At 44.9% G+C, this 72,089-nt stretch overlaps 1 protein-coding gene across 1 annotated transcript; it reads right to left on the minus strand.

The window, feature by feature from the left end:
- Positions 1-260: 260 nt before the first annotated feature.
- Positions 261-55,193, minus strand: LOC126424582 (organic solute transporter alpha-like protein). The gene is made up of 6 exons (XM_050087324.1): positions 55,061-55,193; positions 48,227-48,378; positions 44,949-45,193; positions 30,410-30,506; positions 10,101-10,347; positions 261-508 (listed from the first exon to the last, which is right to left on the minus strand). The coding sequence occupies exons 1-6, from the start codon at positions 55,191-55,193 to the stop codon at positions 261-263; spliced, it is 1,122 nt and encodes a 373-aa protein (XP_049943281.1).
- Positions 55,194-72,089: the final 16,896 nt, after the last annotated feature.

Raw genomic sequence — 72,089 nt, forward strand, 5'->3', positions numbered from 1 at the left:
TCCCATTCCTTGACTAATCCGACAGATACTACTAATGGAGGCAGGGACGAGAAATGTGAGCTATCAAATCGCCAAACTGGAGACAACTGAAGAAACTTACACAAAGTAGACAAAGGCAACTTGGTCTAAAACTGACAAACACACGTGAATGGTTTCATCAGATGATGGAGGTCTTTGTGCTTTTCTGAGCAGTATTCTACATATCTGCTTCCTATTGACAGATTCAGCTGTCTGACTGTTCCAAAAGATATTAGGCTGGATCACGAGACGATGGTGATTGAGTTGACTGGACGATCTCTGGCGCGCTGCATCCCGTTGTGATGCCTCGGCTGTGTGGTGACCACAGCACTGGCGACTTCCGGTCCGCCGCCAGCCTCCGCTTCAGCCTGTGCATCTCTCCGTGGCTGGTACCCTAGCGTCACCACCGGCGTGGACTCGCGGCAGTACAGCCTGCGGGCCCATAGGCTCAGAGCCACCAGCTCCAACAGCAGCAGAGACGATAGCGTCACTGGAAGCAAACACGATGCACATCGAGCAGTGTAATGGCTGCAGTACGAATGATGATCCACATGCGTATCTGTGGCACTCTGAAGTGTAGTACAGAATTCAATAAACGTTTATCGGCCCGAAGTAGTAATGTGTAACTTACTTTTTGAAGTCCCTTCGTATAAAGGTAAATGGGGGCTAGAACAAGACAGTGGTCCCTGAATATGGAAGTAAATAAGAATATAAAAAAGGGAGGAAGGTTTATCTGTTTAGCAAGAGTAATAGAAGGCAGATTTTTTCAGACTACCTAACAGATCAAAACGAAAATTTCTGTTCCGACACTGACAATGTTTGTTTATGGAAAAAGTTCAAGGCAATCGTAAAATGCGTTTTAGACAGGCACGCGCCGAGTAAAACTGTGATGGTCGGGAAAAACCCACCGTGGTACAACAACAAAGTTAGGAAACTACTGCGAAAGCAAAGAGAGCTTCACTGCAAGTTTAAACGCAGCCAGAACCTCTCAGACAAACAGAAGCTAAACGATGTCAAAGTTAGCGTAAGGAGGGCTATGCGTGAAGCGTTCAGTGAATTCGAAAGTAAAATTCTATATACCGACTTGACAGAAAATCCTAGGAAGTTCTGGTCTTACGTTAAATCAGTAAGTGGCTCGAAACAGCATATCCACACACTCCGAGATGATGATGGCATTGAAGCAGAGGATGACACGCGTAAAGCTGAAATACTACACTTTTTTCCAAAGCTGTTTCACAGAGGAAGACCGCACTGCAGTTCCTTCTTTAAATCCTCGCACAGCCGAAAAAATGACTGACATCGAAATAAATGTACAAGGAATAGAAAAGCAACTGGAATCACTCAGCAGAGGAAAATCCACTGGACATGACGGGACCAATTCCATTCTACGCAGAGTACGCGAAAGAACTTGCCCCCCTTTTAACAGCCGTGTACCGCAAGTCTCTAGAGGAACGGAAGGTTCAAAATGATTGGAAAAGAGCACAGGTAGTCCCAGTCTTCAAGAAGGGTCGTCGAGCAGATGCGCAGAACTATAGACCAATATCTCTGACGTCGATCTGTTGTAGAATTTTAGAACATGTTTTTTGCTCGCGTATCATGTCGTTTCTGGAAACCCAGAATCTACTCTGTAGGAATCAACATGGATTCCGGAAACAGCGATCGTGCGAGACCCAACTCGCTTTATTTGTTCATGAGACCCAGAAAATATTAGATACAGGCTCCCAGGTAGATGCCATTTTCCTTGACTTCCGGAAGGCGTTCTATACAGTTCCGCACTGTCGCCTGATAAACAAAGTAAGAGCCTACGAAATATCAGACCAGCTGTGTGGCTGGATTGAAGAGTTTTTAGCAAACAGAGCACAGCATGTTGTTCTCGATGGAGAGACGTCTACAGACGTTAAAGTAACCTCTGGCGTGCCACAGGGGAGTGTTACGGGACCATTGCTTTTCACAATATATATATAAATGACCTAGTAGGTAGTGTCGGAAGTTCCATGCGGCTTTTCGCGGATGATGCTGTAGTATACAGAGAAGTTGCAGCATTAGAAAACTGCAGCGAAATGCAGGAAGATCTGCAGCGGATAGGCACTTGGTGCAGGGAGTGGCAACTGACCCTTAACATAGACAAATGTAATGTGTTGCGAATACATAGAAAGAAGGATCCTTCATTGTATGATTATATGATAGCGGAACAAACACTGGTAGCAGTTACTTCTGTAAAATATCTGGGAGTATGCGTGCGGAACGATTTGAAGTGGAATGATCATATAAAATTAATTGTTGGTAAGGCGGGTACCAGGTTGAGATTCATTGGGAGAGTGCTTAGAAAATGTAGTCCATCAACAAAGGAGGTGGCATACAAAACACTCGTTCGACCTATACTTGAGTATTGCTCATCAGTGTGGGATCCGTACCAGATCGGGTTGACGGAGGAGATAGAGAAGATCCAAAGAAGAGCGGCGCGTTTCGTCGCAGGGTTATTTGGTAAGCGTGATAGTGTTACGGAGATGTTTAGCAAACTCAAGTGGCAGACTCTGCAAGAGAGGCGCTCTGCATCGCGGCGTAGCTTGCTGTCCAGGTTTCGAGAGGGTGTGTTTCGGGATGAGGTATCGAATATATTGCTTCCCCCTACTTATACCTCCCGAGGAGATCACGAATGTAAAATTAGAGAGATTCGAGCGCGCACGGAAGCTTTCCGGCAGTCGTTCTTCCCGCGAACCATACACGACTGGAACAGGAAAGGGACACCGAGCGAGGTGGCGCAGTGGTTAGACACTGGACTCGCATTCGGGAGGACGACGGTTCAATCCCCCGTCCGGCCATCCTGATTTAGGTTTTCCGTGATTTCCCTAACTCGCTCCAGGCAAATGCCGGGATGGTTCCTTTCAAAGGGCACGGCCGAATTCCTTCCCCATCCTTCCCTAATCTGATGAGACCGATGACCTCGCTGTCTGGTCTCCTTCCCCCAACAAACCAACCAACCAACAGGAAAGGGAGGTAATGACAGTGGCACGTAAAGTGCCCTCCGCCACACACAGTTGGACGGCTTGCGGAGTATAAATGTAGATGTAGATGTAAAGCGGTATTCGGAAGTAATTTATGAACATTAGCTTGTTAGAAGTACCCAGACATCTATTATCTTATCTTAATATGTGTTGCGTTCACTCCAGTCCTTTATGATGGTTTCAGTTCTGCTGAGTACACTTTCGACGAAGTGTGTGAATGTCTGAGAACGGACCAGTCTTCATCAAAAGCCGAAACCAGAGAAGACAATGACGTACGATGCTGGCGTCTGGAGAAAAGTGTAACTGAACCAAAGGTGTTCCACTGCTTTCAGGTCTATAACGTTTCCTGGCAAAACATTCTTTATAACTATGCAATTACAATTTATTTATACGAGGCCTGTTCAGAAAGTAAGCTCCGATTGATTGCCAAATTGAAACCACAGTGAACATCAGAAATGTTTTACTTGTAACAATTAGCTACACCTTTCAGCTACTTCTCTACGTAGTCGCCGTTCTGACTTAGACTTTTGTCATAGCGTTGTACCAACTTTTCAATAGCCTCTTCATAGAAGGCAGCCGCCAGTGCTTTCCGCCAATTCTCCACGCTGGCCTACACCTCGTTGTCTGTGTCAAAATGTTGTCTTCAAAGACAGCGGTTCATGTGACCAGAGATGAAACTCAGGGGGAGACAATTGCGGACTGTATTGTGGGTAATCTAACATTTCCATTTGAAAACGATGCAGGAGCATCTTCATTGCCCCTGCAGAATGCGGCTGAGAATTGTCGTGAAGACGAAACAGCACGACAGTTATGTAATGTTAGCTGCATAGCTTCAGGCGAAATTTCTCACCAGGCCCTCGTACTTGGCGGCAGATACTATTTTCTAGACATCTTTACGCACTCACTGCGAGCTCAGAAATGAGAAGAGCGACGTGATGCTAACTGGGGTTATACTAGAGACACTACCCAACACATCTGTGCAAAGCTTTATCGGATTTTCATAGTCGTTTCCATTTCGCGACCGATCGGAGCTTACTTTCTGAACGCCCCTCGTATATAGGCACTGATTACGTCTGTGGACTCTGAATAATAATAGAATAGAGACACTTATGTTATATTTTGTATCTGTAAAGAATTGCGTACTGGATTTGTGAAATAATATCTGTGTTAGAAAGTTCTGAAACCGCCACAGAAAAGAATTACTAAAGAAAAACTCAGAGATTTCATGACAATCAGGCATTGTATAAATAGTAGGGTAAGAATAATAATGTCGTTGTCGTCTTCTTGGAGTGACGTAGAGAGGAGGAACCATAGAGTAAATATCTCTGGAGTGAGCATTCACATGCGCAGAACAGATTTTGTGTTGTCAACATACATTGCCGACCTGGTCACGTGCTCTCGGGACGTCGTGTGTTTGTCCGTATAGCGCCCTGTATATTTCGAATGTCACTACATCCCTAGTACAGACGGATTCTTTTCGTACGTGTCATGGATTATTTATACATGTTGCGCAGACATTTTAACAGCATCCATTTGATACCGGGAATAAACCAGCTACGTAACTTTTAAGGGCAAGTGATATTGCATTCTGCTTCTTTGCGATACGTGTCACAGTTCAGATGCACTCGATTTTTGGTAGTTTTCGGTATGATATGGCACTTTACAGTATTACAGAGCCTGACGTACATTTTTGAAGTGATAGTCTTGCAAAACGACTAGACAGTACGCTAGTACTTATGCAAGTGTCCCAAAAACACCAAATTTGCCACACCTTAGCGATTATATTCCTGCTAATTCGTTCTTTTTTCTGCTATTTCTGCGTATTTATTTTCTCGTTTTTGCGACCTAAAGCACAATTTATTTTTACTGGTGACACTTTGAAGTGTTTATTTAACGCATTTTACGTACTTGCTCCCAGTTTATTAAATAAATAGTAGACTGAGTAAGAAGGGGGAAAAAAGGCGATCGGAGGTTAAATGTACTGTAAAGCAAATACAGTTGGTCATGTAACAGTCAACCCATATAACACCATTAAGAGAAGTGGAAAGCGATACGATTGAAAGAGGTTGGGGACATGTTTACTAATATTTTACGCTTCTTAATCAAATGGTGAAGAAAATAAATTGAAGGCAAAATACATCAAAGAAGATGAATGTGCACTTTGATTAGCTACACTATTGTGTTTTTTATTAAATTTGTGCAGAAAATGTATTTAAGCTGAATGCAGAAATTGGTAGTAGGTGCTGTGGAAAATTAAAAATAGTTGGTGCAGCATCTACCTTCAGCCACACACGTCCAAATTTTTCTCTGTCTAAACATTCCTCTTGAAAGTGTTTTGAACAAACTCTGGGAAATTTTGTGGGGACAAAATTACTCCTCCTTATTTTCTGGAGCCACATCTTTTCTCGTTGTTCATCCTTCGGGAAACTAAAATATAAATCACACATAATCATTCTCCATGTCCTAGACACACTTAACATGGTCTCCTACTGTAACTTTATAGTAAACAAAAAGGTTTGGACACACACATTATACGAAGACAATTACAGACTCCCACTCTATTGAATTTATCTGTCTCCCGTCTTTCAAATCTATATACATAATCGTCAAGTCACTGATAAATGCATGAAGGACAGTATTTGCTGAAACTACTAACCATTCCGTTTCCTGTTCCACTAGCAAATTTACGAGAGGAAGCGATTGTTTGTAAGCTTTTGTACAAGCCGCTATAGTTACAAAAAGGTACGGCCAAACTTTCGGGAAACATTCCTCACACACAAATAATGAAAAGATGTTATGTGAACATGTGTCCGGAAACGCTTAATTTCCATGTTAGAGCTCATTTTAGTTTCGTCAGTATGTACTGTACCTCCTCGACTCACCGCCAGTTGGCCCAATTGAAGGAAGGTAATGTTGACTTCGGTGCTTGTGTTGACATGCGACTCACTGCTCTACAGTACTAGCATCAAGCACATCAGTACGTAGCATCAACAGGTTAGTGTTCATCACGAACATGGTTTTGCAGTCAGTGCAGTGTTTACAAATGCGGAGACGGCAGATGCACATTTGATGTATGGATTAGCACGGGGCAACAGCCGTGGCGCGGTACGTTTCTATCGAGACAGATTTTCAGAATGAAGGTGTCCCGACAGGGAGACGCTCGAAGCAATTTATCGGCGTCTTAGGGAGCACGGAACATTTCAGCCTATGACTCGCGACTGGGGAAGACCTAGAACGACGAGGACACCTGCAATGGACGAGGCAATTCTTCGTGCGGTTGACGATAACCCTAATGTCAGCGTCACAGAAGTTGCTGCTGTACAATGTAACGGTGACCACGTCACTGTATGGAGAGTGCTACGGGAGAACCAGTTGTTTCCGTACCATGTACAGCGTGTGCAGGCACTATTAGCAGCTGATTGACCTCCACAGGTACACTTCTGTGAATGGTTCATCCAACAATGTGTCAATCCTCATTTCAGTGCAAATGTTCTCTTTACGGATGAGGCTTCATTCCAACGCGATCAGATTGTAAATTTTCACAATCAACATGTGTGGGCTGACGAGAATCCGCACGCAATTGTGCAATCACGTCATCAACACAGATTTTCTGTGAACGTTTGGGCAGGCATTGTTGGTGATGTCTTGATTGGGCTCCATGTTCTTCCACCTACGCTCTATGGAGCACGTTATCATGATTTCGTACGGGATACTCTACCTGTGCTGCTAGAACATGTGCCTTTACAAGTACGACACAACATGTGGTTCATGCGCGATGGAGCTCCTGCACATTTCAGTCCAAGTGTTCGTACACTTCTCAACAACAGATTCGGTGACCGATGGATTGGTAGAGGCGGACCAATTCCATGGCCTCCACGCTCTCCTGACCTCAACCCTCTTGACTTTCATTTATGGGGGCATTTGAAAGCTCTTGTCTACGCAACCCCGGTACCAAATGTAGAAACTCTTCGTGCTTTTATTGTGGACGGCTGTGATACAATACGCCATTCTCCAGGGCTGCATCAGCGCATCAGGGATTCCATGCGACGGAGGGTGGATGCATGTATCCTCGCTAACGGAGGATATTTTGAACATTTCCTGTAACAAAGTGTTTGAAGTCACGCTGGTACGTTCTGTTGCTGTGTGTTTCCATTCCATGACTGTTTCGTATTTTTATAAAAGCCAATAAATTGTACATAATTCATGTGGGCAGAAACGTTAAACTGAGAAACTGAAGTTGGAAGTAATTCCGAATGTTGCTGGTAATATTAATCCAACTAGTTCCATTTAATTTTGCCTTTATGTTGTAAATCAACTAAGAACAATGAACAGTGCAGATTCAACAGTTGATGTATACAGAATGCACACAACAGTCAATAGGACAATTCGTGAAACTCATGATGACGCGTGTCTACGTCACGTTGACGTAGGGCTCTCCTCACCTAGCGTGAAATGAATGCTACACTTTAACGCATAGGCAGCTTTCATTTGTCGAGATTGTAAGCAGGACGCCATTAAGCGCTGCTTATAAAGAAAGGTGTGTGAACTTGTGATTATTCGATTTTTAAATATAGTTATTTCATGAGAAGTCGCATGTCATTATTAGAAAGCTTGCATGGTATTTTACACATTTATTTCAGACATTTTCAGCTTTTTAAGTGGTGTTCGTGGTGCACGGCTGCGACACGGCGGAAAGAGCCGCCGCAGCGGCAGATTCAAATCTGATAATAAGGGCAACCATACCGCAATAAGCGGTCAGGCAAAAAAGTGAATTTAAAATTGTTTCTTACAGCAGTTCGAGATCGGAGTACAAAGCAGCAGATTTTACCTCGTGTTTCACAGGCGGACGCGGCCTACTAAAATTGTAAACTTTAACAGAGTCAAAGTTAAAGTACACTACTGGCCATTAAAATTGCTACACCAAGAAGAAATGCAGATGATAAACGGGTATTCATTGCACAAATATATCATACTAGAACTGACATGTGATTACATTTTCACGAAATTTGGGTGCATAGATCGTGAGAAATCAATACCCAGAACAACCACCTCTGGCCGTAATAACGGCCTTGATACGCATGGGTAATGAGTCAAACACAGCTTGGATGGCGTGTACTGGTACAGCTGCCCATGCAGCTTCAACACAATACCACAGTTCATTAAAAGTAGTGACTGGCGTATTGTGACGAGCCAGTTGCTCGGCCACCATTGACCAGACGTTTTCAGTTGGTGAGAGATCTGGAGAATGTGCTGACCAGGGCAGAAGTCGAACACTTTCTGTATCCAGAAAGGCCCGTACAGGACCTGCAACATGCGGTGGTGCATTATCCTGCTGAAATGTAGGGTTTCGCAGGGATCGAATGAAGGGTAGAGCCACGGATCGTAACACATCTGAAATGTAACATCCACACTTCAAAGTACCGTCAATGCGAAAAAGAGGTGACCGAGACGTGTAACCAGTGGCACCCCATACCATCACGCCAGGTGATACGCCAGTATGGCGATGACGAATGCATGCTTCCAGTGTGCGTTCACCGCGATGTCGCCAAACACCATCATGATGCTGTAAACAGAACCTGGATTCGTCCGAAAAAATGAAGTTTTGCCATTCATGCACCCAGGTTCGTCGTTGAGTACACCATCGCAGGCGCTCCTGTCTGTGATGCAGCGTGAAGGGTAACCGTAGCCGTGGTCTCCGAGCTGATAGTCCGTGCTGCTGCAAACGTCGTCGAACTGTTCGTGCAGATCGTTGTTGTCTTGCAAACGTCCCCATGTGTTGACTCAGGGATCGAGACGTGGCTGCACGATCCGTTACAGCCATGCGGATACGATGCCTGTCATCTCGACTGCTAGTGATACGAGGCCGTTGGGATCCAGCACGGCGTTCCGTATTACCCTCCTAAACCCACCGATTCCATATTGTGCCAACAGTCATTGGATCTCGACCAACGCGAGCAGCAGTGTCGCGATACGATAAACCGCAATCGCAATAGGCTACAATCTGACCTTTATCAAAGTCGGAAACGGAGGCATCACAACAACGTTTCACCAGGCAACGCCAGTCAACTGCTGTTTGTGTATGAGAAATTGGTTGGAAACCTTCCTCATGTCAGCACGTTGTAGGTGTCTCCACCGGCGCCAACCTTGTGTGAATACTCCTAAAAGTTAATCATTTGTATGTCACAGCATCTTCTTCCTCTCGGTTAAATTTCGCGTCTGTAGCACGTCATCTTCGTAGTGTAGCAATTTAATGGCCAGTAGCGTACACGTGACAATAAGCATTTGAGTATCCAAGCATGTAGTACACTTCAAGTTAATTTGTCTGGCTCTGAGCACTATGGGACTGAAGATCGTAGGTGATCAGTCCCCTAGAACTTAGAACTACTTAAACCTAACTAACCTAAGGACATCACACACATCCACGCCCGAGGCAGGATTCGAACCTGCGACCGTAGCGGTCGCGCGCTTCCAGGCTGAAGCGCCGAAAACCGCTCGGCCACACATGCCGGCTCAAGTTAATTTGATGTTAGTTGTATCCCCATTTATGATGCTGCAATTTTAATGAATTGTTAGTGTGTTAGTAGTGAAACATGGACTGTGGGGAAAACCGGAACAGAAGAGAATCGAAGCATTTGAGATGTGGGGCTATAGACGAATGTTGAAAATTAGGTGGACTGTTAAGGTAAGGAATGAGGAGGTTCTACGCAGAATCGGAGAGGAAAGGAATATGTGGAAAACACTGATAAGGAGAAGGGACAGGATGATAGGACATCTGCTAAGACATGAGAGAATGACGTCCATGTTACTAGAGTGAGCTGTAGAGGGCAAAAACTGTAGAGGAAGACAGAGATTGGAATACGTCAAGCAAATAATTGAGGACGTAGGCTCGAAGTGCTACTCTGAGATGAAGAGGTTAGCACAGGAAAGGAATTCGTGGCGGGTCGCATCAAACCAGTCAGTAGACTGATGACCAAAAAAAAGTGTGTTAGTGAATACTTTTCTCAGGAATTCCCCATTTGGGACGACTACATAAAAGCAGACTGTGGGAACTGTAGGTGTACAAGCGACGCTACTCACAGTTGCTCCACAGAGAGGGCGTCAGCGGCGCGGTGCAGGGCAGGTAGTCTGTGACGGTGTCGCCGATGATGGACAGGAGGGCGTGCAGCCCGACGTGGGTCTGCAGCGCCGCGAACTTGGACTTGGGGTGGAAGTCCTTGGAGACACTGTTGAGCATCCCAGTCAACATGCTGGTGCCCCAGGCGGCCAGCAGAATGGACACGAGGAACAGCACCTGCAGCCAGGTGTTCACCACCTCCAGGACTTCCTGGAAACAAAGGGGACACATCAGTGCATTGCCGTATGTGGTTTTATTTGGCGTGTGTGTGTACACGTCACCTTCTCAAAACTGGGTGTGTGAGCAACGCGTGCTCTGTCTCATCCACACTGCCAGAAAAAAACTCAACACCTACATCTACATTTATAATCCGCAAGCCACCCAACGGTGTGTGGCGGAGAGCACTTTACGTGCCACTGTCATTACCTCCCTTTCCTGTTCCAGTCGCGTATGGTTTGCGGGAAGAACGACTGCCGGAAAGACTGCGTACGCGCTCAAATCTCTCTAATTTTACATTCGTTATCTCCTCTGGAGTTATAAGTAGGGGGAAGCAATGTATTCGATATCTCATCCAGAAACGCACCCTCTCGAAACCTGGACAGCAAGCTACACCGCGATGCAGAGCGCCTCTCTTTTGCAGAGTCTGCCACTTGAGTTTGCTAAACACCTCCGTAACACTATCACGCTTACCAAATAACCCTGTGACGAAACGCGCCGCTCTTCTTTGGATCTTCTTTATCTCCTTCGTCAACCCGATCTGGTACGGATCCCACACTGATGAGCAATACTCAAGTATAGGTCGAACGAGTGTTTTGTATGCCATCTCCTTTGTTGATGGACTACATTTTCTAAGCACTCTCCCAATGAATCTCAACCTGGTACCCGCCTTACCAACAATTAATTTTATATGATCATTCCACTTCAAATCGTTCCGCACGCATACTCCCAGATATTTTACAGAAGTAACTGCTACCAGTGTTTGTTCCGCTATCATATAATCATACAATGAAGGATCCTTCTTTCTATGTATTCGCAACACATTACATTTGTCTATGTTAAGGGTCAGTTGCCACTCCCTGCACCAAGTGCCTATCCGCTGCAGATCTTCCTGCATTTCGCTGCAGTTTTCTAATGCTGCAACTTCACTGTATACTACAGCATCATTCGCGAAAAGCCGCATGGAACTTCCGACACTATCTACTAGCTCATTTATATATATTGTGAAAAGCAATGGTCCCATAACGCTCCCCTGTGGCACGCCAGAGGTTACTTTAACGTCTGTAGACGTCTCTCCATCGAGAACAACATGCTGTGTTCTGTTTGCTAAAAACTCTTCAATCCAGCCGCATCGAGAACAGTGTAATTTTACTGACAAGTGAGGTGATATATAGTTCATCATACACTGAAGCTCCAGTGAAACTGGTATAGGCATACGTATTCAAATACAGCCATATGTAAACAAGCAGAATACGGCGCTGCGGCCGGCAGAGCCTGTATAAGACAACGTCTGTTGCAGTTGTTAGATCGGTTACTGCTGCTACAATGGCACGTTCTCAAGACTTAAGTTAGTGGGAACGCGGTGTTGGCGCACGAGCGATGGGACACAGCATCTCCGAAGTAGCGATAAAGTGGATATTTTCCCGTACGACCATTTCACGAGTGTACCGTGAAAATCAGGAATCCGATGAAACACCAAATCTCCGACATCGCTGCGGCCGGGAAAAGATCCTGCCAGAACGGGACCAACGACAGCTGAAGAGAAGTGTTCAACGTGACAGAAGTACAACCCTTCCGCAAATTTTTACTATTAAAAACAGTCTTGATCACGATTTATATTTATTAAAGTGACCGGTTTCGACCACTGCTGTGGTCATCTTCAGACCTACAAGTTCTATGCAAAGCTTTAATTAGAGGGGTACATGCATTAAAGAAAATACATAAAGTTGTAAAACTATAAAACGATGAATTACCATTGGGTAGGAACCTCTTTCTGCTGGAGTATCACTACTGGAGAAACCAGTGCACTTCTTACTATATACAGTACAATGGAGGCTCCGCCCACTTCTGACGGCATGATGTCATTACTAACCAAAGAGTTATAAGTCGAATAACAATGTAAAATTTCTTAGTTAAAAGAACATTGACAAGAAATAAAAATAAACACACACTGAACTTAGCTTATTAAACAGCTATTGTCAATTAAGAAGCGTTAAAAATATTTAAATATGTAAGATAAATGATCTTGGGTTTGGCAGTACATGGTCCTCTGAAGGCCTGTTAGTGAACCATTTGGTACCACTGGTTGCCATGGTGAAGTTGGACGCCGTTCCAAAGATGAGGCAGCAGGCTTCTTTCCACTGAAGTTGTAAAATCGATAGGCAAACTAGTGGTTGCCATGGTGAGGACAAACGCCAGTGCAAAGATGTAGCAGCAGGCTTCTTTCTAACGAAGTGGAATGGCGAAGACTGTCACGTCAGACGATGTATTATTGTGCAGCAACATGTCTTTATTGAAACGATTTTAGTGATTAGGCTGCAGTAATTTTTAACTGACATGTATACTACATGCTGCACAGATACGAAACGAAGTAGTTGTCCATATTTATGAAGTATTGTCTATGAAGTTCGTATATAGATTGCATTTTTTAATTATTTTTTAATTCCATGTGACAATTTTTAAAAGGCATTGGTAGTCCTTAATTTGTATGCCAGTCTTATAAACAAATAAAAATAATAAAAGGAATGTAAAGATTTTAATGGGTGATTTTAATGCACAGTTAGGGAAAGAGAGAAAATTTAGAAAAACGGTCGGTGAATTCCCTGCACATAAATGGACCAATCAAAATGGAAAGAGGCTGGTAGAATTTTGCAGAAATTTCAATCTCAAAATTATGTCAAGTCATTTTAAGAAAAAACCTTCAAAACAAAAGACATGGCGATCACCTAACAAGGACATAGGTGAATTCCAAATTGACCATATTGCAATCTCGTATCCATGTCACAAAGAAATTTTAAATGTTCAAGTTCGTAAAGGCGCCAATATTGACTCAGACCATTACTTAACCCGTGTGAAACTAAAGCTAAAACCCCAAAATTTCAACAAAAGGACACCATTAATCCCCAAATTTGACACCAGTAAAATCCAACCATCATTATTAGCAGACGAATTTGACAAAACAAGTGCACAAAATTGGGAACAACTCAAACACAAGATTATCAAAACAGCTCAAGATCAAATTCCTTTACGAAAACACAAGAAACATGCTTGGTGGAATGAAAACTGTGATCATGCAATCAAAGCCAGACAAGAGACATTTAAAGCATGGAATAGCAACAAGACAGAAGACACATATGATACATTCCTGACAACTAGAAAAGACACTTCAAAACTAATTAGACAAACAAAAAGACAATATGAGAATAGTCAACTCTTAGAAATTGAAGAAGATTTTCAGAAATACAATACCAGAAATTTTTATAAAACTTTTAAAACCAAAATAAAGGGGTACCAACCCCAGAATCTTTGCTTCAAGAAGGAAAATGGACAGTTGGCTCTTAACAACCAAGAAAATTGCAAAGAACTTTCTAAATATTTTAAGAATCTTCTAAATTGCCCCAAGCCCACAGAAAGATTTCCACCAAAAATTCCCCAACAATGCAATCCAGTTTCACTTGCACCAAATGAGGAGGAAATCATTAAAGAAATTCATAGGTTGAAAAACAACAAAGCATCTGGTGAAGATGGAATTGTTGCAGAACTTTTAAAGGCAGCTGGTCCAAAAACCGTTAAAGAAATTACTTCAATCATGCAAAACATTTGGCAAACTGAAAAAATTCCTGATGAATGGAAAACCGCCTTGATTCACCCACTTCATAAGAAGGGAGACAAAACTGATGTTAATGATTACAGAGGAATTTCTCCTCTTCCAGTCACGTACAAAATCCTCTCTCAATGTCTTCTGAACCGAGCACAACAACAACTTGAATGGAAAATTGGCGAATATCAAGCAGGTTTCAGGCCAAATAGATCTTGCCCAGAACAGATTTTAGTCCTCAAACTAATTCTCAGACATCAAAAAATTTACAATAAAAAACTAGTTTGTACCTTTGTAGATTTTAGAAAGGCTTATGACTCAGTGGATCGTGAATCTCTTTTCCAAATTGTGAAAGAACAAGGCCTGGATCCTAAAACCACGGCAATTATCAGACACACGCTAACTGGTACAAAATCAAAAGTAAAGTTCAGAGGAGAAATTTCAGAATCCTTTGAAATAAAAACAGGCGTGAGGCAAGGTGATGGACTCTCTCCGTTGCTATTTAACTGCGTTCTAGAAAAAGTAATACAAGAGTGGCGCGAACGAAAATTGGAGTTCAAAATTGACCAACCAGTGAAATTAGGACGAACAAATATTCGAATAGACTGTTTGGCCTTTGCAGACGACTTGGTTATTCTAACGCAGGACATCCAAATTGCTCACAAACAAATAGAAATTCTTAAAGAAACAGCAGAAAGAGTAGGTCTCCAAATCTCATTTGAAAAAACACAGTATATGACTAGCAACAAACTGGCACCCAAACTTTTGGAAACTAAGTATGGAAAAATCAAAAGAGTTCCGCAATTCAAATATTTAGGTGAAACAATCTCAGAGACTGGTCTAGAAAAAATTGGAAATGAAATTCGTTGGCAAAAGATGGAGACAGCTTTTAGACTTACAAAAGACATCTACAACAAAAAATGTCTCTCGAGGTACTCTAAATTGAGACATTACAACACGGTCATAAAACCAGAGTGCCTTTATGGGGCTGAAACGCTAATTTTAAACAGAAAAAAGGACATTCTAGAAATCCAAAAAAGAGAAAGAAAAGTAATCAGAAAAATTCTAGGTCCAAAATATACTGAAGAAGGAACATACAGGCTAAGAGCAAATAGTGAAATTCAACAATACACCAGCATATATTCGGATATGAAAAAACGCAGATTAAAATTTTATGGGCATATTAAAAGAATGGATGCTACCAGACTAACTAAACAAGTAGTGGAATTCTACGAAAATTGAAGTAAAGCTAAATTTGAGACAATAAAATGGATTGTTGCTATAAAAGAGGACATGAAAGAGGCAGATATAAAACAAGATGAAATTCAAGACAGAAAATTATTTAGGCAAAAAATTCATGACTGGGTAGTTGGTCAAGCTGAAAAACCAAAGAAAACTGGAACCACATGGTCTGATGAAAGGAAAAGAGCTCATTCCGAGAGAATGAAAACAATTTGGGCAGAGAGAAAGTCTAAAAGAAAATAACTGAATGCCCCGTGATTGTACTTCGCGTGGTCCAGTAGGGCCCAAACGTGAATAATAATAATAAAAGGAATTTAAAATTATAATACTTCGAGCCGTAAAAAAAGGATGTAAATTAGCAATATGCAGTCTAAAAGCATAAGTAAACATTCTAAAACAGATAGTCAGTCATAAAATAATGTTTGGTGAAATTAAATTACACAGTAAAGATAAAATATTTCTTAAAGTCTTAATAATTTAAAAAAAATAAAGGACAGAAGAGTGAACATTCTAAAGCAGATCATCGAAAAGCTCAAAGAAATGTTTGTCTTTGAATTGAAATTGTTCGTTTAAAACAGATAATGGATCACTTTTGTGAAGTGAAAAGATTTCAATTTCTTCCGTAAATTGCTGCAGATTTCAATGCTGGGCCATCAACAAGTGTCAGCGTGCGAACCATTCAGCTAAACATCATCGACATGGGATTTCGGAGCCGAAGGCCCACTGCCGTATACCCTTTATGCTTGCACGACATAATGCTTTACGCCCTTCAACATCGACGTTGGACTGTTGATAACTGGAAACATGTTGCCTGGTCGGACGCGTCTCGTTTCAAACTGTATCGAGCGGATTGACGTGTACGGGTATGGAGACAACCTTATGAATCCATGGACCCTGCATGTCAGTAGGGGACTGTTCAAGCTAGTGGAGGCTCTGTAATGGTACGAGGCGTGTGCAGTTGGAGTGATATGGGACGCATGATACGTTTAGATACGACTCTGACAGGTGACACGTGCGTCAGCATCCTGTCTGATCACCTGCATCCATTCATGTTCATTGTGCATTCCGACGGGCTTGGGCAATTCCAGCAGGACAATGCGATACCCCACACGCCCAGAATTGCTACAAAGTGTTTTCAGGAACAATGGTCTGAGTTCAAACACTTCTGCCGTCCTCCAAACTCCCCAGATACTAATATTATTGACCACATCTGGGATGCCTTGCAACGGGCTGTTCAGAAGAAACCTCCACCCGCCTCACCCCTCGTACTCTCACGAATTTATGGACAGCCCTGCAGGATTCATGGTGTCAGTTCCCGCCAGCACTACTTCAGACATTAACCGAGTCCTTGCAACGTCGTATTGCGGTACATCTGCCTGTTCGCGGGGGCCTTACACGATATTAGGCAAGTGGACCAGTTTCTTTGGCTGTTCAGTGTAGTAGAGTACATGATAATAAGATTCGTGTGTTATCTAATGGGGCAGCACACTGTGGAGGCAGGGTCGGAGCACTGATGGCGGTAGACACACGCAGGCCAGCTTATGTGCGAGACACTGTTTACCAGCACTGGCATGCCAGGTGGCCGACCCGTTACTCTGGCAGAATCTAAGCACAATCAGCTCAGCAAAGGACTTGGCAGAGCAGTTGAACGGAATGGACAGTGTCTTGAAAGGAGGATATAAGAAGAAAACCACCAAAAGCAAAACGAGGATAACGGAATGTGAGCGGACGATTTGGATGGGATTCGGTTAATGAAAAGGGGACATACAGTTCAAAGTTTATTTCCCCAAAACAATTGTAATGAATTACACTGTGGCTTACAAATTACAGTGACACAAACAATCAGACTGCTATATGAGGTAATAAAATTGTGAAATGTGAACAGAGAAACTTATTTGTGTCGTTTGAATCACTGCCAAACAAACTTTACAATTTGATACTTTGACAAATAATCATTTCACCTAATAGAGTTAAATTTTTAAACGTGAAGCACAAATGTATAATTTACAATTAAATTTTCAGTTGAAGTTAATCCTTCCTATACCTTCTTTAAAAGAGTGATAAAATTTCCAACAGGTATCTCAATTAAAAATGCCCTAAAATCCTTAACACAACAACACGTACATGACTAAATATATGTACGGCAAAGCACAACATCAACAGCGCAAAACACATTGAAACTCTCGCCAACATGGGCCGCTTGCCGGTCAAAACAGCAGCGGGCAAACTTACATAGGCAATAACACAGGCCCCCTAGCAGTCTGGATATGACTGACAGGGTCAACAGTCTTCGGATGTCGGCTATGATGGGGGACAGTGCGTTGTCTCTAATAAAATTTCTTCAACTACTCGGATTTTTGGATGAAGACGTGAAGTGTTCAGTATGTCGGAAGAAATGAGGCTTACTTAAAGTTCCGGCGCCTCGGACCAGGGACGTCTGTATGTGGAGATGTCGTAAGGATAACAGGTCAAGGGAAGTGTTCGATCCCAATTTATGGGATCGGGAGCTGCTGTTCTGCTATATAGGTCAAGGGAAGTGTCCGATTCCAGATGATATTGTGCTTGGTGGTATTTGGGGAGTTTTGTGATGTCGGTTTTTTTTCGTCGTTTTGCGTTGTTTTGTATGTGGGTGGGTGTCTAAATTCGTTTATATTTAGTTTCTCCCCACCCAAAAACCCCCTATTTCCCACGTTTGTCCTGTTAGTGTCATTAGGTTTTTTGTGGAACGTGTGTGGGATTGTTTTTCGATGTATTTTCGTCCTCATAATGTGTACGGAACGACTTTCTATGCGCCATATTGGAATCGGGGTTTATAGTCGTTTCCGCCATATTTGTGACGTTATGGGTCAAAGCAGACGGGCGGGATCGGACGCTTCCGTATTTCCGCAATTTTGATGCAGTCCTATAATCCACTGTATTTTTAGTAGTGATCGACTGGAATGAGAGCTTACCAAATGATTTTCACCTTGCATTTCAACGCTCTGTCAACGGCCTTGCCGCAGTGGATACACCAGTTCCCGTGAGATCACCGAAGTTAAGCACTGTCGGGCGTGGCCGGCGCTTGGATGGGTGACCATCCAGCCGCCATCCACTGTTGCCATTTTTCGGGGTGCTCTCAGCCTCGTGATGCCAATTGAGGAGCTACTCAACCGAATAGTAGCGGCTCCGGTCAAAGAAAACCATAACGACCGGGAGAGCGGTGTGCTGACCACACGCCTTTCCTATTCGCATCCTCACCTGAGGATGACACGGCGGTCGGATGGTCCCGATGGACCACTTGTGGCCTGAAGACGGAGTGCTACTTCAACGCTCTGTGAAATATGCAAATAATGCACAGCAATTCGTGTACCTGTTCCTGTTCAGAGTAATGTGGTGAATTTCTTCTCCTTAAATGTCTTTTTATATTTGTAATCTGTTTTTACCTTATGGAAGAGTCTCACGTGGTTCAGAAAGTAATGACCACCATCTTTTCGTAACCATATTATTCGCAGACAAACAGGCTTCAAATTTGTTATTTATAACAGAATAGTGTTTTCGTTTCAGAGTAGATTTGAGGCAATAAAACTCTCTCGCAACTGTGAACACACTGTAAGGAATGTGTCAAACTCTCCATTACATTGAAAACAATATATCCAACTTGATATTGTGTAAGCACCCAGATATCGATAGTAACAGTTCCATTAAATTTCGGGTGTGCAGCCGCAAGAAATCTCCTTCTTCTTCTTATATTTCGGCTGTATACCGTCCTTCCATCTTCAGAGTGAGTCGCAACACTGCCGCTCGAGTGCTCCCTTCTTGCCTTTATACTGTTGTACCGCGCGACTGCGCATGCGGCCACAGATGCAAATGCGCCAGAGACGTTGGTCGGCGGCAGAGACGTGCATAATGCGCGAGTTGTATCTATGACTCCGCAGTCGATCTGTGTTGGCATATCGATATATAATTGTGAGCTGCACTGTCTTCGTGAGTTTATTACAACAAGTGCCGGATTCCATGATTTATCAAGATTGAAACCACTATCTCTATTAATTAAATTCGTCGTCAAGCGAATTTCAATTGCCTCCTTCACTATCGAGTCCCAAAAGGATGATGTAGTTGCCAAAATTTCGACGTTGTCATACAACATACTGTGACCATTATCAATACAGTGCTCTGCCACTGCCGACTTGTTAGGTTGTAAAAGTCGTATGTACCTCCGGTGTTCCGTACATCTTTCTTGGACAGTTCTATAGTAACAATCTGATTGCGAAATATGGGGAGCGCGCTTGTTAAGCATTGTTGTGAGACGAGGTCTGTCTGCGAGAGTGGAAGTAGTATTGTCGGTCGAGAGCTCGGAGACACAAGACGTGTTACGCTGCCCTCACGTCGGTGATGGCAGACCTTACAACACTCGAGGCCTGGCTTCATTTATATGCCCAGGAGATATTTAAATGGCTCAACTACACTTGAAGATGGAATTCAAGATAAAATTCGCATGCACAGCGTAAAGCGCAATTTCAGGGTTAGGCTCGTGATTGTTAGTCCGAGTTTGCAATAATCCCATGTTTTGCTTGTCTGTTAAGGAAGCCTTTTTATCCTCCAAATAATAATAATTGATCTCTGTGGTGTCACTGCCAGACACCACACTTGCTAGGTGGTAGCCTTTAAATCGGCCGCGGTCCGTTAGTAGACGTCGGACCCACGTGTCGCCACTGTCAGTGATTGCAGACCGAGCGCCGCCACACGGCAGGTCTGGAGAGAGTTTCTAGCACTCGCCCCAGTTGTACAGCCGACTTTGCTAGCGATGGTTCACTGACAAAATACGCTCTCATTTGCCGAGACGATAATTAGCATAGCCTTCAGCTACGTCATTTGCTACGACCTAGCAAGGCGCCATTACCAGTTACTATTGATACTGTAATAATGTACCGTCAAGAGCGACGTTCACCATTAATGGATTAAAGTTAAGTATTCCACCATCTATATCCGTTTTTTTAAATTCTAATTTCCTTGTCCTGTTCCAGGCCTCACGCCAGCCCGCGTGAGCTAAAACGCTTGCCTTTCGGCTTCCTCTTGTAACCCGGTGTTGGCTCTCCTGCCAACCCACAACAATCTCCACATCTAATTAAAAATATGCTGCGATTATTAAATGCTAATGTAACTTTGAAACTGAAATAATTTGTTAATCTGGCACTCATCTATTATTGATACCTATATCATTATTATTGTTATTGTCTATTATTATTTTATGAAGTTTTAAATAGACTTAATTAATGAAATCCCTTCTCTCAAGCTACCTAATAGCTAACAGGACCCAGGCACACTTCTTTTTATTAAATTCATTCTTAGTAACAATAATCTTTAGCCGTTACTGCTGCATTCAGCTATGAATTACTGTAAAAACACAGGGACAGGCAGTCATCTAAAGAGGTGAGAACAAAACTTAGTGCCAAAAGAGACACACTGACACACCACAACACGTCATGTACTCTAATGCAGTAAATTCCGTTGCACAAGTCACATTCTGTATCACTTGTAAATTCTTATTCAAATACGCAGCCAGGTAGCTTACGTATTCATTGTTACATTGTTAAGGTTCATTTGTTCCTGTAGTTTTTCACATTCAAATAAGTAGTGAGAGTGGCAGGAGTCGATTCTGATCCCAATTTTTAAGAAAGGCGGCAAAATGGATTGTAGTAATTATAGAGGGATATCGCTATTACCAGTATGTTCCAAAATTTTCTGGAATACTCTGCTAAGCAGGCTTACACCATTTGCAGATGAAATTGTGGGGGATTACCAAGCTGGCTTTCGGAGGAACAGATCAACTATAGACCAAATATTCACCCTGCGTCAAATTTTGGAAAATAAATGGGAATACAGTAAACCAGTTCATAATCTTTTCATAGATTTTACAAAAGAATATGATTCAGTATTGCAATCAAAATTGTACAGAATTCTTTTGGAACTTGGAATACCAAACAAGTATGTTAGACTTATAGAAGTGAGTTTGAAAAACGCAAAAGGTAGAGTACGCTTGGGGAAATAGGGGTCAGAAGAATTTGTAATAAAGAACGGACTTAAGCAGGGAGATGCCCCGTCTCCGCTACTTTTTAATTTAGTCCTAGAACATATTGTACGAATGGCAGCAGATAATTCAGAGGGTGTGGAGTTAAATGGAAACATTAAGATATTAGGGTATGCAGATGATCTAAACATCATAAGCGATAGGAAAGAATCTGTAACAGCAAATGCGAATGCGTTAATCAAGGCTAGTGAAGATGTAGGTCTAAGGATAAGTGAAGACAAAACTAAATACCTGGTTACTACTAGAATGACAACAGCAGTAGATCAGGAAATGTTAACAGTTGGAGACATGCAGTTTGAAAAAGTGAACACATTTAAGTATCTAGGCGTGGACATCACTTCGATAAATGAAATTGAATCCGAACTGAAGAATAGATTACTGGCGGGAAATGCGTGCTACTTCTCACTGAATAGATTACTTTCATCACGGATATTGTCTAGGACTTTAAAGATTAGAATATCCAAAACTATTATTCTACCAGTTATGCTGCATTGGTGTGAGACTTGGTCTCTCACTGTGCAAAATGAAAAGCCGTTTAGAGTATTTGAAAACAAAATTTTGACGAAAATTTTCGGAGCAGAAAGGGATGACATTAGCGGAGAGTGGCGAAAACTGCATAACTAAGAGGTTCACGAACTCTATTCAAGCCCTGACATAATCAGTATTATTAAATCACGTAGGCTGCGATGGGCAGGTGACGTAGCTCGAATGGATGAGGGCAGGGCAGCGCGCAGAGTACTGGTAGGGCACCTAGAGGGAAAACGTCCTGTGGGGAGACCGAGGCGTAGATGGGAGGACAATGTGAAGGCAGCTTTGAGGAGCCTAGGTATCGAAGGGGAATGGAAGGAAGAAGCCCAACACAGGGACAGTTGGCGAAAATACGTTGCTGCGGTAATAGACTCTCGAATGCGGTATGACCAGTGAGTGAAATAAGTAGTGAGAAAGCTTGTCCAAATGTTAGTTTTAAATTTTTCATGTAACCATCTGTTGACGTCTTAAATGGCAGTGAAACTGACACTCATACAACACGCACACAGTGTTATGCAAGTTAGATTCCGTTTACTGATAGCTCAGGTTGCTTTTCAAGTCCAGTTTCACTGACGAACATAGGTTTATTGATTGTAGCTACGTTACATATTTCTTGTTTAAACGTTACAACACTGACGATTTTCGCAATCCTGCCAACTACTGTCGAAGTCAGTATCACTGATGAATTAAAAATATTTTTGAAGAGATTCATTCCTTGACTCTGCACAGGAGTAGGAACGGAAAGATAGTACGCAATTTGCTGCACGTTTTCGTATTCAAAAGACAACCCAAGTGACGAAAAAAATCCATTGTTAAATTTCACTCCCAGCCGTTCATAATTAAGCACACACTCGCTTACAGAATTCCCCTGAAATTGCAATAGAATTGTCGATTTATTTTCAAGTGGCTGTTTTTCGTTCAGAGAAGTGTCAGTAACGAGTTCTGGGTAACGCATAAATTTAATTGCAACGTTAAACTGTGCTTCTTTTGTCAAGACAAAAGGAATTCAAATAACTTAATAATTGTAGGCAAGACAGTCAGTTCGTGATCAGACTACGCTGTGGGGGAAAATAGCTGGTGAAATAAGAATTGCAACAATATCAGTGAAGAAATTACGCATTTATTTTTACACATGACTTGTCCTCAGTTCCTCGTTTAATTAACCACTGTTTCAGAATTCTGCAGCAACTGCAACTGGTCTAGGATCTTACGTGAGTTGACATTTTGTAAACCCCGCTGTTTTTCCGCAAAATAAGCAAATTTTAACATGGGAACGAGAAATATAGATTTTACTCAGAATTTTCCAGTGATGATCTTCTCTGAAGAAAAATGCAAAAGAAAGTCTGAGGCAGATAAATCGCTCCATCTGTTGCAATTTCCACAGAATCCTGTAACCCAGTGTATTTTCAGTAGTGAAGAGTGAGGACTGAAACTCGGCAAAGAATTTGATTTCTATATCTCAGTGATCTAAGTAATATGAAAATAATTCTCTACCCACAATGCTGCAGCTTGTTGTTCCTATCTCCATTCAAAGTGAATTCCTGAACTCTTTCACCTCAAATATCTTTTGATATGTTAAATATGTGATCAATTTTTCAGTCTGATGATTAGCTGCAGGCGGCTCATAAAATTAACTAATAGTATTTTAAGTGATAATATTATGCTCCTTTTTGGCACCAGAATAGTAACTCTTGTTGAGACAATATATATCGTAGTTCCTAATCTGTGTTTACCTTGACGACTTTCTGAATCCTGTCGACTACTCGTCAAGCGGAAATCAGATTATCAGTATCTTCGATGAATCAGAAGATATTTGGGATGAATAAGTTTAGTCCTCCAGTTACAGGATCAAAAATATGGCGTGCCATTTGATGTGATTTTTTTTTCACATTTCTCAGATCATTCAGGTGCATAAGGAAATAATTTGGCATGTTTAAAGTACCACCTGTTCGTTGTTACAAGGTCCAGTCATATTAACGTGACCACCGCCTATGTTCGACGGCAACGTGCAGTAACCACTCACAGATATAGGTGGCAGCGCTAGCAGTGGAGGGTATATAGCATGCTGTAGGGGAGACGTGGAAAACAGTGCAGTCGTTGTGATAATGCGGAAATGGAACGATTTATCTGACATCCAAAAAAGGGCATCATCAATTTCTTTCAACCACGCGGGGTAGCCGCGTGGTCTCAGGCGCCTAGCCATGGTACGCACGGGGCTCCCCCCTCCCCCCCCCCCCCCATCGGAGGTTCGAGTCCTCCCTCGGCCATGGGTGAGTGTGTTGTCCTTAGCATAAGTTAGTTAAAGTTAGAGTAAGTAGTGTGTAAACCTAGGGACAGATCCACATCTACATCTATATCTACATACATACTCCGCAATCCACCATACGGTGCGTGGCGGAGGGTACCTTGTACCACAACTAGCATCTTCTCTCCCTGTTCCACTCCCAAACAGAACGAGGGAAATATGACTGCCTGTATGCCTCTGTACAAGCCCTAATCTCTCTTATCTTATCTTTGTGGTCTTTCCGCAAAATGTAAGTTGGCGGCAGTAAAATTGTACTGCAGTCAGCCTCAAATGCTGGTTCTCGAAATTTTCTCAGTTGCGATTCACGAAAAGAACGCCTCCTTTCCTCTAGAGACTCCCACCCGAGTTACTGAAGCATTTCCGTAACACTCGCGTGATGATCAAACGTACCAGTAACAAATCTAGCAGCCCGCCTCTGAATTGCTTCTATGTCCTCCCTCAATCCCACCTGATAGCGATCCCAAACGCTCGAGCAGTACTCAAGAATAGGTCATATTAGTGTTTTATAAGCAGTCTCCTTTACAGATGAACCACATCTTCCCAAAATTCTACCAACGAACCGAAGACAACTATCCGCCTTCCTCACAAGTGCCATTACATGCTTCTCCCACTTCATATCGCTCTGCAATGTTACGCCCAAATATTTAATCGACGTGACTGTTTCAAGTGCTACACTACTAATGCAGTATTCAAACATTACGGGAATCTTTTTCCTATTCATCTGCATTAATTTACATTTATCTATATTTAGAATTAGCTGTCATTCTTTACACCAATCACAAATCCTGTCCAAGTCATTTTGTATCCTCTTACGACACCTTCCCGTACACCACAGCACCATCAGCAGATAGCCGGACATTGCTATCCACCCTATGCAAAAGATCATTTATGTATATAGAAAACAACAGCGGAGTTACTACACTTCCCTGGAGCACTTCAGATGATACCCTCACCTCAGATGAACACTCACCATCGAGGACAACGTACTGGGTTCTATTACTTAAGAAGTCCTCGAGCCACTCACATACTTGGGATCCAATCCCATATGCTCGTACGTTAGTTAGGAGTCTTCAGTGGCGCACCGAGTCAAACGCTTTCCGGAAGTCAAGGAATATGGCATCCGTCTGATACCCGTTATCCATGGTTTGCAAGATATCTTGTGAAAAAAGGTCGACTTGCGTTTCGCAGGAGCGATGCTTTCTACAGCCGTGCTGATTCATGGGCAGTAACTTCTCTGTCTCAAGGAAATTCATTTTATTCGAACTGAGAATATGTTCCTGCAACAAACCGATGTTAAGGATATTGGTCTGTAATTTTGAGGATCCATCCTTCTACCCTTCTTATATACAGGCGTGACCTGCGCATTTTTCCAGTCGCTCGGGACTGGACCGCCATGGTCCCATAGGAACTTACCACCACCGTCATCACTTGCCTTCATGCCAAGTGTGAAAGCACATGAGAAACGGTTACATTTGTAAGTTGTTCGCATGCTGTTGTGGTTAAATTACACCGTTCATGACAAAAGGTGCTATCCAAAACCACCACCATGGCAGTTGTGGTAAATCACGGGCCATAAATGACAGGGTTGTATGACGCTATCGTAGGTGTGTACAGGCGACAGATATGAAATTGTTGAGAAACTGACAATCCAGATGAACCAAGGGGCTACCAACAGTGTCTCCTCAGCTACGATTGTACATTGCTGTGTGTGAGTCTCTGATACGTGAACCCATGCTGGCTACTGTTCATTGGCAGCGAAGGCTGGAATTTGCTCTCCCAGTGCCGTAACTGCACATCCACTGAGTGACGACACACTTTCCAGATGGATCACGTTATATGCATTGTAGTGTCGCAGAATAGTAGAGAGTTGGAAACGTGGAATATTGTCAAAGTTTCGTTGCCTATGCCGAGAGCCAGAGGCTGTAGGTTAGCCAAGAGGTAAGAGGATTGCACATGTATCGGAATGTGTCGTCACGCAGAGGCAATGGCCTGGTTACACACAACAGGGGAGAGGGAATTGCTTAGCATGCGGGTTTGTGTTAGATGGAGGCTTTTGTAGAGTGTAAGACAGAGGTATAGCGTCAGCTGTATTGCATTTCACAACTTCACGTAAGTCTGCCATTACAACACGTAACTCTGTCGCAAGAACACCCAAGGGGCGAGTACGACAGGTGAATCAGCAGTATAAGTCGAATGAATGCGTTCATTACAAGCGAGCATGACGTCAGGACGTCGCTCGTGCTTCCTTTAAATACGCCAACTTTGATAGCAACAGGGCACTCGCAGTTAGACTTGCAGTTAGATGTGTATTGGGACACTGCATAGCGCTCAGCTGGACCATCGACATGTTAATCTTTATTAAGGAGATGTTGCAATAAGGGCGGCCCATCCAGCAGCAGACGTGAGGGGACAGTACCAGCTCTGGTCCTCTCTGCTGCTGCTGTCAATCATCGACGCAGGATTAGCAGACATCGCGGCAGACTCGCTCGCTGCCAATGCTGACCACATCAGCTAGCCGTCGTCGAGATTGTGCGGGGCCTAGGCCCTGTGCATCCACCGATGACGCTGGAGGACTGCAGCCCGTTCCGCCCGTCCACCGTGGACGAGCCACCAGGAGGAGCAGGGAGGAAGACGGGGTCGGATAGAGTACATTTCGCACTACGAGAACGCCTCTTGTGCCGACAGCGCCGGGACTCCAACCCGGAGCCTCCTACGCACAGCGGCCTGCTGTCCGCCGCCGAGCAGGCCAGCCAGCTGGGCGCCGCCAGCCATGCGTGGCCGGAGTAAGGACATTCCTCCGCTACGTCACAGCACCCAGCGCTGCGCTAGCAAGACTGTGGGACCAGAGCTGGTGTCATCACTCCGAGTCAGCGAGGACTCGGGGAAGGTCGTTGATATCACCAAGCTCAGCCAGCCTGTGTTACGTGGGCCACATTGTACTCAGCAGGAATAAAGGTGTCATGAATTAATAATGTTTCTTTGGCGTTTCTGAAGCGTCCACAGTGATTTCCTAGCATCCTGACAACTGGAGAGGTCACCGCTCGGCTTCCAGTCCACCATAGGCGACCGGGGCCACTGGGGCACCTACAGCATGAAACGACTCCTAGCAAACACCCTGCAGCAAACACTGGAGCGGCATGGTTTGGGGAGAGTTTTAGTGACATTCCTTGGTGATCTCGTCATCCTGGAAGTCGCAATGGATTAACACAAGTGTGCATCTATCCCTGGGCACCATATCCGTCCTGAAATGCAATTTCTTTTTCCTCGGCATGATGGCACCTAGCAGGTCGACAATGCAGCGTGTCACACACCTCGCAGTGCGTGGTTCGAAGACCATCGTGATCAATTTACCATACTCCCCTTGCCACAAAAGACCCCGGATTTAAATCTGTGGGACCCCCTCGATCGGGCTGTTCGCGCCACAGTCTCTCAACCGAGAAACGTAGCTCAGCTGGTAACGACACTGCAGTCGGCGTGGCTCTACATCACTGTCGGTACCATACAGAACCTCGCTGACCTCCTTCCTCTACGTCTCGCAGTGGTCCGCTCTGGAACAAATGGTTATTCGTGTTTTCAACAGGTGGTCACATGAAAGTGACTGGACAGTGTAAAAACACGCTGGGTCACTGGAAAGCACTGTAACTGCAATAGAAGGGGCGATTTACTATCGCCTGACTCGTTAAAGAACTATTAACAGTGTCACCTCGTTTCGTTGTCACAGCATGAGGTTTTTGAGGCGACAAATAAAATCTGGTGAATGAACCTCATAGCACGACCGGTAGGGACTGTTATTCACAACATAATAATGTTAACCAAATGAAGAGGAGCCTCCATTTTTCGAAACGCATTGCGCATTTTAATTTAAAAAAGGGAAAGAAACCAGATTTGTCATGATGATGATGTTTGGTTTTTGGGGCGCAAAAACTGCGCGGTTATCAGCGCCCATACAAATTCTACATCTACTACATACATACTCCGCAATCCACCATACGGTGCGTGGCGGAGGGTACCTCGTACCACAACTAGCATCTTCTGTCCCTGTGCCACACCCAAACAGAACGAGGGAAAAATGACTGCCTATATGCCTCTGTACGAGCCCTAATCTCTCTTATCTTATCTTTGTGGTCTTTCTGCGAAATGTAAGTTGGCAGCAGTAAAATTGTACTGCAGTCAGCCTCAAATGCTGGTTCTCTAAATTTCCTCAGTAGCGATTCACGAAAAGAACGCCTCCTTTCCTCTAGAGACTCCCACCCGAGTACCTGAAGCATTTCCGTAACACTCGCCTGATGATCAAACGTACCAGTAACAAATCTAGCAGCCCGCCTCTGAATTGCTTCTATGTCCTCCCTCAATCCGACCTGATAGGGATCCCAAACGCTCGAGAAGTACTCAAGAATAGGTCGTATTAGTGTTTTATAAGCGGTCTCCTTTACAGATCAACCACGTTTTCCCAAAATTCTACCAACGAACCGAAGACGACTATCCGCCTTCCCCACAACTGCCATTACATGCTTGTCCCACTTCATATCGCTCTGCAATGTTACGCCCAAATATTTAATCGACGTGACTGTGTCAACGCTACACTACTAATGGAGTATTCAAACATTACAGGATTCTTTTTCCTATTGATCTGCATTAATTTACATTTATCTATATTTAGAGTTAGCTCTCATTCTTTACACCAATCACAAATCCTGTCCAAGTCATCTTGTATCCTCCTACAATCACTCAACGACGACACCTTCCCGTACACCACAGCATCAACAGCAAACAGCCGCACAATGCTATCCATCCTACCCAAAAGATCATTTATGTAGATAGAAAACAACAGCAGACCTACCACACTTCCCTGGGGCACTACAGATGATACCCTCACCTCCGATGAACACTCACCATCGAGGACAACATATTGCGTTCTATTACTTAAGAAGTCTTCGAGCCACTGACATACTTGGGAACCAATCCCATATGCTCGTACCTTAGTTAGGAGTGTGTAGTGGGGCATCGAGTCAAACGCTATCCGGAAGTCAAGGAATATGGCATCCGTCTGATACCCTTCATGCATGGTTCGTAAGATATCATGTGAAATAAGGTCGACTTGCGTTTCGCAGGAGCGATGCTTTCTAAAGCCATGCTGATGCATGGACAGCAGCTTCGCTATCTCAAGGAAATTCATTATTTTCGAACTGAGAATATGTACGAGAATCCTGCAACAAAACGATGTTAAGGATATTGGTCTGTAATTTTGAGGATCCGTTCTTCTACCCTTCTTATATACAGGCGTCACCTGCGCTTTTTTCCAGTCGCTCGGGTCTTTACGTTGGGCAAGAGATTCGCGATAAATGCAAGCTAAGTAAGGAGCCAATGCATTAGAGTACTCTCTGTAAAACCGAATTGGAATCCCATCAGGACCTGCCATTTATTTATTTTCAACCCATCCCATTCAGCTGCTTCACAACCCCAGGGATGTCTATCACTATGTCCTCTATACGGGAATCTGTACGAGAAACGGCGGTATGTTTGTACGATCCTCCTACGTGAAAGATTTCTAAAATGGTAAATTTAAACTTTCAGCTTTCGTTTTGCTGTTCTCCGTTGCCAGGCCAGACTGATCAGTGAGTGACTGGATGGAAGCCTTAGACTCGCTTACCGATTTTACGATTCCCTTGCTGAGCCCAATCTCACCACTTTCATGAATGATGATAAAATAATGAGGAGAACACAAACACCCAGCCATCTCCAGGCAGGTGAAAATCCCTGACCCCGGCAGGAATCGAAACTGGGACTGATTTGTCATAGGAAGTGGTTACTTCCTGAAACATCTTCTATTGTAGAGTGAGATTTTCACTCTGCAGCGGAGTGTGCGCTGATATGAAACTTGCTGGCAGATTAAAACTGTGTGCCGGACCGAGATTCGAACTCGCGACCATTGCCTTTCGCGGGCAAGTGCTCTACCAAGCCCGACTCACGCCCCGTCCTCACAGCTTCAGATCTGCCAGTACCTCGTCTCCTACCTCCCAAACTTCACAGAAGCTCTTTTGCAAACCTTGCGGAACTAGCACTCCTGGAAGAAAGGATATTCCGGAGACATGGCTTAGCCACAGCTTGGGGGATGTTTCCAGCATGAGAAGCTGTGACGAAGAGTCATGAGTCGTGCTTGGTAGAGCACTTGTCCCGAGTCGAGTCTCGGTCCGGCACACAGTTTTAATCTTCCAGGAAGTTTCATCTTCTATTGTAGGCCCACTTTAAGACTTGATTTGCGAACTTCTTATGTCTGACACACTAATGGTGATTTATCGTGTTACAGATGACTCACCGCTCGTTCGAAGAGGATGATGAATGTCGCCAGGTAGATCATCCACTGCACCACCGGCAGTTGCAGGACCAGCAAACGCACGCGCTTAACGCTGCCCCTGAAAGGAGAAAGAAGTGTGTTTGTTCTCACAAAGTTTCCTTGGATTGTTTGGTTGCAAGTGGAAAACTGTTATTTGTAGCACAGTGAAAGAAGTAAGCTAGCCTCCAACTTGCACCACATGGGTGGCTTGCTGTATTCGTATGTAGACGTAGTTGTATAGTCAATAATGGAGAACTAAATTTTATTGCTTCCTTGTGGAGGAAAAACAAATATCTCTCTTATCTTAAAACCTAAGAGGAAAGTCGTGAGACATTATTGAACGGAAATTTTCTAACGATGTCTTCAGTACACTGGTTTTAAGAGCTTCTGTAGACCAACTAGCATTAGCATCTATTCTCCTGAAGGACTAATACGATATGAAAATAATTTGGATCTCACGCCATGTGGGATTATGTTAATGGCTAAGTTTACGGTCCTCAAATGCCTGCCGGTGGGGCTGAGCGGTTCTAAGCGCCTCAGTCTGGAACCGCTCGACCGCTACGGTCGCAGGTTCGAATCCTGCCTCGGGCATGGATGTGAGTGATGTCCTTAGGTTAGTTAGGTTTAATTACTTCTAAATCTAGGGGCTGATGACCTCAGATGTTAAGTCCCATAGTGCTCAGAGCCATTTGAACCATATGGTCCTCAAATGTCAACAACGCTGCAAGAATTAAAGGAACGTATCGCAGCTGCTCTGATGGACATTGACGGAAACATGACACTGAACATATGGACGGAAATGCATTACCATTTGAATGTATGCCGGATGACCAAGGGTTCAAATATTGAACATTTGTAGAATGCGTAGAAACTCTGTGAGTGTACCTATCTTTTTATGTATCACCTCTCTTTGCACATTGTACACGTGTAAAGGAACGCTTTTTATATATACAGGATATCCCGAAGCTATTTGTTCAAATTAGTAAAAGAGGTAGAGACCAGCAAAACAAATATACCGGGTGATCAAAAAGTCAGTATAAATTAGAAAACTGAATAAATCACGGAATAATGTAGATAGAGAGGTACAAATTGACACATATGCTTGGAATGACATGGGATTTTATTAGACCAAAAAAAAAAGTTCACAAAATGTCCGACAGATGAAAATGCATGATTCTGGATTTGTAATTGCTACCGAGACGGGTGAGAGGTACGCCGATATGTTACAGAATCGCATCATCCCCAGCCTGGATGATAAACACCTGCTGGAACGTACGATGTTTATGCAGGATGGCGCCCCACCCCATATTGCTAGACCCGTGAGAGATCTCTTGCCCGCGTCGTTTGGTGATGATCGTGTGGTCAGCCGCCACTTTCGTCATGCTTGGCCTCCCAGGTCCCCAGACCTCAATCCGTGCGATTATTGGCTTTGGGGTTACCTGAAGTCGCAAGTGAATCGTGATCGACCGACATCTCTAGGGATGCTGAAAGACAACATCCGACGCCAATGCCTCACCATAACTCCAGACATGCGTTACAGTGCTGTTCACAACATTATTCCTCGACTATAGCTATTGTTGAGGAATGATGGTGGACATATTGAGCATTTCCAGTAAAGAACATCATCTTTGCTTTGTCTTACTATGTTATGCTAATTATTGCTATTCTGATCAGATAAAGCGCCATCTGTCAGACATTTTTAGAACTTTTTTTCCTTGGTTCTAATAAAACCCCATGTTATTCCAAGCATGTGTGTCAATTTGTACCTCTCTATCTACATTATTTCGTGATTTATTCAGTTTTCAAATTTATACTGACTTTTTGATCACCTGTTATTCAGTTATGGTACATAGGGTACTTGATGGCAATTTGTGATGCAAAGGACGACTTACACAGAAGGTACTAATGTAACCTTGCATGCTATTTAGAGCAGTGCTCCAACACCTCGAATGTGCGACCAAAGTCCCGTATGCCCACAGTACATCATCAGATCATTGAATGTCATGTCCGTTTGAAGATTACTCGCATGTCCACAATAGTACCATCAGATTTGGTCGCTCTAGCGACGACGTCTTGTTCTGGTTCCAAAAAAAAAAAAAAGGTTCAAATGGCTTTGAGTACTATGGGACTTAAATCTTGAGGTCATCAGTCCCCTAGAACTTAGAGCTACTTAAACCTAACCAACCTAAGGACATCACACACATCCATGCCCGGGACAGGATTCGAACCTGCGACCATAGAGGTCGCGCTGTTCCAGACTGTAGCGCCTAGAACCACTCGGCCACCCCGGTTCCACAACAGTTTCATCTACCAGCTGGTTCATATACCACCAGAGGAAAAAGTCCAGTCACGTGAAGATAGATGAGATGGCTGATCAGACCGCAGGTCTACCTCAGCTGATCCATCATGACTCTCAGATAATCCGTCACAGGAATGGTGACATGGTCTGGCTTCCCATCGCCCTGGAAGTACATCCTTCGTCTAACAATCACAGGTAGGACTTCCAACAGTTCTGGCAACACATGTTCCACAAAGATGTGTTAGCGTCAAGAAGCAAGCGGTCGATCTAGAGAGCAGTGGTCAGAGAGGCACTCGGAGCCCCGGATTCATCATTATTATTGATCCGACGTGCTATTGGTGCTTCAGTGACCATAAGGGCCATGAGTAGGTGGCTCACAGAGAGAGGGCTAAACGCACGACGCCCCTTGCGCCGACTACCAATGACTTCTGCACAACAATCAGTCCGTTTGAGGTGGTGCTGGGCACATTCGGTCTGCAATCTCATCGATTGAAATAGAATTGTCTTCATTGATGAGCCCCACTTCGAATTGAGCCGCAATGACCAGCCAAGACTTGTCCAGAGACGCTTCAGACGGTGGTGGGATACCAACCTGAATGTCGTCCGACATATCAGCCAACAACCAGCAGTGTTGGTCTCGAGTGTAATTTCGTTTGATACCAGGAGACTTTTGGTTGCCATCCGCAGAGCCTTTACAGCACAGTGGTACGTCGACGACACTCTATGTCCCGTTTTGTTGCCCTTCATGGAGAGCCATCCTGGACTTACATTTCTGTCAAATAATGCCCGTCCGCACACGGAAAGAGTTTCTACTGCTTGTCTTCGTGCTTGCCAAACCCTACGTCGGTCATCGAGGTCGCTGGATCTCTCCCCAGTTGAGAATGTTTGGAGCATTATTGGCAGAACCCTCTGACCAGCTTGGGATTGTGATGATATAACGCGCAAATCGGATAGACTGTGGCACGACCCTCAGGAGGACTGCAACGACTCTGTCAATCAATTCCAAGTCCAATAACTGCTACTGACTTGCTCAATTTGTGAACTTTTTTTTCTTTATTGAGTTTCGATTCCCCCTGAAGGGGGGGGGGGGGCGGGTTGGCAGCAGCTTATTACGCCGCTCCTCAGCCTACAGAATTTGTTTTAAAAAGATGAAGATAATAAATAATAAAAGTTTGCGATAAAATCCGTGACTTAAAGGCAAAATGGCGGAAAATTTTGGAACTTAAAACATAAAACAAAGGGTTGATGATGCTAATAAAATACACATGAAGCAGAAAAATAATAGACAGACAATTAAAAAACACGGCGACAGTCTGGTTTCTGTTCGCAAGACATATAAAATTCACACCCAGCGACAGCATGATTTCTGTTTGCAACACTTTGGAAAGACGCACAACACTGAACACTCACTTAAACACTGCACTAAAAAGTTGGCACAAATATGACATACCACAGCCGAGAGCATGTGGGGCGAAACTGAACAGATGATGGGAAAATAAAAAAGGGGGGGAGGAGAGAAAAAGCGAAGGGGGGAGAGGGGTAGGAGCCAATGGAGGATCAGGACCCATAAGAGGGGTGAGGGGTACTGAGCAGACGTGACAGGGAGTGGGGAAGGCAGAGGAGGAGAATACAAAAGGACTCAAGGGGGGGGGGGAGAAGGGAGGTAGGGAGAGGATTGGTGGGGAGAAAACAGGATGGAAGGCGGGGGGGGGGGAAGAGGGAGCCCAGGGAAAGGATGGAGAAAAGGAGGGGGAGTAAGGATCAGAGTTGATAGGAGGGATAAATGGATGGAGAGAGGGCATCATCTGGGAGGGGGAGTTGATGGAAGCCACCTTGGGAAAGGAGAAGAAGGGTGTAGAGATGGAGGGTAGGGGGGACACAATGGTGAAGACGTGGCAGGGGGCGGGGATGGGAGAGGGGAGGAGCAACCAGGGGGTGAGGGGGTTTCAGGCGGCGGGAGGTGTAGAGGATGCGGATATGTTCGAAAAATAGGAGCAGATGGGGCGAAAGGAATGAGGTCATATTGCTCAATTTGTGAAGCTCTCTCTTTTGAACAAATCCTTCAGTTTTTCTGATACTGTAATCATTTGTTTAGCTGCCAATCCCGTCCTATTTGGTTAATTCATTCATGGTGCACCTTTCTTTTTTTTTTTTTTTTCTTCTTGGAGTATGCAGGGTGCTCCATTGATCGTGACTGGGCCAAATATCTCATGAAATAAGCGTCAAACGAAAAAACTACAAAGAATGAAACTCTTGTAGCTTGAAGGGGGAAACCAGATGGCGCTATGGTTGGCCCTCTAGACGGCGCTGCCATAGGTCAAACGGATATCAGCTGCGTTCTTTTAAAAAGGAACCCTCATTTTTAATTACATATTGGTGTAGTATGTAAAGAAATATGAGTGTTTTAGTTGGACCACTTTTTTCGCTTTGTGACAGATGGCGCTGTAATAGTCGCAAACGTATGGCTCACAATTTTAGATGAACAGTTGGTAATAGGTAGGTTTTTAAATTAAAATACAGAATGTAGGTACGTTTGAACATTTCATTTCGGTTGTTCCAATGTGATACATGTACCTTTGTGAACTTATCATTTCTGAGAACGCAAGCTGTTACAGGGTGATTACCTGTAAATATCACATTAATGCAATAAATGCTCAAAATGATGTCCGTCAACCTCAATGCATTTTGTGGTGTCACCGCCAGACACCACACTTGCTAGGTGGTAGCTTAAATCGGCCGCGGTCCATTTAGTACATGTCGGACCCGCGTGTCGCCACTGTGTGATCGCAGACCGAGAGCCACCACAAGGCAGGTCTCGAGATACGGACGAGCACTCGCCCCAGTTGTACGGACGACATTGCTAGCGACTACACTGACGAAGCATCGCTCACTAGCCGAGCAGATAGATAGCATGCATTGCTCATTAGCCGAGCAGACAGTTAGAATAGCCTTCAGCTAAGTCCATGGCTACGACCTAGCAAGGCGCCATTTGTAACCTTGCATGTACCTCAAGATAGCCTCACTTGTATCACCCAGAATGCTGTATACCAAAGGACTATATAAAAAGTTAAGTGTTCTAGTAGCTACATACTTTTCGTATAACATTAATAAGTATCCTGTTTCAGACCTCTATCTAGCCATTGAGTTTACACGTGCCTTTCGGCTACTTCAGTGTGGCGTAGCTGTCTTGTTACGCCACAACACATTTGGCAATACGTGTAACGACATTCCTCTCAAAAGCGAGTAGTTCGCCTTCCGTAATGTTCGCACATGCATTGACAATGCGCTGACGCATGTTGTCAGGCGTTGTCGGTGGGCCGGCCGGAGTGGCCGTGCTGTTCTAGGCGCTGCAGTCTGGAGCCGGGCGACCGCTACGGTCGCAGGTTCGAATCCTGCCTCGGGCATGGATGTATGTGATGTCCTTAGGTTAGTTAGGTTTAATTAGTTCTAAGTTCTAGGCGACTGATGACCTCAGAAGTTAAGTCGCATAGTGCTCAGAGCCATTTGAACCATTTTTTTGTCGGTGGATCACGATAGCAAATATCCTTCAACTTTCCCCACAGAAAGAAATCCGGGGACGTCAGATCCCGTGAACGTGCGGGCCATGGTATGGTGCTTCGACGACCAATCCACCTGTCATGAAATATACTGTTCAATACGGCTTCAACCGCACGCGAGCTATGTGCCGGACATCCATCATGTTGGAAGTACATCGCCATTCTGTCATGCAGTAAAACATCTTGTAGTAACATCGGTAGAACATTACGTAGGAAATCAGCATACACTGCACCATCTAGATTGCCATCGATAAAATGGGGGCCAATTATCCTTCCTCCGATAATGCCGCATCATACATTAACCCGCCTAGGTCGCTGATGTTCCACTTGTCGCAGCCATCGTGGATTTTCCGCTGCCCAATAGTGCATATTATGCCGGTTTACGTTACCGCTGTTGGTGAATGAAGCTTCTTCGCTAAATAGAACGCGTGAAAAAAAATCTCTCATTGTCCCGTAATTTCTCTTGTGCCCAGTGGCAGAACTGTACACGACGTTCAAAGTCGTCGCCATGCAATCCCTGGTGCATAGAAATATGGTACGGGTGCAATCGATGTTGATGTAGCATTCTCAACACCGACGTTTCTGAGATTCCCGATTCTCGCGCAATTTATCTGCTACTGATGTGCGGATCAGCCGCGACAGCAGCTAAAACCGCATCATCATTTGTCGCAGGTCGTGGTTGACGTTTCACATGTGGCTGAACACTTCCTGTTTCCTTAAATAACGTAACTATCCGGCGAACGGTCCGGACACTTGGATTATGTCGTCCAGGATACTGAGCAGCATACATAGCACACGCCCGTTGGGCATTTTGATCACAATAGCCATACATCAATACGATATCGATCTTTCCAGCAAATGGTTAACGGTGCATTTTAACCCGGGTAATGTATCACGAAGCAAATACCGTCCGCACTGGCGGAATCTTACGTGATACCACGTACTTATAGGTTTGTGACTATTACAGCGCCATCGATCTATCACAAAGCGAAAAAAGTGGTCCAACTAAAACATAGCGTCATAGCACGATCTGGTTTCCCCCTTCAAGCTACACGAGTTTTGTTCTTTGTAGTTTTTTCGTTTGATGCTTATTTCGTGAGATATTTGGGCCAGTCACGATCGTGACACACCTTTTATTTCGTGAACGGTTACACATATCGAAACGCGGTTTTCGGCAGATATTAGAGGGTCGGCGGACACGTATTTTTTTGTTTGGTTGATGTTTTTAGCGCTGGTATCAACGGAGATATTGAAGTAAGTACGTTTTTTTTAAAACTGGAATCGTATACTTTTTATAACTGAATTCGATAGCTCTTGAAAAGCGACTTCTAGTGATATAGCGTTTGTTAATGTTGACGTTGAAACCGGTAGTAAAAGAAATTCGAGAAATGTCCTAGAATCCGAGAGCACGGCGGAATCGGCATTAGCGGTGCAAACACCGCCAATCAGAGGTCTCTTGCTACGCTGTGTCAGAATGTCAACACATTTGCCTGTTTACATGTCTGCATTGCAGGCAGCTCATTCGTTGCCTGCAGACATGTACACCAATGAGGAGAAGCTGGCTATACTACACTACTGGCCATTAAAATTGCTACACCACGAAGATGACGTGCTGCAGACGCGAAATTTAACCAACAGGAAGAACATGCTGTAGTATGCAAATGATTAGCTTTTCAGAGCATTCACACAAGGCTGGCGCCGGTGGAGACACCTACAACGTGCTGACATGAGGAAAGTTTCCAACCGATTTCTCATACACAAACAGCAGTTGACCGGCGTTGCCTGGTGAAACGTTGTTGTGATGCCTCGTGTAAGGAGGAGAAATGCGTACCATCACGTTTCCGACTTTGAGAAAGGTCGGATTGTAGAGTATCGCGATTGCGGTTCATCGTATCGCGACATTGCTGCTCGCGTTGGTCGAGATCCAATGACTGTTAGTAGAATATGGAATCGGTGGGTTCAGGAGGGTAATACGGCACGCCGTGCTGGATCCCAACGGCCTCGTATCACTAGCAGTCGAGGTGACAGGCATCTTACCAGCATGGCTGTAACAGGTCGTGCAGGCATAGCTCGATCCCTGAGTCAATAGATGGGGACGTTTGCAAGACAACAACCATCTGCACGAACAATTCGACGACGTTTACAGCAGCATGGACTATCAGCTCGGAGACCATGGCTGCGGTTACCCTTGACGCTGCATCACAGACAGGAGCGCCTGCGATGGTGTACTCAACGACGAACCTGAGTGCACGAATGGCAAAACGTCATTTTTTCGGATGAATCCAGGTTCTGTTTACAGCATCGTGATGGTCGCATCCGTGTTTGGCGACATCGCGGTGAACGCACATTGGAATCGTGTATTCGTCATCGCCATACTGGCGTATCACCCAGCGTGGTGGTAGGGGCTGCCAATGGTTACACGTCTCGGTCACCACTTGTTCGCATTGACGGCACTTTGAACAGTGGACGTTACATTTAAGATGTTCTACGACCCGTGACTGTACCCTTCATTCGATCCCTGCGAAACCCTACATTTCAGGAGGATAATGCACGACCACATGTTGCAGGTCCTGTACGGATACAGAAAATGTCCGAGTGCTACCCTGGCCAGCAGATTCTCCAGATCTCTCACCAACTGAAAAAGTCTAGTCAATGGTGTCCGAGCAACTGGCTCGTCAAAATACGCCAGTAACTACTCTTGATGAACTGTGGTATCGTGTTGAAGCTGCATGGGCAGCTGTATCTGTACACGGCATCCAAGCTCAGTTTGACTGAATGCCCAGGCGTATCAAGGCCGTTATTACGGCCAGAGGTAATTATTCTGGGTACTGATTTCTCAGGATCTATGCACCCAAATTGCGTGAATATGTAATCACATGTCAGTTCTAGTATAGTATATTTGTGCAATGAATACCCGTTTATCATCTGCATTTCTTCTTGGTGTGGCAATTTTAATGGCCAGTAGTGTACTTTTATATGGAGAATGTGAAAGGAATGCCGTAAAAAGAGTACAGCGGTACAGAGATATCTATCCGGATCGCCAGTGTCCAAGGCGCCAGTCAATTGCGCGAATTATTAAGACGTTAGTGCGAACAGGCTGCTTGAACGCGAGAAAGAGCACAAGAAGGAAGACTGCAGCTGACAGAGAACACGAGGAAGCTCTTCTAGCTACGACGCTATTGAATCCGCACAGGGCCACGAGACATGAAAACGAGATGACGGTATGGCACCGTTGGCAGGGTGGCCCCAACCGAGGGAGTTCGGCCGCCAAGTGGAAGTCTTATTTCACTCGACAGCCACATTGGGCGACTTGCGCGCCGATAATGAGGTCAACACAGCGCCCAGTCCCCGGTGCGGAGAAAATCTCCGAGCCGGCCGGGAATCGAACCCGGGCCCGCTTCCATGGGAAGCGACCGCGTTACCCACGCAGCTAAGCAGGCGGACGCTACGAGACACACTGCCGAGGAATGCGGAATCAGCCAGACGAGTGTGATTCGCGTCCTGCATCGACAGAATTTCCATCCCTGTCATCTGTCACTACATCAGGCACTTGGCGAGAGTGATTTCGAACGTACATAATTTTGTCGGTTTGCAATTCAGCAAATGTGAGACGACCCTCCGTTTTTCAAACGTGTGCTCTTTACCGAAAAAGCAACGTTTACTAACCGCGCTACTGTAAATTTGCGTAAAATGCGCTACTGGGCAGCTGAAAATCCACACGGGCTCAATCACGTGTGACACAAACGGCCGTGGAGCGTAAACATATGGTGCAGCATCTTAGGAAATTACATTGTGGGACCTTACTTCATCTTTCTGACGGACATTCTGCCGCTTCTTCTAGAAGAGCTATCAGTGCATATTCGCCAGTGCCTGTGGCTGCAACACGGCGGTTGTCCAGTTCACTCGACCCGTATTGCAACGCAAATACTAAATGAGAACTTACCTGCACGTTGAATCGGACTAAATTTGTTGTCCAATAGCCTGCGAGGTCCCCGATTTAACACTTTTTGATTTCATTCTTTGAGGAGCACTCCAAGATGCAGTCTATGACAAAGGCTCAACTACGCCAGATGATATGTGTCGTCGAATCACCAGTGTATGCTCTATCGAATCATCCACTGTAATTACATTTGTTCATCGTTCTTTCGGACGGAGATTGCAAATGTACTTTTGAGTCCATGGTACTTTTCAGTCCATGGTCGCTCAAATATAGGACAAATTTTTTAAGAGAAAATTTGGTTGGTTTTGGCGTTTGATGGGGACTAAACATCGAGACAACAAACAGACATACTTGTTAAAACGTAACCTCTGCACCCATAGGGAGGGAACACCAAGGGGTACAGAGCTAAAATAAACACCGCAGTAACACGAAATAGAGGACACTTAAAAGGAGCAGAGCAAATAGTTGGCTAGAGTAAAACAGACTACAGTGGTTGATGGATCAGGTGAAAGGTCAACCACTCAACTACAAACGAAGAACCTCCAGCTGGAAAGCGTTGATAAAGGTACCAACACAACTTGTTACCATAAAAGACACTATTTTGGTATCCACGTCACAATTAAAAGTCGCAGAAGTGGTTGTAGCCTGAGAAATCATGCGAGTGCGCCCACACTAGAGAGAGTGATAAAACCCAGCTGCACGGATACAAAGTAAAACTTAGTCAGCTATAGAGGCAGCTAGAATTAAAGGAAGTGCAGGGGGTAAGTTAAAGGACTGCCTCAAGGGAGCTAAAAGGAGGCAGTCTATCAGAAGATGGACCACTGTCAGCCCTGCATCACAGCGACACTTGGGCGGGTTCTCACGGCGAAGGAGATAACTGCTGTGAGTCAACCGCATATGTCCAATTGGCAGAGAACAACTGAGTCCCTACTCGTGCTCCTCAAGGATGAGTTCCATACGGCCGTGGACGACTTTACCGTGCGGAGCTTATTCGGCGTGTTCAAGACAGAGCATTCAGCGCTGCAGACATCGCGGACCTTGCGATGTAGGGCTGCCCGGAGGTCTCTTTGCACGAGACCAAGCTCCAGGGGCGGCGAAGTGGTGGCCTGCTTGGCCAACTGATCGACACTTTCGTTTCCTGGAATGCCGATGTGGCCCGGGGTCCACACAAACGTCGCTGAACGACCACACTCGGCGAGAGCAAAAACAGCATCTTGAATACCGCGCACCAAAGGGTCATGAGAAAAACACTGGTCGAGTGCTTGCAATCCACTCAGGGGATCATTGCATATGACAAATGACTCCCCAGGGCAGGAGGAAATATGAGCAAGTGCACGATAAAGAGCAACCAGCTCCGCAGTGAAGACACTGCTCCCACAAGGCAGGGAATGCTGCTGAACATCAGCCTGACCCCACAATGGAGAGTCGGGTCGAGGATCTGCGACGTTGAAGGTGCTGCTGAGTCGTACACCACGCTCCCGTAGTCGAGCCAGGACTGGACTAAGGCTTTATAGAGCTGTAGGAGGGTTGTTCGTGCAGCCCCCCAAACGGTGTGGCTGAGGCAGCGAAGGATGTTGAGGTGCCGCCAGCACCATTGTTTAAGATCGCGAAGATGAGGTGTCCAAGTGAGCTGAGCATCAAACAGCATGCCAAGAAAGCAATGCGTCTCCTCAATACGAAGGAGTTCATTGGCAAGGAAGAGCTCTGGATGGAGGTGGACAGTTCGAGGACGACAGAAATGCATCATTCGGGTCTTAGAGGCTGAGAACTGAAAACCATGGATGGATGCCCAAAAATGTGCCTTACGGATAGTTCCCTGTAGCCGCCGTTCAGCGACACTGATGCCTGGGGAACTGTAATAAAGACACAAGTCATCGGCATATGGAGAGGAACAGACCGATGAGCCCACCACAGCCACAAGACCATTAATCGCCACCAAAAAGAGGGGAACACTGAGAACCGAGCCCTGCGGGACACCGTTCTCCTGAATATGAGCAGAGCTAAAATAAGTGCCAACTCTAAACTGAAAGGAGCGATTGGAGAGAAAACTCCGTAGAAAAATCGGAAGTTGACCCCGTAAGCCCCATTTGTGCAGCGTAGCAAGGATATGATAGGTCGTATCGTACGCCTTCCGAAGATCAAAGAAAACAGCAACTAGATGTTCTCGCCGAGTAAAAGCTGTATGAATACCCGACTCTACCGAGACTAAATTGTCGGTCGCTGAGCGGCCCTGATGGAAGCCCCCCTGTTGCTGGGTCAGGAGGCCCCGAGCTTCGAGGATCCACATGAGCCGCCGACTCACCATCCGTTCCAGGAGTTTGCACATAACGTTGGTAAGGGTGATAGGGCGGTAGCTATCAACCACCAGCGGATCTGCACCAGGTTTCAGCACCGGGATAGTAACGCTATCCTGCCAACGAGGTGGGAAAACGCCCTCCGTCCAGATGCGGTTAAACAGGGCGAGTAATTAACCCTGACAGTGCGCCGAGAGATGGCGAAGAAACTGGTTGTGAATTCGGTCTGGACCTGGAGAGGTATCGGGGCCGGCTGTAAGGGCACTTTGGAACTCCCATTCACTAGACGGGGTGTTGTATCGTTCGCAACGGTGCGTGCGAGACGACAAGTGCGTACGCTCAGCCTGCTCTTTAATGCTGCGGAAATCTGCGCTGTAGCCTGCTGTCGCGGAACTACGAGCGAAGTACTTTGCCAGATGTTCGGCGATGGCGATTGGGTCAGTACAAAGTGCACCCCGAAGAGACTGGCAAGGGACAGACGCATGAGGGTGAAAGCCAAAAATGCGCCGAACCCGCGACCACACCTGAAATGGGGAGGTGCGAGAACCTATGCTGGCAACATATCGTTCCCAGCAGGCCTGTTTGCTCCGCCGGATTAACTGCCGAGCCCGGGCCCGCAGCCGTTTAAAGGCAACCATGTTCTCTAGGGAAGGATGACGCCGGTGTCGTTGCAGGGCTCGCTGGCGGTCTCGGATAGCTTCTGCAATCTCTGGTGTCCACCAAGGGACTGACTTACGCCTTAGGGTACTTGAAGAACAGGGGACAGTTGCCTCAGCAGCAGAAACAATGACCATAGTGACCTCGTCCACTGCCACATCAATGTCACCAGGAAGCGGAGCAATGGGCATAGTAGCTGAGGTGTAGGCTGCCCAATCAGCTCTACGAGGAGACCATCGTGGCAGCTGGTCAGGGGGTTGGGATTGAAGAAGAGAAACCAGGATAGGAAAGTGGTCGCTACCACAGTCGTGGACCCTCCAACTGAGGTATGGAAGAAGATCTGGGCTACTAAGAGAGAGGTCAATGGCGGAGTATGTGCCGTGAGTCAAGCTAAAATATGTGGCAGCACCAGTGTTAAGGAGTCAAATGTCCAGCTGTCCCAAGAGAGCCTCAACGTTCCTACCCTGGCCCGAGATCTGGCTCCCACCCCATAAAGGGTGGTGGGCATTAAAGTCCCCCAAAAGGAGGAGTGGCAGGGGGAGCTATGCGAACAAGGCAGCTAGGTCGGCAAGAGGGACAACCTCATCTGGGGGAAGGTAGAGGGAACAGATGGTAAGAGAAAATTTATGATATGTGATTTGTTATTGTTAGTAAATTGTTTATTTAATTTGTGTATATACGAAAAAACAAACGAAACAAAAGAAAAATTCGGAGTACGTATTAAAATCCCTGGAGAAGAAATAAAAACTTTGAGGTTCTCCGATGACATTGTAATACTGTCAGAGACAGCAAAGGACTTGGAAGAGCAGTGGAACGGAATGGACAGTGTCTTGAAAGGAGGGTATAAGATGAACATCAACAAAAGCAAAACGGGGATAATGGAATGTAGTCGAATCAAGTCGGGTGATGCTGAGGGAATTAGATTAGGAAATGAGACACTTAAAGTAGTAAAGGAGTTTTTCTATTTGGGGAGCAAAATAACTGATGATGGTCGAAGTAGAGAGGATATAAAATGTAGACTGGCAATGGCAAGTAAAGCGTTTCTGAAGAGAAATTTGTTAACATCGAGTATAGATTTAAGTGTCAGGAAATCGTTTCTGAAAGTATTTGTATGGAGTGTAGCCATGTATGGAAGTGAAACATGGATGATAAATAGTTTGGACAAGAAGAGAACAGAAGCTTTTGAAATGTGGTGCTACAGAAGAATACTGAAGATTAGATGGGTAGGTCACATAACTAATGAGGAGGTATTGAATAGAATTGGGGAGAAGAGGAGTTTGTGGCACAACTTGACTAGAAGAAGGCACCAGTTGGTATGATATGTTCTGAGGCATCAAGGGATCACCATTGGAGGGCAGTGCGGAGGGTAAAAATCGTAGAGGGAGACCAGGAGATGAATACACTAAGCAGATTCAAAAGGATGTAGGTTGCGGTAGGTACTGGGAGATGAAGAAGCTAGCATGGAAAGCTGCATCAAACCAGTCTCAGGACTGAAGACCACAACAACAACAACAACAACGAAATTACGCTGGAATGTCAAATAAGTCGACAGCGCGTATTCTGTGTAGTTGGTAACACCGTCATTACGCGCTTACATTCAGCAGAAAACGACGTTTCGTTAAGAAGAATATTTATTTTGCGGTGTACAGGGGGTCACCAAAGAATTTCTAATAAAGCGTTTAGTTCCGTGTGATATAATTTAGAGCAATATAGGGAGAGACGTTTTGCGACAGCACGTATTTTACCTCTAGGATGGTTTTGAGGACACACGTACCTGGTGAGGGGCACGGGCTTGAGGCAGCGGCCGCAGCAGGAGCAGCAGCAGCAGGGTCCGGTGGCCGGGCGCAGGGTGGTGGCCACCAGCTGCGAGGACAGCTCCTGCTGCTTGCTGTCGAAGTGGCAGACCAGCAGCGAGAACAGCTGGTAGAAGCACACCACGAACATGGCCTGCATCACCAGCTGCACCACGGGGAAGGTGCGCGGCACCAGCACCGACACGTACGCCACGGACGCAGACACCTGTCCGACAGAGGGTTCCCACTTCATCCACGGTTCTGTAGGCCTGTCCACGCAAACTGCACTACTGGCCATTACAATTGCTGCACCACGAAGATGACGTGCTACAGACACGATATTTAACCGACAGGAACAAGATGCTGTGATATGCAAATGATTAGCTTTTCAGAGCATTCACACAAGGTTGGCGCCGGTGGCGACCCCTACAACGTGCTGACATGAGGAACGTTTCCAACCGATTTCTCATACACAAATAGCAGTTGACCGGCGTTGCCTAGTGAAACGTTGTTGTGATGCCTCGTGTAAGGAGAAGAAATGCGTACCATCACGTTTCCGACTTTGATAAAGGTCGGATTGTAGCCTATCGCGATTGCGGTTCATCGTATCGCGACACTGCTGCTCGCATTGGTCGAGATCCATTGACTGTTAGCAGAATATGGAATCGGTGGGTTCAGGAGGGTAATACGGAACGCCGTGCTGGATCCCAACGGCCTCATATCACTAGCAGTCGAGGGGACAGGCATGGTATCCGTATGGCTGTAACGGATCGTGCAGCCACGTCTCGATCCCTGAGTCAATAGATGGAGACGTTTGCAAGAGAACAACCATCTGCACGAACAATTCGACAACGTTTGCAGCAGCATGGACTATCAGCTCGGAGACCATGGCTGCGGTTACACTTGACGCTGCATCACAGACTGGAGCGCCTGCGATGGCGTACTCAACGACGAACCTGGCTGCACGAATGGCAAAAAGCCATTTTTTCGGATGAATCCAGTTTCTGTTTACAGCATCCTGACGGTCGCATCCCTGTTTGGCGACATCGCGGTGAACGCACATTGGAAGCGCGTATTCGTCATGGCCATGCTGGCGTATCACCCGGCGTGATGGTACGGGGTGCCACTGGTTACACGTCTCGATCAACTCTTGTTCGCACTGACGGCACTTTGAACAGTGGACGTTACATTTCACATGTGTTACGACCCGTGGATCTACCCTTCATTGGATCCCTGCGAAACCCTATTTTCAGCAGGATAATGCACGACCGCGTGTTGCAGATCCTGTACGGGCCTTCCTGGCTACAGAAAATGTTCTACTGCTACCCTGGCCAGCAAATGCTCCAGATCTCTCACCAACTGAAAACGTCTGGTCAATGGTGGCTGAGCAACTGGCTCGTCACAATACGCCAGTCACTACCCTTGATGAACTGTGGTATCAGGTTTAAGCTGCAAGGGCAGCTGTACCTCTACACGCCATCCAAGCTGTGTTTGACTCAATGCCCAGGCGTATCGAGGCAGCTTCTCTAGAATAAATGATAATTAATTGAAACATTCAGCTGCCGACAGCTGTCCCATCGAGGTCGAAGACGTGTGCACAACTATAGACCTATATCTCCAACGTCGATCAGTTGCAGAATTTTGGAACACGTATTATGTTCGAGTATAATGACTTTTCTGGAAACTAGAACTCTACTCTGTAGGAATGAGCATGGGTTTCGAAAAAGACGATCGTGTGAAACCCAGCTCGCGCTATTCGTCCACGAGACTCAGAGGGCCATAGACACGGGTTCCCAGGTAGATGCCCTGTTTCTTGACTTCCGCAAGGCGTTGGATGCAGTTCCCCCAGTCGTTTAGTGAACAAAGTAAGAGCATGTGGACTGCCAGACCAATTGTGTGACTGGATTGAAGAGTTCCTAGATAACAGAACGCAGCTTGTCATTCTCAATGGAGAGAAGTCTTCCGAAGTAAGTGTGATTTCAGGTGTGCCGCAGGGGAGTGTCGTAGGACCAATGCTATTCACAATATACATAAATGACCTTATGGATGACATCGGAAGTTCACTGAGGCTTTTTGCGGATGATGCTGTGGTATATCGAGAGGTTGTAAAAATGGAAAATTGTGCTGAAATGCAGGAGGATCTGTAGCGAATTGACGCATGGTGCAGGGAATGGCAATTGAATCTCAATGTAGACAAGTGTAATGTGTTGCGAATATACAGAAAGAAAGATCCCATATCATTTAGCTACAATATAGCAGATGAGCAACTGGAAGCAATTAATTCCATAAATTATCTGGTAGTACGCATTAGGAGTGATTTAAAATGGAATGATCATATAAAGTTGATCGTCGGTAAAGCAGATGCCAGACTGAGATTCATTGGAAGAATCCTAAGGAGATGCAATCCGAAAACAAAGGAAGTATGCTACAGTACGCTTGTTCGCCCACTGCTTGAATATTGCTCAGCAGTGTGGGATCCGTACCAGATAGGGTTGATAGAAGAGAGAGAGAAGATCCAACGGAGAGCAGCGCGCTTCGTTACAGGATCATTTAGTAATCGCGAAAGCGTTACGGAGATGATAGATAAACTCCAGTGGAAGACTCTACAGGAGAGACGCTCAGTAGCTCGGTACGGGCTTTTGTTGAAGTTTCGAGAACATACCTTCACCGAGGAGTCAAGCAGTATATTGCTCCCTCCTACGTATATCTCGCGAAGAGACCATGAGGATAAAATCAGAGAGATTAGAGCCCACACAGAGGCATACCGACAATCCTTCTTTCCACAAACAATACGAGATTGGAATAGAAGGGAGAACCGATAGAGGTACTCAAGGTACCCTCCGCCACACACCGTCAGTTGACTTGCGGAGTACGGATGTAGATGTAGATCAACAGCACCGGTCGGCAGCTGAGGGTTTCAATTTATTATCATTTTTTCTAGAGAAGCTGCACGGTTATCAGTGGAATCTATTCTTTAGAGAACAGTTACTGTCTTCATATATATCTCTGGGATGGAGTATTGGAGGTTGACAATGGATGAAACAACGTTGGGCTTTAGGCAAGCGGGAAAAGATACTTCACAACGACCCGGTTTTCGATGGTTGGAAGTTCGCTTCAGGCAGTCAAGGGGAAACCACAAATATGGGGCCCTTTTGGTTCACCCCCACTTCTCTCCCATCGCATCAGCTGGCTCTCTTCGACAGAGGACGGGCGAGCAGGTGCCCATGTGACGGCTCGCCGCCTAGAGTGTCTGTCTTACCGGGTAGATGGAGATGACGAAGGACGTGTAGCCCCGGAGCACCTGGGGCGTGTGGAGCTGCACGTAGCGCATGGTGCTGACGTAGACCGCCCCCACCGCCATCGTGGCCAGCGTGCTCAGCAGGACCACCGGCACGATCACCGCCAGAGGGCCTGCGGCAGAGAAACAGTGTCCGCAGCTGCACTGAAAATGCTGCGGCAGGGAGGATAGAAACTACAAAAATTTTGACTACCGGGAGGGGATCGTATGTAGTAGTGGAAATCAGTGAAAATTTATATTGTCGTCTGGAATAGATGCGCACATTGTATACGCGGTAGTATGGGATCCAGTTGTAAGTAGGCTGTTCAGGTTTTTTTGTTGGTAACGCCACGTAGCGCTCTACATGAAAATCACTGACTGTGCTGTGTGAAGTCTGTGGCTGGTTGGAATACTCGCTATTGTAGTGTTGGGCAGTTGGATGTGAACAGCGCGTAGCGTTGCGCAGTTGGAGGTGAGCTGCCAGCAGTGGTGGATGTGGGGAGAGAAATGGCAGAATTTTGAGAGCGGACGATCTGGAGATGTGCCCATCAGAAAGAGTAAATTTGTAAGACTGGATGCCATGAATTGCTATATATGACTTTTGAACACTATTAACGTAAATACGTTGTTTGTTCTCTATCAAAATCTTTCATTTCCTAACTATGCCTATAAGTAGTTAGTGCCTCCAATAGTTTGAATCTTTTATTTAGCTGGCAGTAGTGGCGCTCGCTGTATTGCAGTAGTTCGAGTAACGAAGATTTTTGTGAGGTAAGTGATTCATGAAAGGTATAGGTTATTGTTAGTTAGGGCCATTCTTTTGTAGGGATTCGACTGACCGCATTGTGGGTTGCTCTGTTGTGGCCCATTACCTGTCTGCATGTCAAGAGACTGCACTGTCTTTCCGTTGGAAGGACAACACTACTTCTTCAAGACTGCATGGAAATCCACTACTTCCGTGTGCGTTGTCTTTTTCTGATCGGACTTTGTGCAATGCAATCACTACTGTGATGAATGATCAGGACTGTCTTTATGAGAACAATTTTTGCTTTTGACCAACATGACATCAATAAGTGTGTGCATTTGATATCTTTGTTATTGTAATTATGAAAAAATTTTTCAAATCTGTATTGGCCACCGCCCAAAACAATTTGTAAAATTTTTTGTGGGGAGCATGGGGGCTATGTAAGTAGACTGTTTAGGTTTTTATATTGGTAACGTCACGTAGCGCTCTATATGAAAATCACTGACTGCGCTGTGTGAAGTCTGTGGCTGTTTGGCATTGTTGGAATAGTCGCTATTGTAGTGTTGGGCTGTTGGCTGTGAACAGCGCATAGCGTTGCGCAGTCGGAGGTGAGCCGCCAGCAGTGGTGGATGTGGGGAGAGAAATGGCAGAATTTTGAGAGCGGACGATCTGGACGTGTGTCCATTAGAGAGAGTAAATTTGTAATATTGGATATCATGAACTGATATATATATGATGACTTTGGAACATTATTAAGATAAATACATTGTTTGTTCTCTACCAAAATCTTTCATTTGCTGACTATGCCTATCACTAGTTAGTGCCTTCAGTAGTTTGAATCTTTTATTCAGCTGGCAGTATTGGCGCTATCTGTATTGCAGTAGTTCGAGTAACGAAGATTTTTGTGAGGTAAGTGATTCATGAAAGGTATAGGTTATTGTTAGTCAGGTCCATTCTTTTGTAGAAAGTCAGATTGCGTTGCGCTAAATATATTGTGTGTCAGTTTAGGGTTGATCAGAATAAGTAAAGAGAGAAATGTCTGAGTAAGTTCAGTTATGCTCAGCTGTTTGAAAATAAAATAACACAAGATGTCTTCCAGCACTGTCATTGTTAAATATTTCTAAGAGGATGTTTCACAGTGTACTGACAAATGCATTTGCTGTCAGTAGTACGTGTATAAGGAGCGACCCGCCAGTGTAGCCGAGAGCGCTAATGCGTTGCTTCCTGGACTCGGGTAGGCGCGCCGGCCCCAGCTCGAATCCGCCTGGCGGAATAACGACGAGTGCCAACCAGCCTGGATGTGGTTTTCAGGCAGTTTTCCACATCCCACTGCCTCAGTTACATGACTCACAGATATTTGATGTTGTTTAAATGTGTGTGAAATCTTATGGGACTTATCTGCTAAGGTCATCAGTCCCTAAGCTTACACACTACTTAACCTAAATCATCCTAAGGACAAACACACACACCCATGCCCAAGGGAGGACTCGAACCTCCTCCGGGACCAGCCACATAGATATTTGAAAACGTTTGCACTATTTCATGGCCTGCACTAGACACAGACAGCTGGGGTATACTAATTCCGTCGTGGGAGGTATGCGGTGGCGACAGGAAGGGCATCCAGCCACCTTCCGTCACTAGCATTGCCAATTCCATAGTAACAAGGCCGACCCTGTGTTGTAGTGGGACAAAGGCCCAAGCAAAAGAAGAAGACTATGTATAAAAGGAGCCATCAACGATTCAGGTGTTAGAGGGCGGAACTGGGCCCATCAATCGGACATAAGCTTCCGAAATGCAAATCCCAGTGGTACTTATTTACCCTAGTACTTCAGTGATTATGCAAGTGCAGTCTACATATAGGTGGAGATATGTGTCTAAAATGGTTCAAATGGCTCTGAGCACTATGGGACTTAACATCTGTGGTCATCAGTCCCCTAGAACTTAGAACTACTTAAACCTAACTAACCCAAGGACATCACACACATCCATGCCCAAGGCAGGATTCGAACCTGGGACACGGTTCCAGACTGAAGCGCCTAGAACCACATGGCCACACTGGCTATCAGATATGTGTCTAGCAATGTATCTTACGCTACTTCTTCAACATAAGCTTCAATCATTTTTACCAAGTTTTTATTAGCTTTCCTCCTTGTCTGTCCCTCTGTATTGTACAAGCCTTGCAGTTGATTGTAAACTAAGTTGTTGATGAACTAGAGACTTGAAGTTATAAACATAGCTCAGAACAGGATGATAATGCAATATTAACTGGCTTCCTTCTCTGCCTGATCCATAGGGGTGAGGGTGGGTGTGGAAAGGGTGATAACACCTGACATCTCGAATGCACTGCTGGTCCAGCGTGTTTTTCAGGTAGTATCATTGGGCCCTCCAGGCGGTATTCAAGCTGAAAGACACGGCTGAGCAGAAAGAGAGGGGAAGAGGGGTGTGGGGAAGGAGATAGTTGTCGTTTTCTTGTCTGTCTTTCTGTTCGCTATGTAACTTCCTTTTAAAAAATTGATAAAAGTTTGTGATTACGTTGAATGAATGTCTGAACTGTGAAATGGGTACTAAACTCGAATTATCGTGTTGATTGTTGTAACTGCAAGTGCTGTGCTAACTCAGTGTTATTGTTTGTTAGCAAAAACTATATACAAACATTTTGGGCACTGTAACTCCCAATATCAATAAAGAAATACAGTCACTGCAAAATACATTCAGCCCCTTAGGCACTGAATCCTCTGGCCCTGTTCGTAACTGACCACTTTGGTCCCTGTGCACATAACAAATAAGTGAAATTGTTTTACCTCTAAAGCAGCAACGGTGGAACGCGACATAGTCTGGTCTTGCACAGAAAATATAAATATACAAGCTACAGGCTCAGCGGTGTGCAGTGCTGGCTGTAATACTTTGAAATGCACACGGAATTGTTTTGGCTGATTAATGAAAACATTTATGAAAACTCCTTTGAAAAAATATATGACTTGGAGAGGGAAGCGGTACTGATTATGGTGAATTACTGAGTTTTTTTATCAAAAATTATATTGCAAGGTAAGTTTGTCTTTTCAGAAACATCTGACTACTGAAGTTACATTACTCACAATTGACTCACAAACAATGAGATTTAAACAGCAAGTATTATTTAACCTTACCAATCCAACATAAATGCAAATCATCACATTACATATCGCTCTATTAACAAGTCTTAGAACCATTATAAAAGTGAAACATGTATTTAGACTTTTTATGAAATCAGCTTATGTACATTCTGGGATTACTCAACAATTACAAATTATCGGCCAACTCATCTATACTAACGACCTGACAAAATAAAAATCATAATTATTTAACATCTTTACCTTGCTTGCATGAAGACTTCTGCTTCCATGTTCAACAATATTGACATACCTTCATTAATCTAACACTTGGCGCTTCACACAGCACACCACAAAAACTGCCTACTCCATCGTCTTTTGCTCACAGACAGCTACCTACAGTCGTGAGCCAAGCGCTCTCTGACTCCAACACTACAATCTCAGACAACAGTATCTTTGGCTTAGCGGTCGTGCAAAGTCAGCGGTCTTGCAAAGTCAGCGATCCGCTTTATAAAGCCTATCAGAGGCATACAACGTTTATAATATCATAGTTTCCGTTTAGTTTACATTAATATTCGTATCATATTCGGGTGCCACACACAAGTGTGCTCCAGTAGACTCCTTTCAGCAACAAATTTTGTAATTGATTTTAAACTACCTTCTTGATGAGTTACAGACTTGGACTTTCGATTTGGCACAGAACTGTATGACAGTGCAACATTAATTCGCTTCCTTATCTGGTGTGTGGCAGAGCGTACTTTGTGTACCACTGCTAGTTTCCCCTTTTCCTGCTCCAGTCGCCGAGTGTTTGGCAGGAAGGGCGACTGCTCGTGAGCCTCAATCTGAGTTCGAATCTCTCATTTTTATCTTCACGGCCTTTCGTGAAATATATGTAGGAGGAAGCCTAATATTGGTTGAGTTTGTGAAGCCCGCGTAAACCTGAAACTTACTCATGTACGCGTTGTAATCTCTTCAACTTGTATGAACCCGAGCAAAAAATTTCAGTAAAAAGCAGAAAATAATTACTTGAGAAAAATGAATTTCTAATATAGCACATTTTTAAACCTGACTAAAAAGTACAAAATAATTTCTCCTTGTCCCGCACAGAATCATAATCCCATGCAGATAATCCTGAACATTAGTGATTATGAATTTTTAATAGCTTTGAAAATACTTGTCAGATTTAAAATCGAAAAACTTGGGGCGAATCCAAAACTTAATTGATACATGAGTAGTTCACCTCTTTACTATTATAGTACTTACTATTTGATGTATGAATTGTTCACTCCCTTACTGTTGTGACTGACAATTCGAAATTTTTCACAAACACAACTTTTATTGATATAAGTGCACAAGATTGATGACTGAATATACAAACGAAAGGTAACAACAACGAAAAAAGTCTCCTAATTGAGGCAAACAAAAGTTCACTTATAATTTTCCACAAATGTTCGTGCTAACACACTCACACACTAGTAACAGTCCAATTGCGAGACGAAGGCATAATCTTCAACAGTCGCAGTACACGAGGTCGGCATCCGGCGTGAACTGAACTTCGGGGCTGGTTCTGCCTCCTAAATAGCTGTCTCCAGCCAATCAGGTTTTGGCGTAGTGATACTTCCTGCAGGCCGTGGATCGAGCTCCCCCTGCAGGAAGTAGTGCTCGGAATGTCTGTTTCCATTATCTTTTATGTAAATAGCAGGTGTTTACCTTGGTGCTTTTGGGTACGACTTGGGCATAGACAACCTCGTCCTCTCTGGTGCTATATAGGTTGCCAGCCCTCAGGGACTCTTGGCTTCGGTATAGCGCTTACTATTAAGTAGTGGATGTGTCCTATGGTTATTGTTATAAATCTTATACCGGTATGCATTTTCATACTTATCAAAAATTCACTATCTCAAAATTTCAAAAGTATCTTTATGCAGTTAGCAATATGAATGACGATAGAAGAAATTATTTTACACTTTCTAATGCGATATATATATATATATATATATATATATATATATATATATATATATTGAGCAAGCAGTAAAGGACGCAAAAGAAAAATTCGGAGTAGGTATTAAAATCCATGGAGAAGAAATAAAAACTTTGAGGTTCGCCGATGACATTGTAATTCTGTCAGAGACAGCAAAGGACTTGGAAGAGCAGTTGAACGGAATGGACAGTGTCTTGAAAGGAGGGTATAAGATGAACATCAACAAAAGCAAAACGGGGATAATGGAATGTAGTCGAATTAAGTCGGGTGATGCTGAGGGAATTAGATTAGGAAATGAGACACTTAAAGTAGTAAAGGAGTTTTTCTATTTGGGGAGCAAAATAACTGATAATGGTCGAAGTAGAGAGGATATAAAATGTAGACTGGCAATGGCAAGGAAAGCGTTTCTGAAGAAGAGAAAATTGTTAACATCGAGTATAGATTTAAGGGTCAGGAAGTCGTTCCTGAAAGAATTCGTATGGAGTGTAGCTATGTATAGAAGTGAAACTTGGACGATAAATAGTTTGGACAGGAAGAGAATAGAAGCTTTCGAAATGTGGTGCTACAGAAGAATGCTGAAGATTAGATGGGTAGATCACATAACTAATGAGGAGGTATTGAATAGAATTGGGGAGAAGAGGAGTATGTGGCACAACTTGACTAGAAGGAGGGATCGGTTGGTAGGACATGTTCTGAGGCTCAGGGGATCACAAATTTAGCATTGGAGGGCAGGGTGGAGGGTAAAAACCGTAGAGGGAGACCAAGAGATGAATACGCTAAGCAGATTCAGAAGAATGTAGGTTGCAGTAAGTACTGGGAGATGAAGAAGCTTGCACAGCATGGAGAGCTGCATCAAACCAGTCTCAGGACTGAAGACCACAACAACAACAACAATAATTTTTTGATGTTGCGATTTTTCCGTCAGTGTAATTATTGCTACGTAGCATAATGGCATGTACTGGACGCGTCACGTGAACGAAGGCAAGGCGTTCCAGCGCACTCACCAGCGTAGTATTCCCCAGTGCTTGGTAGGGGAACACTGGAACAGTCCAGCGGCTGCTCGTTGGTGGATTTCGTTTCGTTCAGTAACTCATCGTTCATCTGCAGATGGCTTAGTGTGAGCTCTTCGTACTGCATCCTCAGTTGCAACCTGGATAGACATAGAAAAGGAAAGAACTTCAGTTATGCAGGTACCGTACTCGTCAGTTAATTAGTTAGTCTCGTAATACAGTTACGAGGAGGAACCCGAAAAAAGGAATAATTTTTTAAAAGCTATATATTTTCAATTTTTTTCTTGCAAAGCAGTTTTATTCTCGTCAAGATACTCTCCATTACAACTACACCTTTTGTCCCACCGGTGCTTCCACATTTCGAAACATTCGCACAGAAGAAGAAGATGGTCAAGTGGCCGGTGAGCCTCAACTATATTTGTACTAACAAGGGAACCTCCCCAACGCACCCCCCTCAGATTTAGTTATAAGTTGGTACAGTGGATAGGCCTTAAAAAACTGAACACAGATCAATCGAGAAAACAGGAAGAAGTTGTGTGGAACTATGAACAAAATAAGCAATATAAGCATTGACGTCTCTGTTCACTGTAATAAGTTTAGTGTCTGTGTTTTGCGACCGCACCGCAAAACCGTGCGATTAGTAGACGAAAGGACGTGCCTCTCCAATGGGAACCGAATACATTTGATCGCAAGATCATAGGTCAACCGATTCCTCCACAGGAAAACACGTCTGATATATTCTATACGACACTGGTGACGGCACGTGCTTCACATGACAGGAATATGTTGTCGACCCACCTAACTTGTACACTTGGCGAATGGGTAAAAAGATTCTTCTACCTTGCCCGATTTATGTTTTCTTGTGGATGTGATAATCACTCCCAAAAAAGTGATGAAAACATAAGTGTTTGTCACATAAACTGCAACAAACGAATGCAACAGTTTCACAGTCGCACAGTTATTCCTGTGCTCTGTCAAAACATATGTTTTTAACGTTTTCAAATTTTTCCGTGTGTAGACCGTCAAATCCATCGGACGGACGGACGAACAGATAATAATTGTCTGAAAATAAAGAAGTAAACTTTTCATTCGAGGGGGGACTTGAACCAAGGTCTTCTTGTTCCGCAGCTGCTCACCCTAACCACGGGACCACGGCGCTCCTGACCTCACGCTCTCCTTGATGTTGCCTATCTTGCACATGGACTACTCAGTTTGTATATTTTGCTTTTTTTTTTCATAGTTCCACACAACTTCTTCCTGTTTTCTCGACTGGTCTGTGTTCAGTTTTTCAAGGCCTATCCACTGTGCCAATTTATAACTAAATCTGAGGGGGGTGCGATGAGGAGGTTCCCTTGTAAGATGGTATCTGTCCGAAAGAACAGACACCAGCGGTGACCATGCAGTTCGTTAGATTGAAATTACAATGAAATGAACGCCCTTAGCTGCTTACAGGCGTTGACATACGTCAACGGGGACAGATGAAAATGTGTGCCCCCACCGGGACTCGAACCCGGAATCTCCTGCTTACATGGCAGACGCTCTGTCCATCTGAGCCACCGAGGACACAGAGGATAGCGCGACTGCAGGGATTTATCTCTGGCATGCCTCCCGCGAAACCCACATTCTCAACGTATTGTCCCGCACTACATTCGTAGTGCCCCCGAGTCCCGGTCAGGGCACACATTTTCATCTGTCCCCGTTGACGTATGTCAACGCCTGTAAGCAGCTAAGGGTGTTCATTTCATTGTAATCTTCAATATTGTCAAATCGGTGTCCTATCATGCCCCTTTTCAAGCGTGGAAAGTCGCATGGAGTTAGGTCAAGCGAGTAAGGCACGTGGGGAATCGGAAACATGCTTTCATAATAATTTTCCTCCTCTATTTCACGCCTGTAGAGGTTCGATTTCGAAAAACACTGAAATATGTACACTTTATTTCTACCAGAGAAGCAAAATATCAATTTCTGTAAATGTACCTCTAAAAATGCTGTATTAGTAATTGTTTTCCAAACTAACTTTTACGTATAGTTTTACACTCTCAGTGGTAAAGTTTCCAAAAATGGTGCAGCACGTATTTTTTTGTTATTTCGTGTGGGTCTAGTTTCAAAATTGCCTTGATAGTGACATATTCCCTTGAGGAGTGTAGTTTCGAAAAATCTCGCTTTAAACGATGCCCACAGCATGAGATCAACACTCAACTGCAGATTTCAGGTTTGTATCATTAGCAATTTGTCAGTCAGTCATTCATTAGCAATGAGTCAGTCAGGACATTTTCTCTTATAAAGGGTGTTACAAAAAGGTAAGGCCAAACTTTCAGGAAACATTCCTCACACACAAAGAAAGAAAATACACTCCTGGAAATGGAAAAAAGAACACATTGACACCGGTGTGTCAGACCCACCATACTTGCTCCGGACACTGCGAGAGGGCTGTATAAGCAATGATTACACGCACGGCACAGCGGACACACCAGGAACCGCGGTGTTGGCCGTCGAATGGCGCTAGCTGCGCAGCATTTGTGCACCGCCGCCGTCAGTGTCAGCCAGTTTGCCGTGGCATACGGAGCTCCATTGCAGTCTTTAACACTGGTAGCATGCCGCGACAGCGTGGACGTGAACCGTATGTGCAGTTGACGGACTTTGAGCGAGGGCGTATAGTGGGCATGCGGGAGGCCGGGTGGACGTACCGCCGAATTGCTCAACACGTGGGGCGTGAGGTCTCCACAGTACATCGATGTTGTCGACAGTGGTCGGCGGAAGGTGCACGTGCCCGTCGATCTGGGACCGGACCGCAGCGACGCACGGATGCACGCCAAGACTGTAGGATCCTACGCAGTGCCGTAGGGGACCGCACCGCCACTTCCCAGCAAATTAGGGACACTGTTGCTCCTGGGGTATCGGCGAGGACCATTCGCAACCGTCTCCATGAAGCTGGGCTACGGTCCCGCACACCGTTAGGCCGTCTTCCGCTCACGCCCCAACATCGTGCAGCCCGCCTCCAGTGGTGTCGCGACAGGCGTGAATGGAGGGACGAATGGAGACGTGTCGTCTTCAGCGATGAGAGTCGCTTCTGCCTTGGTGCCAATGCGTGTTTGGCGCCGTGCAGGTGAGCGCCACAATCAGGACTGCATACGACCGAGGCACACAGGGCCAACACCCGGCATCATGGTGTGGGGAGCGATCTCCTACACTGGCCGTACACCACTTGTGATCGTCCAGGGGACACTGAATAGTGCACGGTACATCCAAACCGTCATCGAACCCATCGTTCTACCATTCCTAGACCGACAAGGGAACTTGCTGTTCCAACAGGACAATGCACGTCCGCATGTATCCCGTGCCACCCAACGTGCTGTAGAAGGTGTAAGTCAACTACCCTGGCCAGCAAGATCTCCGGATCTGTCCCCCATTGAGCATGTTTGGGACTGGATGAAGCGTCGTCTCACGCGGTCTGCACGTCCAGCACGAACGCTGGTCCAACTGAGGCGCCAGGTGGAAATGGCATGGCAAGCCGTTCCACAGGACTACATCCAGCATCTCTACGATCGTCTCCATGGGAGAATAGCAGCCTGCATTGCTGCGAAAGGTGGATATACACTGTACTAGTGCCGACATTGTGCATGCTCTGTTGCCTGTGTCTATGTGCCTGTGGGTCTGTCAGTGTGATCATGTGATGTATCTGACCCCAGGAATGTGTCAATAAAGTTTCCCCTTCCTGGGACAATGAATTCACGGTGTTCTTATTTCAATTTCCAGGAGTGTATGTTATGTGGACATGTGTCCGGAAACGCTTACTTTCCATGTTAGAGCTCATTTTACTACTTCTCTTCAAATCACATTAATCATGGAATGGAAACACACAGCAACAGAACGTACCAGCGTGACCTCAAACACTTTCTTACAGGAAATGTTCAAAATGTCCTCCGTTAGCGAGGATACATGCATCCACCCTCCGTCGCATGGAATCCCTGATGCGCTGATGCAGCCCTGGAGAATGGCGTATTGTATCACAGCCGACCACAATACGAGCACGAACAGTCTCTAAATTTGGCACGGGGATTGCGTAGACAAGAGCTTTCAAATGCCCCCATAAATGAAAGTCAAGAGGGTTGAGGTCAGAAGAGCGTGGAGGCCATGGAATTGGTCCGCCTCTACCAATCCATCGGTCACCGAATCTGTTGTTGAGAAGCGTACGAACACTTCGACTGAAATGTGCAGGAGCTCCATCGTGCATGAACCACATGTTGTGTTGTACTTATAAAGGCACATGTTCTAGCAGCACAGGTAGAGTATCCCGTATGAAATCATGATAACGTGCTCCATTGAGCGTAGGTGGAAGAACATGGGGCGCAATCAAGACATCACCAACAATGCCCGCGCAAACGTTCACAGAAAATCTGTGTTGATGACGTGATTGCGCAATTGCCTTCCTTCAATTGGGCCAACTGGCGGTGAATCGAGGAAGTACAGTACATACTGACGAAAATAAAATGTACTCTAAGATGGAAATTAAGCGTTTCCGGACACATGTCCACATAACATCTTTTCTTTATTTGTGTGTGAGGAATGTTTCCTGAAAGTTTGGCCGTACCTTTTTGTAACACCCTGTATATGGCGACAAATAGCCATCGTAATCTTCTCATTAAGAGGCAGAATCTTCTGTGAAAGGTTCGACACAGTGTCACCCGTTTTGCAGTTATAAACTGTGTTCGTCCCTTGAGGTAGCGTAATCCACTGCGCGCAAATACCCGGAATATATTCATCCAGTATTTGAGAAAGAGAGCACTTCCGAGCTTGCAACAAACTTTGTTCGTAAGTGCAGATCTTTGCGAAACTTTTTCCCGCTTAAGATCCCTCCGTCCCTCCGCACAAAATGCTGAAAGCAAAAACAGTTTATCACTTACTATATTTTCACTGTTCTAGCAGTAAAACAGTTGCACGTCAAGCTTACGTATTTATTTCTTCTTAATTACTAACTCCATTAGCAACACATTTCACTGTCTCCACATATAGCGCATATACCACAGCAGGTGGTTCAGGGAATATGACACCATAAACATTGCGTAAAAAAGCTTCTTTGCTTGACAACCTGATACGTTATAAATAAACGACGACGTGTCAACAGACTTGGTATACCCAAGGTCCGTAAAAAAAAGCAAGGTTGAGCAGTAAGCGTTCTGTCCTGCCATTGGCCGAGGCTGTGATGTCACGAAGGAACCGCCGCTGCCTCTGGAACAGCGCTACAAGACGCAGCCCGCGCATTAAGCGATGTATTTGTGAAATGTTTCAGTTTCTACAGAAATAGTGAAAGGTAAATTGTTATTCTGCTATTTCTACAAAGTTACTGCTATATTCTGTAGCTTGTCCAGCTTTAAACAGACACTGCTGAGTGCTGACTTTAATAAAATCAAGCGTCTACAGATCAAACTATACAAAAATAAGTGCAAAGTACAGTTTGTTTTGCAGTACTCTACGAAGTAAACGTTCGAAATGAGCATTCAATTTTCTAACTTTGGCTCTGGGAAAAGTGTTAACTTATAAAAAAATGGCTCTGAGCACTATGGGACTCAACATCTTAGGTCATAAGTCCCCTAGAACTTAGAACTACTTAAACCTAACTAACCTAAGGACATCACACACACCCATGCCCGAGGCAGGATTCGAACCTGCGACCGTAGCAGTCCCGCGGTTCCGGACTGCAGCGCCAGAACCGCACGACCACCGCGGCCGGCTGTTAACTTATAGACAAGCTCTATGTAACGCTCATTTATATTCTGTTTACATCATGTCTACAAAAACAGTCGTTTTCGCTCAAGAAATTATGCAATTGCCTTATTTGTAGGAAGCATTTGAAGTACCTACCTGAACTGACACACACACACACACACACACACACACACACACACACACACACATTCTTAATTTTCTCACACTTCAAACCTTTGGCTTATATTTTTATCAAAGTGGATATATAATGTTTGCCCTAGTTGTTAAAATTCACTTATATAAAAGGGCATTGAATCAAAAAAAGTGCTGCAAAATACGATTTACAGGAAATAGTGGTAAATTAACTTACCGAGTCCGCCGTTCAGCAAAGTTGGTATGTAGTGTGGGAAACAATAAGCCAATCCTTGGCACTGTCAGTGTAGAGTCTTGCTAGTTGTGAAACAAACACAGTCAGAGGACCTTCACTTCTATCACTAAGTTTATATATTATTTAACTTTCACAACTATTGTTTATTTACATTCTAAAGCGATGACAAATACCACTTCCTTGCTTTCCGTTGTTGAGCGGCAACTGCTTTCTTCGACTTGTCCTTTGCAGACAGCCAACGCAGTCGGATAAATGTCCTCGTCCTAGCGTAAATCTTAATGATTTCTGGGTGAATAGTGGAGAATCGCTCGGTAAGTATAGCGCACAGGTTCTTGATGACACCAGTTTCCCTGGACAAACTGTCGTGTCCATGGATCTGGGCAAAAATTAATTTAAATCTGCTAATTGTTTCGAGCCACGTATCTGAAGGCACAAGCAAACCCCCACGAGAAAGCATGCCCAGCCATCCTCTCGATGTCTCCTCAGGCAGTGTCAGTAACTCTCCAGTGGGTGTGGCCAGTGATCTGTCATACTGTCTGCATCGATAAGCTACATATCCAGCAAGATATTTAAATCCTTCAGTGCTGCAATCAGAAGCCAGCGACATTGGAGGCACATCGGATTCTCCTACTCGAAAATCTAAATCTTCTATCTCCTTCTCTCCTTCAACCATTGCCAACTCCTCAGACATATCAGGCAGGATATTGCCAAAAACAGTTGCAGTCACGAATCTTCCTTCTTCATCTGGCTCAACAGACGATGCGTTTGCTCCCAACAACAACAGTCTTATCCGGCTCTTTACCTCGAGTGGCGATGGATGATCATAAAAACGTCTACAAAGATAACCAAACGGAAACGACAACACGCATGAAACACAACACGGACGAACCACGACAACACAAAGATCAGACGTACACTTCGCGCGCGCCAAGAGCTGTTCCTTAGTGACGTCATGCGCAGAACGTCAGAAATGGGTTTGCTTCTGCGCAGCAATTACTGCTCCCTCGTGGGTATACCAGTCATTGGCGCCATCGCACACCAGTTCAATTTATAATATAGGAAAATGTATGCAACTACGAGAACAAACAAAATTAGATACTGCTTGCCGGCACGTCCAGAAGAGAGAGTGTTCATTAACAGAATAGAAGGATGAAACAAGCTTTGGGAGACAGATTCACGCCAGCGATTTAATACCGTTTGTTGCTGTGGACTGGACTACATTACGTTGGAAGTTCGAAACAAAGCTGGCAGAACACAAGTTGGCAGAACTGGTTTTTTCATAGATACAGCGTAGTTTCTTGATTTATCCTAGTGCTGCTTTACATTTAACTGTTTGATTCAATAAATGAAAGCTACTGAGTGCAATGTGTGGTGTTTAGATGTCCAGTTTGCTTTAAATGATGATGCTTTTAACTGGGGAATGTGTTTTTCTAGTTGAACGTCAAATTTCACAAGGCGATAAATACACCGATTTCCTGCACGTGGCATTTGTACCCAGTCATAATGCCGCTCGCCGGAAATTGAGATAGAGACCCGGTTTTATGATATGCCGAATGAAGTGGAAGGCAACCTAAATGAAATGAACAAAATTTGTTGGATATTTCTGACTGTATGCAGCAGAGCCCAACAAAATCATTGCGCAAGCTGCCACAAGAAAAAAGATATCGGGCTTGCAACCGCGCATAAAGCGGTGACACAAACGTTGAAATTGTTCCTGTATGAAGTGACCGCGGTGCATGGATTGAAAAGTGCGGATCATGATAAACGAATCCATTACCGCAAATGGTTAACATCTTTTATTGCGAGGAATAAAACTGATATTCTTGATTGACCTCATCTCTCTAGACATGTTAACACGCAATATACACAGTTATTGTCGAATCCTCGTATTGTGCTTGAAAGGTCACTGAATGACTAGAAATTTGGCCTGTAGGTAGCAATATACACACGGCGCATTATTGGACCTTTATGTTTTGAAGAAACCGTCAACATTGAACGTTATTGCTCTATGATAGACGATTCCATTGGCCAGCTAGAGGCAGACAAAATCAACTAACATGGTTTCAACAAAGTTAACAATACTATGCGTCTTCTGGGAGAATTTTCTGGGGAACGGTCATCTCAAAAAAATCTATGGCTTCATCGCTCGCCGGACTTTACTACATCAGACTTTTGTCTGCAGCAACCTCTGCAGTGCATCGCCCACGCACGGCTTGTGGTTTAACAACTGACTTAATTGCAGACGTGAAACGCATATCACAATAATTAGAATAGATGCACCAAATAGCTGCTTATAATAAGTAATCTTTATCGTCATTACCAAGTGCGTGTAGATTGATGTGACGTCCATATTACGTCGTAAACTGTCTTATAACTGTCACTCTTTTAATATGTTGGTAAATGATGTAAATATGTTGAAAATGAAATGTTAATTTGGGTGTGACAGCAGATTGTCAGTTTCAGTCTAAGAACTGAGTGGAACTGACAAACTGCTGTCGCACCGTAATTAATATTTTATTTTCAATATATTTACATCATTTACCAACATATTAAAAAGGTGACAGTTATAAGACAGTTTACAACGTAATATGGAAGTTACATCAATCTACACGCGCTTGACAATGGCGCTAAAGACCGAAACAGTCTGTCGTGAAAAAAGATTACTTATTGTAAGCAGCTATTTGGTGCATCTATTCTGATAATCGTGTCGTTATCAAACATATATTATGCTGCTGGCCTTAAAGAAGAAAAATATCACAATAATATCTACGGAAAGCGTTTTCCAATAAAGTTCAGATGCACTTGCCTGCGAAAGGCAAAGGTACCGAGTTCGAGTCTCGGTCCTGCATACAGTTCTAATCTGCCAGGAAGTTTCATATCAGCGCACACTCCGCTGCAGAATGAAAATCTCATTCTAGAAAATTAAGATGGTTCAGACTAGCATAGCCGTCTGAGGACCTCATCTCCAACTCATGTTGTAATTGCACACCAACTTTCCCAACACACTGTATCTTCGTCGACAAGGATTATATTCATCGTAACAAATTTGGAATAATCAAGCAAACGTTACGTAAATTTACGTCGAACAGTGACTGAACGATAATTTGCGCTCCGTTTTAAGCAAAATCATGTTTTTTTAAGAAGCTCAGTGTTTATGACATCACATTTCCTGGACTATGTGTCGTACAATGACACAATTTTGCAGGTAGATTCAGTGGTTTAAATGTTTTATAATACGTGGCGTCCAATAAGCTGCTGCCAGCGAGGTATTCTGTAGTGATCCTCACATACCAGCGGAACTAAACAAAAAAGGATCTGCAGAACATTCAATGAAGCTACAATGAAATAATCATAAAACAGGACGCCACAGCGCCTGATGAGTTTAGCGCAGTTTCCCTATTTTTTATTTGTGTTTCAACATCGTCAAACACAACCTTCCATTTTTCCTGTTTAACCATGCGGACCGAAAAGCAATAAGTCTGAGTGGCTACAGTGGTTCGTAGCTGTAGGTAGCAATCAATACGACAAAGTCGAAGTTACAATAAAAGCCAATTGTGAACTCGGATAGCATTTCCATGTTGAAACGAGCGACAATGGAATATCGTCTGTGCTACAGTATGAGGGAACGTAGCAGACGCTTCGTAAGGTGTTTACCTTTCTGCCCCTGTTGTACCGCCAGCCAGCGAGAAGACTGCACTGCTTCGTGCGTTGCCCCGCCGGGCCTCTTTATACCCCGCATCACTTCCCCTGCGGTGTGTGTGCGTTCAGTTCGTGGTAAGCGCTTAAACAACAGAGGTCGTCGAGAGCGATAACATATGAGGATTGCTACAGAGCAAATTAGCGAGACACCAGTTTCGCGTTATCACTGCTCATGGAGAATACTTGTTCTTCTATCGTACCTGTTCATCGTGATGGGTGATTCATCGTGGGCAAAGTTCTCTGCCGAGTACGTGTTCGCTTCCGACAGCGCTGCTCTGCAGAATGAGATGGATAGGGTAAAGTAACATATTAAGCACTCGGATGAGTGTAGGGGCATGTTGTCAGAGGTCTCCCAGTCGTGCACAGAAAGTTGGACAGTTTAATATCAGATTTATTTTTTGTTTTGACTCCGTCCTAACAAGCCATGAAGGCTCAATGGTACCGACCGGCAACCGTGTCATCCTCAGTGCACAGGCGGATATGGAGGGGCATGTGGTCAGCACACCCCTCTCGCGGCCGTATGTCAGTTTACGAGACCGGAGCCGCTGCTTCTCAATCAAGTAGCTCCACAGTTTGCCTCACAAGGGCTGAGTGCACCCCGTTTGCCAACATCGGTCGGCAGACCAGATGGTCACCCATCCACGTGCTAGCCCGAGAGCGCTTAACTTCGCTGATATGACGGGAACTGATGTTAGCACAGCGGCAAGGCCGTTGGCAATTTAAGATCAATACTCGATATAAATGGTATAACGGCTTGTTTGTAGATTTAGTCTCTTCTGTTTAAAGGCCCTCATTTCATCTACATACATACTCCACAATCCACCATACGGTGCGTGGTGGAGGGTACCTCGTATCACAACTAGCATCTTCTCTCCTTGTTCCACTCCCAAACAGAACGAGGGAATAATGACTGCCTATACGCGTCTGTACGAGCCCTAATCTCTCTTATCTTATCTTTGTGGTCTTTCCGCGAAATGTAAGTTGGCGGCAGTAAAATTGTACTGCAGTCAGCCTCAAATGCTGCTTCTCTAGATTTCCTCAGTAGCGATTCACGAAAAGAACGCCTCCTTTCCTCTAGAGACTCACACCCGAGTTCCTGAAGCATTTCCGTAACATTCGCGTGGTGATCAAACCTATCAGTAACAAATCTAGCAGCCCGCTTCTGAATTGCTTCCATGTCCTCCCTCAATAGGACCTGACAGGGATCCCAAACACTCGACCAGTACTCAAGAATAGGTCGTATTAGTGTTTTATAAGCGGTCTCCTTTACAGATGAACCACATCTTCCCAAAATTCTACCAATGAACCAAAGACGACTATCCGCCTTCCCCACAACTGCCATTACATGCTTGTCCCACTTCATATCGCTCTGCAATGTTACGCCCAAATATTTAATCGACGTGACTGTGTCAAGCGCTACACTACTAATGGAGTATTCAGACATTACGGGATTCTTTTTCCTATTCATCTGCATTAATTTACATTTATCTATATTTAGAGTTAGCTGTCATTCTTTACACCAATCACAAATCCTGTCCAAGTCATCTTGTATCCTCCCACAGTCACTCAACGACGACACCTTCCCGTATACCACAGCATCATCAGCAAACAGCCGCACATTGCTATCCACCCTATCCAAAAGATCATTTATGTAGATAGAAAACAACAACGGACCTACCACACTTCCCTGAGGCACTCCAGATGATACCCTCACCTCCGATGAACACTCACCATCGAGGACAACGTACTGGCTTCTATTACTTAAGAAGTCTCCGAGCCACTCACATACTTGGGAACCAATCCCATATGCTCGTACCTTAGTTATGAGTCTGCAATGGGGCACCGAGTCAAACGCTTTCCGGAAGTCAAGGAATATGGCATTCGTCTAATACCCTTCATCCATGGTTCGTAAGATATCATGTGAAAAAAGGGCGAGTTGCGTTTCGCAGGAGCGATACTTTCTAAATCTGTGCTGATGCATGGACAGCAAGTTCTCTGTCTCAAGGAAATTCATTATATTTGAACTGAGAACATGTTCGAGAATCCTGCAACAAACCGATGTTTCATACAAGAAGTGGTGCCTTGTGCAGCTGATAATGATTTTGACAAGATTTTAATTTTATTGTACTCCAGTACAACCGTAACAAATTATAAATAGGCCTATGGACTTCCGATCATTGTAGGGCTAGTAACAGTAAGACTCCATAATAGCGGGTTCCCGTAGTAGATGCAATTCTCGTTTGCACCTACACAACTAGTTAAGAGTTAACAGATATGGAAACGCAGTTTGTCTGCTGAGTTGAGCGAGCAAGCAAGTTCAAGCCTGCCTTAGTGATGTACGCGCCGCGGCCTGTCTTTCTCGTGGGCCTCGTGTCACATGGGATAATGAGAGCGTGGCTATAGTGCCAAATGGGTTGGCCTCGGAAAACGAGGCGCTCGAAGGAATGCGAAAAAGATAGTATGTGTCAGTCAGAGAGCAATTACTGTGTACTGTGATGGTGTTTTTCAATACAACACGATCCGGACTCAAAATTTGAATGACTTCACACATGGAAGAATCAATGGGAAACTGAAATAATGACGAAGTGCGAGGTATGTAATGCAGGAGTTCGATATTGCTTACTGCAATGTTTCACGTGCATGGTTAGCGTTCCAAAGCACAGGTAGAGCTGTCGCAGGGAGAGGAGATGGTTGACCGTGGTCAACTACAGCAGCACACGGCGCAACCGTAAAAATGGGATGCACGTCAAACTGTAGTTGCAAGCACGTTTAACGGGACTGCAAGACACGCAACGCATGTGGCATAGTGACTGCTTGGGAACGGGGAGTGGGGTTCTGTTTGCATGAACGTCGGTACGAGGTGTTTCGTTCACATCCGCACTTCGGTGGCACCATTTGCGCTGGTTTCTAAGAGTATAGCGACTGGACCAAGGAGAAGACAGGGCGTGTGCCCTTCTCGGATGAGAGCAGATTCAGTCTGATTAGTGATTCTAGACGTACCCTCATGTGGTGAGAGGTGGGAACACGTAGCACATCTGGGAACACTGTCGCACATGATCGTTTTGATGGTGCAAATGTTTTGGCGACGGAAAGCATAAAGGTGGGTGGGCGTACTGACCTCAATATCTTTGAACATGGTACAGCCACCATCAGTGTTACTGTGACGCTGTAGTCCTTCCCCATACGCATTCTACCAGGGATATATGTGGCCCTGATAATGGATGAAAATGCGCTCTAGAAACGTGAGCACATTCCCCTGTTCCCCCCACCCCCACGCAAATCCTGTGGAGCAAGTTTTGGGATGTGGTAGATAGAGACGCATGGTAGCTCATCCACATGCACCAACGACCATCCGGCACGTCCCAACCGCACAGCTGAAGAGATGGAATGTCCTACCATAATAACTCGTCACGAGCTCTATGGACAGTGTGGAGCACTTTGCAGAGCATGCATTGCTGTCTGAATTGATCACACATACTGATAAGAACCATGTCCTGCATTTTGTAAAGTTATAAGTTATGTGTCCCTTTGGAAGTCGGATCTGGAAGCCGGAGAGATCTGGAGAGATTGAATAAGAGTTTCTGACCATTCTTAACACCAACCTGTCGTCTTCTAAAGTTGTGTCCCCAGCCCAAAAGACAGTACGTCGCTCATTGGATCTTCTTCGGCTGAGGCTGCTGCGCTGTCAATTCGAACCTGTGATTGTGCTATAAGGTGGCATCATTTTGAGCCACATTACAACTACCACTCCGGAAAGAAGACCCTTTAATAGTATAAACATCGAGACAGGAAACCATTAACGATACTGACATCGGCTAGGGATCTTAATTTGTAAAAGAATATCTGCACGTTGGGTGATAGAAGTGGACGGAGACGGGAGGCTGGCAGGAGAACGGGAAAGACACAAGCGAGGCAGGCAGGCCTGAGAGCTGAAGACAAGAGCGAACGTAAGCTACTGTGGAAACCCCACGCGGGTGGACCGCGGCTTAGCGGGAGCCACGTGGCCGAGGACAAGGAGAAGACACGGGGGCTCGCTCACAAGACGCGTGGCGGCGTGTAGGTGGTTTTCCCAACGGCCGGAGCGGAAACTTCTGGAACAGTCTGGAAGCTTCTAGGAGCTTCGGTCGGTTGCAAAACTGTGATTGGTCGGCGCTCGGAAACGAACGCCTTCCAGCAACATGATTGGTCACGCACATTAAAGGGGGGAAGAAAAAAGAACAGGAGCTACGAAAAAGTGTAGCGACTGAGAAACACTTGTTCCTGGGGCGTCGAGGAGAGAGGTTGGGCCTGGTGAGGTGTGCGACCTCGCTACTGGGACAGAGGACTTGTAGCGAGAGCCTGAGGATCATCTGGTGTTCCACGGCAACCGTGGAAGTGTGTTGTTGATAATTCTTCTGGGTTATATGGCCGTGGTCCATGGGATAGAAGAATTCCATGGACCACGGCCATATAACCCGGAAGAATTATCAACAATTATATGGCCGTGGTCCATGGGATAGAAGAATTCCATGGACCACGGCCATATAACCCGGAAGAATTATCAACAACAGTACCATCCGGTCGTGAAAGCCTTCATTGTATGATTAGCCGTGGAGGTGCCTACGGAAGCTTTTGGTGAGGTAGAATTTATGTTATCTCGCTGAGGCGAGAACCTTCGCAGCGATGAGCGTCAGATCACTGTAGTGGTCGTGCATTCGCAACGGCGGTTAGGGAAGTAAAGTAAATTGCTGATCACGTATCTTTTTCGTTCTATGCTCAGGCTTCACGTTGCTAGAAGCGAGTGTAGTTCTAAATATAATTGCAATTGCCATAGCTGTTGCCAGTATTCCGCGTTTGAATTAACGACCGTGAATATATCACAGGACAGTGCCAGACAGAGTGATTACCAAATGTGAATAGGCAGAACTATAATGTTGCTCGTACTGTGTAATCTTGTATAGAGTAAACTGCAGGAGAGTAAAGAATTTAACACTACTGAGTGTATCACTTCATAGCTGGTACTTTCCTTTGTTATTTTATTATCTCCTTATTTGTGTATTTCATGTTTGCAACCACCTGACGGAGGCAGTGTTTGTAGGTCAGCACATCTGAACATTCTAGCGTATACTGAGGATATGGTTAGAAACCAACCAGATTTGCATACGACTAGTTAACGTCACATATAGAGCAAAGGATAAGCTTATCCTTCTGGAGAGCGTCTAAGTGTCAGGGCGACAAATTAGCGTTATAAAATCCGTTGTGCAAAATTTTTCACTTATAAGTTCGGCTCGCAGGCTTACCCATCAGCAGAAAAGAGCAAAACAGAAGCGGTAGCTTACGGTGCTTTTTGCGGGATGCCACTTGCCCAGATTACTCTCTATCTGCAGTGGGCAAGATCTCTAGTACTGACAATGATACTAGGCGACACTTCTCATTAATGTATCCTGCTTGCTTATTAGTCAAGTATCTATACATTTACACAATCTTTTACAACACTTGACACAGCTTTCTTAATTGTATGATAACTTTTCCATCCAACTTCCGAAATATGATACACATGTCCGGCTCTCCGATGCGCACAAGACTGAGTATTACATGTTCACAACTATGTTAGACCCGATATAGGGTACAACATGTCCGGCTCTGAAGAACACCCGAAACAGAGAGAATATTACACATTCACACAGATACTCAGATACGTGTCCGGTCCTCCAGACCGCCCGGAAAAGAGTGGAAGTACTACGTCTCCCAGGCGCACCTAAGCGCGCCGAAGCACTTCCCTCGCAATATCGTTGCTCTTATGTTTCTCCAAACTACTGAAATTTAATACACAAAAATGATAGATTCGTAGGGTAACCGTGAGAGATTCTCATACTAAAAGCTGGGTTAAATACAATGAAAAGTATGTAAATAATAAGAGAAATTAGGCATTTTGGCGTTTTGGCGCCTTGCACCCGAACGTGCCGACCAAGCAGGAGCAAGTTCAGTAGAATTGGCGCACTATCCCACGGGACTGGTACATACTTCACTCCACTTTTGTACCGTATGCTACTTCACGTATATCAAGCTGCTTCAAGGCGAGCTTCTAGCAAAATAAAATTTTGTATATACTAAGATGGTATATAGTTAAGGCTCACCGGCCACTTGACCATCTTCTTCTTCTGTGCGAATGCACAAACAGTGCCCGAAGTCTTACGGGAATCGGCAACGCGCCGCTAGTAATCAGCATAAAGGGCGGGGGCACTACGAATGTAGTGCGGGACAATACGTTGAGAATGTGGGTTTCGCGGGAGGGGTGTCAGAGATAAATCCCAGCAGTCGCGCTATCCTCTGTGTCCTCGGTGGCTCAGACCAGAACCTCTTGCGCCGCCAGGACACACTTCAACGGGTTGAATTTCTTAATCTTTATGTGGGATCAAAATTGGTTCACATCGCGCAAGTGCTCCCTCTGCCAACTGCAATTGGGCGCAACCTTCAGGCGGCTTTTGGCTGCTATCTCATGGCTGGTTCAATGTTTAAAGTCCGTTATGAGACACTTGCCCTGCCCTCACGGTATGGTGGCGTCGGGCTCGTCAATGTCCCTATGCGAGCTGCAGCCTTGTACATGAGTGCCATGAGAAAACAGTGGATGGGCCAGGGTACATCTCTGACACACAGCTTGCTTGAGGTCCTCTTACCTGCTTCCACCTCACCACCGGTGTCTGTCGGCCATATCGTGCCTCATTTGTCCCATATTTCGATCTTTTTCGTCGACTACAGTTACATACATACCAGTCTCCAAGATACGCGCCCACCCAGGACTAAGGATTTTTACAGTCTGCTGCTACGCTGTGTTCCCCGGAATGTGATGGAGACCAAACATCCCTCTATCCAGTGGCTCATAGTGTGGACTACCCACCAGCCCTTCCTCCCACTAACGTCCGGGCACTGTGGTATCACATAGTCAACAGGAAATTTGCCACGAAGCAGCGCCTGCACAACATTGGCTTGTCAGAATCCCCTCTTTGTCTCCTTCGCCAGCAACTGGACACTGATCAACACCGTCTGACATGCGCCTCATCGCAAGATGTATGGCGCTTCGTGCAGCAAATCATTGCCTGCTATCTCCGGGTGCCACCAGACACAATCGAACCTCGAATGTTTCTATACCCGGAGTACAGACATTTTCCCGCCGCCAAATGTCATGCTATTACGTGGGTCAAAGGGTGGGCGGTCGCTTATCTCTTTCATGAGGAACCTAAATCCCGCCTCGAC

This window comes from Schistocerca serialis, chromosome 10, assembly GCF_023864345.2.
Source record: "Schistocerca serialis cubense isolate TAMUIC-IGC-003099 chromosome 10, iqSchSeri2.2, whole genome shotgun sequence".
In the NCBI taxonomy this organism is placed as follows: domain Eukaryota; kingdom Metazoa; phylum Arthropoda; class Insecta; order Orthoptera; family Acrididae; genus Schistocerca; species Schistocerca serialis.

Excerpts from the sequence above, each read along its gene's own strand:
- LOC126424582 (XM_050087324.1), bottom strand. The coding sequence starts at position 55,193 with ATGCAGTACGAAGAGCTCACACTAAGCCATCTGCAGATGAACGATGAG. Across the intron at positions 48,379-55,060 it reads CACTGGGGAATACTACGCTG|GCCCTCTGGCGGTGATCGTG; the intron begins GTGAGTGCGCTG and ends TCTCTGCCGCAG. Across the intron at positions 509-10,100 it reads GCCCTCTCTGTGGAGCAACT|TGACGCTATCGTCTCTGCTG; the intron begins GTGAGTAGCGTC and ends GTTTGCTTCCAG.